Below are 72089 nucleotides of genomic sequence, written 5' to 3' on the forward strand. Positions count from 1 at the left end.
CATCTGATCACACCGATCTTGGTAAGATTAGATAATGTAAGGGCAGAGGAGATATTTAGAGTCTGATAGAACCCAGATTTCTCATAAAGGAATATATGACAATACCCATTGAAGTTATAGGGGATATTTGCATTTCCTGTGATAGCATTAATGTGAGTTAAGTGATTAAAAAAAATGAAAAGGACAGTGTAAAAATAATTTAAAGAATCAAACTAAAAAAAAAAAAAACACACTTGCTTCCCTGTGTGTGCAAGCGTTGACCCCGTGCTGGTATGTAAACAGCAGTTGCACTATGCATGTGAGGTATCGTCACGAATGTCAGATTGAGGGCAGTAATTCTAGCGCTAGACCTCCTGTGTAAATATAAATTGGTGACCTGTAAAGGCTCTTAAAGCATCGCCTATCGATAATAAAAATGTATGTACCTTGTTGCCATTGCACAGGCATGCACAATTTTAAAGGGTGTCATGTTTGGTATTTACTCAGCGTAACATCATCTTTTATATTTTATAAAACAATTGGGCAATATATTGTGTTTTTTTGCATTCAAATTCTAAAAATACCGTGTGGCGTAAAAAAATTTCAACACCCACTGTTTTATTCTCTAGGGCCTCTGTTTTAAAAAAATATATATAATGTTTGGGAGTTCAAAGTCATTTTCTAGCAAAAAAAAGTTTTTTCATGTGAACAAAAAGTGTCAGAAAAGGCTTGGTCTTCAAGAGTGGGTGATGTGTGGCATAAGCTTCTAATGTTGGCCCTGAAATGCCAGGATAGTAGCAGCAACCCCTCCAAATGACCACTTTTAGGAAAATAAACACTCCAAGGTATTTGCTAGGAGGCATGGTGAGTGTTTTGCAGATCTCATTTGTTGCCACATGTTTTTGGAAAGCAAAGAAAGAAAACAAAACATTTATTTTTTCTTTTTCAAAACCCTGTGGCAAAAATTATATTTGTAAAATACTTACCATGCCTTATATCAAATTCCTTGGGGTGTCTACTTTCCAAAAAGTGGTCATTTGGTGTGTGTGTGGGGGGGGGGGTGTTTGTACTATCCTGGCATTTTAGAGCCTCCAAAACTGTGATAGGTAGTGGGGAAGTGATAGGAGGAAATATAACCTTTGAAAGCCTGGAGGTGGTCATTGGATTTTGGGGGCTTGTATGTAGCTAGGCTGCCAAAAAGTCTCTCACATGTGGTATCCCCACTCTCAGAAGAAGTAGGAGAATGTGTTTTGGGGTGTTATTCCACACATACCCATGGCATGCATGAGCAATATATCATTAAAGTGACAACTATGTGTAAAAAAAAACAAAAATTGTCATATTCAAAAAATTTGTGGCAAAAAAGAAAACATTCCATGGACTCAACATGCCTCTCTGCAAAATCCTTGAGGTATCTACTTTCCAAAAAGGGGTCACGGGGGGGGGGGGGTGTTGTACTGCCCTGGCATTTTAGCACCTCTAGAAATGTGATAGGCAGTCAGAAAGTAAAAGCTACGTAAATTCCAATATATACCATAGTTTGTAGACGCTATACCTTTCACACAAGCCAATTAATATACATGTATTGAGATTTTGTTTTCACCAAAGACATGTAGCAAAATACATTTTGGCCTAAATTTATGACTAACTTTAACTAACTGCATATTTTTTATAACCAAAATTGAAAAACATTTTTTTTCAAAATTTGGGGTCTTTTTTTTGTTTACAGCGCAAAAACTAAAAACCACAGAGGTGATCAAATACCACCAAAAGAAAGCTCTATTTATGTAAAAAAAAGGACATACATTTTGTTTTGGGTACAGCATTGCACAACCATGCAATTACCAGTTGAAATAGCGCAGTGCCAAACAGAAAAATATGGCCTGGTCTGGAACGGGGGTAAATCCTCTGGCAGGCAAGTGGTTAAATGGCTTTTGTGCTATTTATAAAGTGGTAGTGTTTGTACTATTTCTGTTTGTACTATTGCCTGAAAGGATTAATGGAATATAACTGAATCCACTTTGTACACACTAATACAAGATGCTTGTTTAACATACATATATATATAAACTTTGTACACACTAACAAAACTGTCTATGGCAGCTTTATGAAGAAATAGGTGTTTTTGCAAACTTTACAAAAAAGGAGATATGTTTTACTCTCATTTCTGAAAAGTTGTAATAACAGCTTGGGCGTTGGGCCAGATTATAGCCACAGTCTGGCCAGATATGTTGTAAAAGATAAGGCAGAAACTTGGGTGTAATGCAGATGGCATGTAAATGTTGAGTTAAGATAAAGATAATGTGCATGTATTTGATTGGATGGTCTGAAAGTGTGTTATCTGGAGTCTGCCCAATGGCTACAGTATAAAAACCCTGATGTTATGCCAATAAAGCTGAAGTGTTTGCGATAGCAACAGAGGTGACTTGAGTGCACTCACTTTCCGAGATCTCGTAGCTGTGTCCAGGTGTGACCATTGGTACATGAAGGGGCCCCCAAGGAACAGGAAAAAGACCACCTACCTATCTGCATTACCTTTTGTCATTCTGCCTGACTACCCTATTGCTCTATACATACTTGGATAATATTAAATTTATACAAAGATGTCTGAATGTAAATATAAAAGTAACTTTCCAGCTGAAAGATAAACCCAAAGCACACATTTAGTGATATGATGTTTTTTGCAGGTTTGAAGTATAACTAAAGGCAAAACCTTTTTATTATTTTTAGATAGAGTGGAGAGGGATTAGAACACGTCAGTTTTTTATTGTTGTCGGTGCCCTCATTAGGGAGAGCCACCCTCTCTGTTTGTCCTTTTTACCATTATGATTGAAAATGAAAGTAAAAGGAAATCCCAAATTTTGGGTTGCCCCCAGAAAAGTAATAGAGGGGAAACCTTCCAGTGGGGACACTAGTTCTGGTGACCTGTGGGTCCCCGAGGAATTCTCTTAATTTGCAAAAATTTTCTCTCACTTCCTGTTTGTCTATGGGACAGGAAGTGAAGAGAAATATCCTCAATCGGACACATATGGCAACAAAACTTTTGACAGGGGTTATAACCCTCCCTTGCTCTGTCCAAAATGAAAAAAAAGTTTTGCCTATAGTTCTACTTTAATTCACTGATATGGGTAAGTATTAGTTATGCTTTTACAGCATATTAAGTCAAAGTAAAAAAAAAAGAACACCGTTTTGTAATTTTGATGTAGGTACTTAGAAAGTATTGAAGCATTTTGATCACTATAACAGCCTACTAACTAGCATCTTCAGAAGAAGAGATGAACAATGTCAGTTTCTGTACTTTTCTTGGCAAATGCTTCATTTATTGATCTTGTGTCAGAGTAAATTGTTCTTTCTACATGATTTCTTTGAGAAATGGATGCTTTTGGTAGCTGTTTTCTGCTACTAGCAGTTATTCCACTTTTTTTTTTTATTGTGTACTGCTTTAGCTCTACTAGGTATGTTTCTTTGCTAACATTAGCTGAGCTATTGAAAATCATATTAAAAGTATACAGAGCTGATAGTAACACTATGTAGAAATAAGTATGAACACAACACACTTGATACTTTCTAGCATATTTTGCGTTCAACATTTTGAGACCTTACCATCTTCCCAATCTTATGTGTCGGACTCCTAACTATTGTCTTTAAAATTCTCTAAACCTGCAGATGCAATTAACTTTTAATATTACCTTCAATTATTTGTAAGAATACAGCTTTATACACTGTCTGTCATATTTTTGGAGCAGATTGTAGATGTTAGCAGAAGTTTGTTTAATACAGTAAAATAATGGAATATGAAAAGCTTAAAAGTGCACTAACCTACTTTATTTAGGTAAGAGTTTTTGGAACCCTCCTTTTGTGACAAAAGACTGCAGATCTCAACAAGAAGTTGTTGGGAGGGTTACAGAGACCCATCAGATGACTGCCAGAGGGGACCTCAAATGCAGGTAAAAGATCTGGTAAATAGCACTGATGGGTTCACCAGAGGATCCTTTGGTTCTAAGTTTAGCCAGACTGACTCTTGCTATAGAATAAAGCACTCTGTAAAAGGGAATAGTGGCCATAGAAGAGATTTTTGCAATAGTAGGTATAATCATTGTATTACTTACATCTTAGATTATCTCCGAGTAGTTACTGATAATGTAACCTGTGTTTTACCACAGAAAATAATGTTGATTAAAAATACAGTAAATATTTTCTCTGCATTAGCTTTCAAAAGAAAAAGAAAAATAAGTGCTCACTAAAAAGTCAAAGATACCCTTAGTAATCTTTAGTTTCTTTTAGAACTAATTGGCTAAACCACATCCCCATTTTTCTTTGGATTATCCAAAAAAGTAAAGTAGATATTTGTCATTAAAATGGAAGAAATATGGTACACACTGCATGAGAGTCATTTTTATAAATTTTTGGCAAGCCTAATTTGATAAAACATATCCCTCATGTTGCTTTTAACAACAAAGAACATAAGAAAGTGTTTATTTTTTCACTGTGAAAGAAAAAGGATTATCACTGTGAAAGAAAAAGGAGTACCACAAAGGCAGAGACCATCACATCAGAGCAGAACCAGTGATTCTGATTGTGATGGTTCCAATCAATCTGAGCCAGAAGTTCAGGGGACCCACAGAAATCGGGGCCATGATCGACCTGATTCTAACAGGGCCATGGGTCCAATTGAGGTTCAATTGGAGCAAATATCTGAATGATTAAACAGGTTTGTTTCAGCCCAGGTATCCAACCAATCTTTTTTGGGGGCAAATCCAGTGGCCAGCCAAGGGCCACAGAATCCCTATTTTCACAGGTTGCAATAGATCAGAGGAATACACTGAATGAAGACATAGGAGACAGAGGCTCTAACACCATTTTATCCCCAGGTTGTAGTAATGAGGAACATGAAGTTAAATTATTTTTATAATTTATTGTTATATTTGAAAGCACCTTTAACTGACTAAATTAATTGTCCAGGCATTTTCTGGCATAACAGGACCAAGTCCCTGAAGGTCTTTTATGACAGAACCTGCTGTGATAGGTGAAGGCTGGACTCCTGTTATGTGTCAGAGTCCTGCAACGGGAATGGTAAGTTTACATTTGAGGTGTTTATTAAAAAAAAAAAAAATCTGGCTGTTTGGTCATTCTCCCGGTGGCCACTAGGGGCTGTGCTCTGTACATTTTGGAAGGAGTATTGGAGTGCAGTTTTCCCCTCCAGCCACTAAGGGGCACGGGCAGGAAGTACAAGGGTGGCCATTTTGCTTAAGGTTGAGAGTGAGATACGAGGGACATGGAGCAGTCTATTGCTGGATAATGAGGTGTGCGTACTACCTGTGGGGCAGCTGCATTACCAGACAAAACACGATTATACATTGCATTAGACTGCATATTCATGGGGGGCTTGTACAACTGTTTTTTGATACACCCCTGCATGGGTCTCACTGGACTTAAAGGAGCTGTGTCAGAATAGCTTGAATTGATCTGCGAGAGCTTTCATTTAGGCTGCACTGAAGTGGCATAGATGTTGCATTCAGGCTGCATTTGATGCATACGTTTTGGGCTCATAGTGCAAAACTAGTATGTGGCCAAGTGCAGTTAATTTTGACACAGTTCTTTGATGAAACAATACTCTTATAGAAAGTGGGGCAGGGCAGATGCAGCATAGTATTACATTTTTGCATGCATACCTGCATATTTGTAGAACTGCATCCTCATATAAACTGCATCCTTACATAAACTGCATACTTGCATAAACTTCTTACTTACATAAACTGCATACTTACATGTATACTTGCATAAACTGCATACTTGCATGTACAGCATACATGCATAAACTGCATAATTGCGTGAACTGCATACTAGCTTAAACTACACAACTGAATACCTGTGTACATACCTGCATGGTTGCATAGCTGTAGACCAACATGGCTATGGACCTGCATCCATGTGGGACTGCATAATTAGGTTTTTGGCATATATAGTTGCTACTTTATTTACCTGTTATAGAAGGGGGAGGCAACTGTGAGGCAGGCGCACTGCCTTCAGGTCCAGTGGACTCGGGGGGGATTCTCATTTCCAGATAGACCAGTGGTGTCAGGTATATCTGAACCCCTGCATTTGTCTGGCATTGCAGCTATTCCTGGTGGCAGCATTGATAGCTGCAATGGACTGTGGCCACATTACCCTAAAGTGCATGATCTTGTCTGAGCTCAGAAGCTAAGCAGGGTTGGGCCTTGGATGGGAGACTGCCTGTAAATACTGGGTGCTGTAAGCTTTTTCCCTTCAGAGTCTGAGGCTACTTTTTGAGAATTATCTTGGGCCAGAGGATGCTAGGACAGTCTCTGAGATGGTTCACTCTGTCTTTAGCAGCAGCAACCTAATAGGTTAAGTATGCCTCTTTGGGACCTTCTGGGTTCACCACAGAGTTATCAGGCTTTTACCTTGCATTTTCTCTCAGAACAGAAGTTATGGGTTCATTATTGTAAGACACTTGCCCGGTTTGAGGACCCAAAACCAAACAGGGACATGAGGTCTATCTTAGCTCTCAAGGCACTAAACAAATTTATAAACGTCCTTCTGTTTTGGATGGGATTGGCCTGATCAGTGTTGGCCTCTCTGCAAGAGATTGTGAGTGTCCTGAGTCTTCAATGATGCTTTGGGTTATTGGATGAACCAGTGGCACAGGTTGTGGTCAGGGTTCAGTCTGACAATACCACGGCAGGGGTGTATATTAACCACCAGGGCGGCATCAGTTGTGCTGCTCAGGAAAAGGTGAACCACATTCTGTGTGGGGCAGAACAGCATGTGCTGTCTCTGTCAGCAGTGCATATTGCAGGTATAGAAAACTGGCAGGGATTTTTTTCCCAGTCATCAGCTGCTAATATGGGCACAGTGGTCCCTGCATCCCTAGATGTTCTTGGCAATCTGCCAGCATTGGTGAACTCTGCATGTGGATCTACTGGCTTCCAGGTTCTACAACAAGTTGGACAGGCTGTGTTCAGGACAAAAGTCGCAATGGCAATAGGTGTAGATAAACTAATAACACCTTCGTGACCAGTTGTCCCTAATCTATGCCTTCCCCCGATTCAATTATTGCTGTGTCTTTTGCACAGGATACTCAAGGTGGTAACACCAATAATAGTGGTAGCCCGTTCTAGCCCAGAAGGGATTGGTACACCAACGTAGTGAATCTGGCAGTGGACACTCCTTGGACACCTCCGGTCCAGCCAGACTTATTGTCTAGGGTCCAGTGGTGTATTCTTCTTTAAAATCGCTAGGATTTAAGCCCAGGTATGGAAGGAATTAGGGGGTCTTGGGCCGTTATTTACGCACTGTTGAGCCCCGGGAAGCCGGCTCCAGAGAGCTTTCATTACAGGACCTGGAATCTTATTTGACTGGTGTGAAGCTAGGAAGTGGCACCCACAGAAATTTGTGATTGGGAGATATCTCTCCTTTCTCCAGTCAGGAGGGGAAATTGAATTTGCCTTAAGTACCACAAAGCGCCAGATTTCGACTCTATCCATTTTTTTCCAGAGACTTGTTTCTCATTCCTTGATTTGTACTTTGGGCAGGGTGTAACACAGACAATCCCTCCTATCAGGTCACCCTTGTGTCCTTGGGAGCTGATGTTGGCCTTGGCTGTGCTTGCAGAAGCCACCTTTTGAACCTTTTCAAGAGACTTAGCCTGATGTAGAAGGTGGCGTCTTTGGTTACTATCACTTTGGCAGGAAGAGTGTCAGAGCTGGTGGCTCTTTCATGTAAGGAGCCGTTCCTGGTCCTCCATCATGATGATGTGATGTTGCATGCTCATCCATCCTACAGTGGTTTCTAGTTTTCACTTGTATCAGGATAGTGTCTTGCCTTATTATTTTCCTAGTCCACAGTCAGCAGGGGAAAGATCGCTGCATACTCTGAATGAAGTTCAGGCTGCCAGGATTTACTTGAGTTTGTCGGCACAAGTCAGGAATCCTGGTTTGTGCTTCCAGGAGGGCCCAGGAAGGGCTGGCAGCATCCAAGTCAACTATTTCTCATTGGATCTGCTAGTTACTCATTCAAACCTATGGTTTGAAGGGCAAGGTTCCACCCTTTCTGGATAGAGTGCACTCCATTGTGGGGACATCTTGGGTTATCTGCCATCAGGCGTCAGTTGCTCAGGTTTGCAAGGCCACTAGGATTCTGCTTTTGATTGCAGCGTATTACAAATGGCTGAGTAGGTCCTTTGGGATTGATGGCAGTGGTTATCATTGTATCACCCAACCCTCAGATTTTTTTATTGCTTTGAGACATCCCACATAGTCATGATTATAGCCTGATCTGTGTCCTGTGATGTACGATAAAGAAAACTGAATTTTTTTCTACATCCTTACCTGTAAAATCAATTTCTTGGAATACATTACGGAACACAGAGGTCCCTCCCCTCTTTCTGGAATTTCATTGTTTGCTACAAAACTGAAGTACTATAGGAGGGGTTATATAGGGAAAGACTTCCTGTTTTATTGATCTGCCAGTGTCCATTCATGTAGCACATAACCCACATAGTCATGATTATAGCCTGCTCTGTGTCCTGTAATGTACTCCAAGAAATGGATTTTACAGGTAAGTATGTAGAAAAAATCAAATATTCTCAAAACCATTCTGAGAAATCACATTTTCATTGTGAAATGCATTAACCTCTTCCCTCCCCCATATGTACATGTGTACATTTGTGCTGCACTTATAGATTTTCCATAAAGGCATTTTGGATCTTATGTTGGTAATGCAGCCATCTGAGGTTTTTGGTTTGGATTTACTGCAGCTGCGACTGGGTGTTCACCCTAGACTCTACAGATCATACAGCTTCATGCTGGCTCACCTTTTAGCAGTGGGACCATGTCTATAGGAATTCGGGATGTCCAACTACATCGTTGAGATCTGCTTCAATCCACCCAAGCCTTTTTGTCCTTGTGGGGTATCCTCTGTTTAACATTGAAGGATTGTCAGCTGGTGATGTAAGGCAGGGAGAAGGCTATGGGACTGGAGGGGGGAAGAGGTTAGAGTAGTCATAAAAATGTTGAATAGTGATTTAGGAAACTGAGGTCTAAATTTATAGCAACATCTTTTATGTCAAATACATTTATCAATACGGGTTCAAAAGTTTTCCTTTCCATAGTTTTAGTCTTAACATTCGGGTCTCCCATGGTGTTCTGGTTGTGAGAATTGATATCCCACATGTGTGCAGAAATTTTTTTGCTCTTTAACGTGTCTTTGCAAACTAATTTGTGCTTGTAATTTTATTTTTTTATTATCACAGGTACTTACATAGCACTGTCAATTTATGCAGTGCTTTACATATATATATATTGTACATTCACATCAGTCCCTAACCCTCAAGGGGCATACATTCTAAATTCCCTAACTTACATTTATACATACACATACACATACTAGGGTAATTTAGACAGGATCCAATTAACCTACCAGCATGTCTTTGTAGTGTGGGAGGAAACTGGAGTACCCAGAGGAAACCCACACAGGAACAGGGAGAACATATGAACTCCAGGGGGGGTGCTGCTGTGGTTGGGATTCAAACCAACGTAAGATTCTTGGCTACATTTTTGTGCATTGGATTGGATGCACAACATTACTGGAGATGCAGCTCTATGATCCTGTATAATTGAAGGTCTCTGGTGTGTGTGACACTTTTTATTGCACAGTTTGCAGTGTTTTTTGATGCAGGGCCCAGTTCCTTTTTTTAGGAATTTGTAGTCAGTAGTTTCTGTCTGAGGTTCGGGGGTTGCCTGAAAGCCACCATTGGGGGTTGTTGTAATATTTCTTTCAGAGTTTCATTCTCTGTTATGATGAGCTGGAAATCCTTAATTATCTTTCTTATCCCTTCTACTGTTGGATTGTATGTATTAGAGGTACACAGTTATTTGTTTTTTTCTCTTTTTATGAGGAGATGTTACAAACAAATGGCAATCATTTGTTTATTGTTTTTTGACATGAGTTACCCTTCCATGTGCTCCTTGCTGCAAAGGCCAGTTATAGATTGGGGTAGTTGCCATTTGTTTGTACTTTTGGTGAATTGGTGAGGGGAAGCACTGCATACCTTCTCTGCCATTGTGCTATTGCTGGGTATCCATTTGTTTGTACTTTTGGTGAATTGCTGAGGGGACACATTGCTTACCTTTGCTGCCATTGTGCTATTGCTGGATGTCCAGTGCATTCATATACCTTGGATGGACTTCCTCCAGGTATACCTGCCCTTAATATATCTATTGTTATATACACTCACCGGCCACTTTAATAGGCAAACCTGTTCAATTGCTTGGTAACACAAATTCGCTAATCAGCCAATCACATGGCAGCAACTCAATGCATTTAGGCATGTAGATGAGGTGAAGACAACTTGCTGAAGTTCAAACCAAGCATCAGAATGGGTGATAAAGGGGATTTAAGTGACTTTGAAAGTGGCATGGTTGTTGGTGCCAGTTCAAAAACTGCTGATCTACGGGGATTTTCACGCACAACTATCGCTAGGGTTTACAGAGAATGGTCTGAAAAAGACAAAATATCCAGTGAGCAGCAGTTGTGTGAACAAAAATGCCTTGTTGCTGTCAGAGTAAGAAGGGAATGGGCAGACTAGTTGCTGCGACATGCAGATGGTAAGGTCAGAATTTGGTGTAAACAACATGAAAGCATTGATCCATCCTGCCTTGTATCAATGGTCCAGGCTGTTGTGGTATTATAATGGTATGGGGGATATTTTCTTGGCACTAGCAAGGTGTACCTAATAAAGTGGCCAGTGAGTGTATGTGTTAGGACTGCAGATATACTGGGTTGCCAGGGAGTGGCCTCTGCAACTTACACATATATTGGCAGATGTGTGCAAACTAAATCCCTTGTTTTAATGTGAACTGTTAGGGTAATTTGGTTTGTTGCTGGCTGGCTGGTAAGTGAAGTAGGAATTTCTGTTTGTTGTTTTTTGATAGGAGAAGATGTTCTCTTTCTGTTTTAATGGCCATGTTCATGCTGGTATTGATGGCTTTATCCTTGTACCCTTTCTTATGGAAGGAGTCTGCTAGTGTTCTGATATGTTTATTTCTGTCTTCTGGGTCTGAGCATATAGTGAAAAAAAAATCCAGATCTTCAGCATAGTTAAGGATGGGTTCCTGCAGATAAGCATATCTCATATCAGGTGATTGGCAGATAGCTGGTGTTGCCACTGCATTTCAGCTAGCTGAGCAAAGGTTGAGTTTAACTGCCAGAATTGACTGCTCATTCTTCTGGCCTGCTGCTGGACATTATTAAAGCTAGGGAACATAATTAGGAACAATAGGTTGTGCAAGGCAAGGCATGGGTGTGAACTTTGTCTGCAAAAGAGCTTCTGTCCCCTAAGCATACCATGTGCAAAACAGTATGGCAGCATCTTGCATGGGCTGTTTAATAGGCTTTTATTTGCTTGGATTGGACTGGTGGCTCTGAGGATTCACAGGATGAGGCCATGGAAGATCAAGGTAGAGGTAACTAAGCTGTCAGCACCTTCCCCACTGCCTGTGTTTGCTGAGTCATGTGTCTGTGGTTATGTGGCTCCAGTGACAGGGAATATATTACCTTCCACATGCTGGTAGAGGGCACTGATCAGCTTCAGGGTGAAAAATTGGTGGCTAAGGACCTGCCACTGAGTTACAGCACAGATTGAAAATTTGTGAAAGGGGGGCAGACTTCAGTAGCTAGAAAGAAAGCAGCTGTAAAACCAACAATTTTGCAAGATGGCATTAAGACAATAGGCACGAGGATGACTTGCTGCATATTTTTTCTTCTGCTACATCAGCTGGGGAAGCCAATCATGCCTGGTTAAGAACATAGCTAGAGTCAAAAAGGTGGCTGTAGGAAATTTTCATTGTGTTTGAATCATACTAAGCTTGGCCTATGCTGACCTCATCACCACTTTATGCGTCATAAGCTTTGCCTGTTCGGCTTCCTTACTTATTCCTTGAGGCCACATATGTAGCAGCAGATAAAGTTGGAGATTGCTGTGGAGTGGTGAAAGAAGTGGAGAGGGAGGGGTTTGAAGGAGCATTGCAGGCCTTCAGCTGCTGATTGAATTTTATGTCTCTTTATAAATGTGGTTCCAAAATGACTGGTAGATTTACCCTGCTTGATACTCTGCAGGCAGAGGCTGCAAAGCACTACAGTGTTGTCTGCAACATATGTATGAAAAAGGCCCACACTGCTGAATGCTGTAGAGCAGACCTAGGATTCCAGTGGCCTGCACTTCCTTCCAGTAGAATAAAGTGGTTTCCTCTGCAATCTGCCCCTGGACAACATCCTGCTTTGCTGATGTTGTGCCTCTCCCTCACTTTCCTCCTCTATATTCTCAAGCACCCAGGTATAGTCTACATCATTATCCCCACCCTCTTCATCACTCAAGCACATTTGGCAGTAAGCTGTAGCTGAAAGAACATCAATGGCAATTGATTCTTCTTGCCTGTTGTCTCCTTTTATGCTTTGTGTGTCTCTTCCTCAACATCTTATTAAATTATGACCTGCACATCCTTCTTCAGAAAATGACTGATGGTGTGCTCAAATAATTTATCCAACTCTTCAATGTCAGTTTGTGGGGCTATGGTGGCATTAAATGTTGAGGAGAGGGTAGAAAAGAGAACATTTGCAGCTACTGATGACACTGCACTAATCTGCACCTGAAAGAAATAGGAGGGAGATGATGAAGGCATGATTGTCCAATCCACCATCACCTCCTCCATGTGCTCTGGCTGCATAGCACATCCACTGCCAGAAAAAAACAGATGTGCCCTACCTTCGAAATGTAAGCCCATGCACTGATTTGGCCTGTGGATTCACAACCTGCTTGCCCCCTAGTAGTAGCATGTGAAGAACCTCCGCCTTTCTGTTTAGGCAGAAGTAGGATGACAATAAGAGATTGCCTAATTTTTTAAGCAGCTATGGTAGTATAGGGTTTGAGCTTATGTTGTTTTGGTGCACTTGAAACTTGTAATTTTGTGCTGTAAAATGGACCTGCAAATATGTACAGTGATTTGTTACTCACAAAGCAGATTTGTCTGTGGCACTACAAGTGATGTCCCTGAAAAAACTGAAAAGAGCCCATCAAAATAAAATAAAATAAAAATAAAATCTATATTACTCTAAAATAAAAAATACCTAAACCCCAAACATTAACCCTAAAACAACAGAACAAATAGAAATGTAAGCACCACAATGCAATTCACAGTGATGGAGCACTGAACAGCACAGTGAATATGGGGAGAGGCTGTACATTCCACTCTGTGCAGGCAACCATGACACTCCAAGCAAGCCAGCACTGGCAACCTCAGTGTGAGAGGAAGGCAGCATCTCCAAATGTCAGCCACAACACCCACGCAAAGATCCTAACTTAAAGGTCCAGAAAATGGGGTCTGCACCTAAGGTGCAGGTGGTATCCCACAAGTTTATTGCAGCCAGGTAAGGGGATCTGCTTGCACATCTTGTTCAGTCCTACAAGGTTAGTAGGACAAAATAGGAACACGTGGACTGGATCAAAACTATGAGGTATTATGGGGTAGGAGTGAGGGCAGAGTCTATCCATTCACATGTTGCTGTGGAGTTAGTAAGGCAAGTATATTATTATGCATGTTAATGTATTCACACCTTCCTAGAAAATTAGATATTTAACAGTTGTAGAACTCTCTTGTGCAATCTATTGTGTTAGCTGTCATGTTTCGAAAAGAAAGCATTGGAATGAGCAGTTGTGTATTTCCATATGCATCTATGAATAGTACTAAACATTCCTTTCACATAAACTAGATGGTAAAAATGATGGTATTTATGTTTAGTAGCCCTTTACTTTTCTACAAATTTAAAATTTTCAGCTAATATACAGCACAGTGCAACATGCCCTCATTGTATGTTAAAATACACAGCATAAAGGTTAAATACAACCACAGCAAAAGAGATGTAGACAATTCCAGGTCTGCGGATTTGCATGAATTACAACCTTTCATACTTGATACACACAAAAAGGCTTTGGGGTGTCAAAGCAGAATAAACACTGGAGTGGAACTTTGATAAAGTGTGTTTTATTTCCTCATTTCAAAGGACTCATTGCTTCTGGCATGCTTTATGTGAAATCTGTTTCATTTTATTTAGGCATCAGTGACAATTATGCTGGATATCAACATTTTGCAGACGTTGTTGGCTGATGTAACCCATGACAGATGATGCATGGACTCTTCCAGGTCTGCCAAAGAGAGACAATAGAATCCAAAATAGGAAGATGTTTCCCTGGTTCTCTAATATTCTGCTAGAAAATGCACACAAGGCTAGACAACGGGTTTGGGAATTTGTAATGATTTGCAAATGTATTTCATGTGGTTGCCAACTATTTCCAGACAGATTAGAGTGAATAGTAGAGAATTATATTCAGTGTTAATCATTAAGCTTTCTAAACATTGTATTTCTACATAGGAAAAAGCATAACAGTACTGAAATACCCACTATCACTTCACAATCTGCTCACATATACACATTCACAGACAATATAACAGCTCATTTGAACTTTTTTTTTTCTTATGTAAATAAGAAGCAATGAAACATTTTTTCTAATGCACCCTTTCAAGGGTCCTTAACAAGTTGCAAAGAATAATTTATTACTAACTTTCCATAAGCCTACACCTTGCCTTATTAACATTTCCAACATTACACAAAACAGTGGCACAGCAGCTGAGACGGTGATTGGGATCCTGCTCTAGAGGCAGACCACTTACCATTTTGCTACCAGTAAAGTACATCTAAAACTTAAAAGAGAATTATGGGGTTTTAAAATAACAAACAATAATACTCACCTAGGTGGATGAAGCATCAATCCATGCAACGTGTGTCCTTCATCAGCTCTAAGACCAAGAACTGAACGATTAAACACAGCTGATTGCTTGGTCTTCAGTCAGCAGAGATCCAGTGATTGTTAGTCACCGACTCTCTGCTCTGCCCCTCTCAGTGCTCACTAGAGCATCGGGCTGTGGAGGGGCGAGAGCTACTGGCTCAGGTTCTCAGTAGCTGGCTGAGAGGCTGAGCCATCTGCCGATACAGGCATCTAGGTGGACCCTGACTGAAAAGTTGGGATCTTTCCTGAGCCTGAACTGGCTGTGTGATGTCAGCCGACAGTGGGCTGAAACCAGGTCACAGGAGTACAGAACAAAGTGCACTCCTGCGACCCATAGGAAAAGTATAGCCAAAAGAGTTTTGACCATACTTCTCTTTTAAAATAATGATATAGTGTATTGCAGCTTTCTAGTCATTTGATAAGGTGGCTGAATTTGTTTTCCTTTTCAGGTAGTACATTTTCTGCAAACACAGAAAATTAGCTGTTGATTCTGCTAGAAATATGGTGTGCTTATATCTTGCTCTGTAATGAACCAAAATCTCAGAAAGTGATACTAAAAGTAACTTTAAAAAAAAAATAAACATTTTATACTTATATGCTCTGTACAGTGGTTGTGCACAAAGCAGCCTCGATCCTCCTCTTCTTGGGTCCCCCACCAGCACTCCTGGCTACTCCCCCTTGCTGAGTGCACTCATAGCAAGCTGCTTGCTATGGGAGCACTCATGCATGTCCATAGACACTCAAAGCGAGGCTCAGTCCCGTCCCCCGCTCCGTCCTCACTGGGTGTGTTTCACAGCAGCGGGAGCCAATGCTTTTTCTGAGCCAATAAGGAGGGATAAAGTCTCTGCTCTCATGCACATTGCTGTCTTAGATCGGGCTCAGGTAAGTATTGGAGGGGCTCTGCATACAGAAGGTTTTTACCTGCATGCATAGAATGCATGAAGGTAAAAAACATTTAGCCTTTAGAACCACTTTAATAAAAATGTGAGACAAGTTTTATCTCAACTGGTTTACATTGTCCATAGCAACCAATCAGCTTCTATCTTTCATTTTTTTCACACAGCTTAGAAAATGAAAAAATTATTAGTTGCACTTCAACCGAGACAACGTTTATCTCAGACATGTTTTATTATTCCCCCTCCCAGTCTTATTAGATTTCCTAGCTATCTTCTGTGAACTGCTTCTCCCTGTGTTTGTAGTCCAAATCATGAGAGCAGCTTAGGGTGACAACACTAATTCTTTCTACATATAGTTAGTAAGCATTCTAACTTTGGAACATTAGGTGTGTTATAGGCTTTGACACAAGGTAAAACTGAAGGAAAAAAACTAATATAAGGAAACTACTATAGCTGCTACTTCTAAGGACTGCTAAGCTACAATATGTTAATTGGATACCATTTAATTAAATACAGTACAGGGTATGGGAAGCAAGTCTGTTAAACAGTAAATCATTTAGGCGGGGGGGCAAGTCAAGAAAGCAAGAGTCCTTTTTATAGCATGCTTATGGGGGTCATATTTTTCCACTCAGGATGCAGTTGCTTTAAAAAACTGTAAGGCTACAGCTGTGTGTGGCCAGGAGCAGCTGCTGGCAAGAATCAGTAGATTTTTATCAGTGATTATAAATGTTACATGCACACACTGTGTGCAAACAACTGCAGCTGTCAGCAATGACTGTCATATACACACTCTGTACAAATTAATGGCCAGTGCCATGATTGTTCACATGTAATGCCATAGGGGCATGATCTTTGAAGAGCAATGCAGAAGACACATTCACCTTGTAGACTTGGGCTGCTTGCTTGGCAGTGTGGCATTTTATATTTCCATGTGTGTGCAATGAGCAAGGATGGGCTCTCCTGACACCGGCACCCAAGATTAGTGAGAGTCTGTCAGGGACCGCGGCTCCATGGTCCGCGATCGCGGCTCCGTCCCTCGCGCATGCGCAGTGGCGGCAGATCGCGCCGGGACACAGGCACTAGGTCCCGGCGAGCCGCGGCTGACAGGACGCCGCGCATGCGCAGTAGGAGCCGCGGGCGTGCCTCAGGCGTCCAATGACAGCCGGGGGCGCGTCCTAGCCGGCCAATGACAGTGCAGGGCGCACTATTTAAAGATGCCCTGCACTGTCACAGATTGCCGCAAGGTCTTCCTGTGATCCTGAGTTCCTGCACCTATCTTGTGACCCTGATTGACCCTGACTATTCTGCCTGCTCCTGCGTTTGACCCGGATTGTCCTGACTACTCTGCCTGCTCCTGCGTTTGACCCGGATTGTCCTGACTATTCTGCCTGCTCCTGCGTTTGACCCGGATTGTCCTGACTATTCTGCCTGCTCCCGCGTGACCATTCTACGGATTGACTTCCCTGCTGACCCTGCGTGTGACCCGACTACTCTCGCCTACCGATTCTGTACCCCGCTTACCCTCACGGGCCCACAATCCATTACTACCCTGCTGGGGCCGCCATCCTCTTCATATCTGGCTCTCCCGGTACCTGTCCCCAAAGGTCTCCTCAGCCACTGGCGGGCCTGCTCGGAGGTCGTGACCTGGCCCGGGACTGTTTCAAGTCCATCCCCACCATCAGGGGCTCTGGTGAAAGCACAGCCCGGGCTTAGACCCCACGCTCTGAGTAGGTCTGTCAGTTGGCAGCCTGAGGCACCACCTGGCGGATCATAACAGTACCTTGCGGCCATGACAGAGCCAGGAAGTGGACCGGCGTCCCTAGAGGATATTTGTCAGCACCTGGCCACCTTGACCCAGGCTTTTCAGAACTTCCACAGTCGCTGCGCCCGACTGGAGGACCGCATGGAGTCATTAGCCCCCCTGACTCCCCCTGCTCAGAGTCCTCCACCTGCAGGACCTCCCGCTAACCCGGTATCCAGAGCGGTTGCCACATCCCTAGCTCCTGAACCCCGCGTTCCTCTGCCGGAACGATTCCGTGGTGACCGGAGCCGCTTCCGAGCCTTCCGGAACGCCTGCACCCTATACTTTGACTTACAACCCCGCACGTTCACCACTGAGACCGTCAAGGTGGGGTTTATAGTCTCCCTCCTTCAGGATGAGCCCCAGGATTGGGCTCACCGTCTGATGGAGAAGCACGACCCCCATCTTGACTCCGTGACCGAGTTCTTTCGGGCCATGGCCGTCTTGTATGACGACCCTCAGCGAGCTGCTTCCGCAGAAGCGACTCTATACTCCCTGCGGCAGGGCCGCCGGACAGCCGAAGAATACGCGTCCGATTTTAGGCGTTGCATGGGCGACACCAGATGGAACGATGCGGCCTTATGTCACCAGTTCCACATCGGGCTGTCTGAGCCTCTCAAGGACGAACTAGCGCGAGTAGGCCTACCTGACTCCCTGGAAAAACTGATTGAGTTGGCCATTCAAATTGACCGTAGACTAAGGGAATGTCGGCTGGAAAGGAGCAGTCAGGGTCAAAGGGTGGCATGGATTCCTTCCAGAGATACAGCTCCAACCCCAGGGAACCATCCGCGAAGCACGGAAACAGGGGACAACCCGGAACCCATGCAGCTGGGATTGGCCCGTTCTCACTTATCGGTCGAGGAACGTCAAAGGAGACTATCACAGAACCTATGTCTGTACTGCGGGGAAGCTGGTCATCAGGTGCGCTCCTGTCCTGCTAAAATGAGTAAGTCCACGCCCGTTTCTTTTACTCTACCCGCAGGAAGGGATGATCAGTCGAGTTACCTGGCCATTCCTGTGTCTTTACAGCTCCCCGGAGGAACATTGTCGGTGACCGCAATCGTTGACTCAGGAGCCTGTAGTTGCTTCATCGATCTGACTTTTGCCCACCGGCAAAAAATCCCTCTCCAGACCAAAGAAAGGGGGTTCAACATCTTCTTGGCAGATGGGTCCCGTATAAAATCAGGGGTGGTGGACCAGGAGACACCACCCATTTTCACCACAATGGCAGACCATCACCAGGAGTTCCTCCGTTTGGATGCCATCGCATCTCCCCTTTTTCCAGTCATTCTGGGCCTCCCTTGGCTGAGGGCCCATAACCCCCAGATTGACTGGGAAAAGGAAACAGTTCAATTTTGCTCACCCTATTGTTTGAGTCACTGCCACGTCACAGGATCCGTGGTTCCCCGGTTCCTCCTGTGCTTGGATGGTGACACCGATCTATCCCAGGTTATTCCCCCGGCCTACCATGACTTCTTAGACGTCTTTAGTAAGCGAGGAGCTGACGTTCTCCCTCCGCACCGTTCCTACGACTGCCCCATAGACCTCCTACCCGGATCTGAAATCTCATTCGGCCGTATCTTTCCCTTGTCCGAAGCAGAATCAGGAGTACTGAGGGAATACATTGATGAGAACCTTCGGAAGGGATTTATTCGTCCATCCACATCCCCAGCCGGGGCCGGGTTATTCTTCGTAGAGAAGAAGGACAAATCGTTACGGCCCTGCATAGACTACCGTGACCTGAACAAAATAACAGTAAAGAATCGTTATCCTTTACCCCTAGTCCCCGAGCTCCTCCAGAGATTGAGATCGGCAACGATATTCACTAAATTAGACCTGCGGGGGGCCTATAACCTTGTCCGTATCAGGGAGGGGGATGAGTGGAAGACTGCGTTCCGTACGAGATTCGGTCACTACGAGTACTTGGTGATGCCGTTCGGGCTCTGTAATGCACCGGCGACCTTTCAGCACTTTATCAACGATGTTTTTCGTGACCTTCTTGATATTTTTGTGGTGGTTTATTTGGATGACATCTTAATTTTTTCCCCTTCACTGGAGGTTCATCGGGGTCACGTGATACGGGTATTAGAACGGTTGCGTCAACACGGGCTATACGCAAAGGCAGAAAAGTGCTGTTTCGAACAGCACGAAACCACATTCTTGGGACTGGTTCTCTCTTCTGCGGGGGTCGCGATGGATCCCCAGAAAGTCACGGCGATCTTAGATTGGCCAATACCCGCCGACAAAAAGGGGGTACAGCGTTTCATCGGTTTTTCCAACTTTTACAGGAAGTTTATTAGGAACTTCTCCGGTCTGGTCTCCCCGATCACGCAACTGACGAAACAAGGGGTCCGCTTTAAGTGGACTCCCGAAGCGCAGACAGCCTTCGAAAAGCTCAAAGAATTGTTCACCTCTGCTCCCATTCTCTGCCATCCAGATGCTTCTCTCCCATATGTGTTGGAAGTGGACGCCTCCGAAAATGCTGTAGGGGCGGTTTTGTCCCAAAGGAATGGTACCAAGGAACTTCTGCACCCTGTGGCGTTCTTCTCCAGGAAGTTGACTCCAGCGGAACGTAACTACGACATTGGAGATCGGGAGCTCCTGGCCATTAAAACTGCTCTTGAAGAATGGAGGTATTTACTGGAAGGAGCCACACACCCAATCCTAATATTCACAGATCACAAAAACCTTGAATATTTGAGAACGGCAAAACGACTGAGACCTCGCCAAGCGAGATGGGCGCTTTTCTTCTCTCGATTCTCATTCCATATAACGTACCGACCCGGTACTAAGAACACTAAACCAGACGCTCTGTCCCGCATGTTTGAGGACCCCGACGACGCTGTGGTACCTGACACCATCTTACCTTCTGGGAGTTTCCTCGCTCTACAAACGGAACTTCGCTCCCGGCTTCTTGATGCTTCTGTAGGACTACCAGTTCCGTCTGAATCACCCCTCCAGAGCCACGGTGGGCTAATTTGGAAGGAAGACCGGATCATGGTCCCAGAAGAAGTGCGAACCCTGGTCCTAGGGCACTGCCACGACCATCCTATGGCGGGCCACTTCGGGGTAACGAAGACTCTGGATCTGCTACGGCGCTCGTTCTGGTGGCCAGACATGATCAAGGATTGTGAGCAGTACGTCCGAACGTGTTCCACCTGTCAAAGGAACAAGCCCTCCAGGAGCAGGGCATGGGGATTGTTACGTCCATTACCCATACCCAAGCGGGCCTGGCAAATGATAGCCATGGATTTCGTGGTCGAACTTCCACCATCCCAGGGCTACACTGCAATAATGGTGATCGTCGACCGCTTCTCAAAGATGGCACATTTCGTGCCCCTGGAGAAGACCCCATCAGCACCGGAAATGGCACGGATCTTCATCAAGGAAGTGGTTAGGCTTCATGGTGTTCCCGAAGATATAGTATCAGATCGGGGGGTCCAATTCACCTCCAGGTTCTGGAATGCCTTATGTAAATCGCTGGGAATCAAGCTGTCGCTTTCATCCGCCTACCATCCACAGACCAACGGCCAAACTGAGAGAACAAACCAGACGCTGGAACAGTACTTACGGTGCTACACATCCTACCTTCAGGACGACTGGCTGTCGTTGCTGCCTTCCGCGGAATTCGCGTACAACAACTCGAGTCACTCAGCCACGGGTCAATCCCCGTTCTTTTCCAATTATGGGTATCATCCCACATTCCTCCCTGATCTGATGCCTGAGAATCCGGTACCAGCATCTCAAGACATCTTGAACTTCTTTTCTGTCAATAACAAGACAATTCAGGAAGCCATCGCTAAAGCCCAAGAGGACAGTAAAAGGGCATTCGACAGAAAGAGAAGAGGAGAATTACTGCTTCAACCAGGGGATCAGGTTTGGCTGGCAACAACCAACTTGAAGATGCTATGTCCTTCAAGGAAGCTGGGACCCAAGTTCATCGGCCCCTTTCCGGTAAAGCGAGTAGTTAACGAGGTGGCCTACGAACTCGAGCTTCCGCAGACCTTCAAGATACATCCTGTCTTCCATGTATCTCTCCTGAAGCCATCCAGACCGGATCCCTTCCCGGACCGTGAATCCAGACCTCCCGAGGCAGTCACTATAGGTGACCAGGAGGAATTTGAAGTGGAGACTATCCTCAGTTGCCGAAGGAGGGGGGGCCAGACACAGTTCCTGATAAAATGGAAGGGGTATGGCCCTGAGGAGAACTCATGGGAACCCGCCCAGAACGTCCACGCGCCCAGGCTCATCCGGGAGTTTTTTCGTGCTCACCCGCGGTGGAGAGATCAGTGGGGCGGGAGCCCATTGGGGGGGGGCAATGTCAGGGACCGCGGCTCCATGGTCCGCGATCGCGGCTCCGTCCCTCGCGCATGCGCAGTGGCGGCAGATCGCACCGGGACACAGGCACTAGGTCCCGGCGAGCCACGGCTGACAGGACGCCGCGCATGTGCAGTAGGAGCCGCGGGCGCGCCTCAGGCGTCCAATGACAGCCGGGGGCGCGTCCTAGCCGGCCAATGACAGTGCAGGGCGCACTATTTAAAGATGCCCTGCACTGTCACAGATTGCCGCAAGGTCTTCCTGTGATCCTGAGTTCCTGCACCTATCTTGTGACCCTGATTGACCCTGACTATTCTGCCTGCTCCTGCGTTTGACCCGGATTGTCCTGACTACTCTGCCTGCTCCTGCGTTTGACCCGGATTGTCCTGACTATTCTGCCTGCTCCTGCGTTTGACCCGGATTGCCCTGACCATTCTACGGATTGACTTCCCTGCTGACCCTGCGTGTGACCCGACTACTCTCGCCTACCGATTCTGTACCCCGCTTACCCTCACGGGCCCACGATCCGTTACTACCCTGCTGGGGCCGCCATCCTCTTTATATCTGGCTCTCCCGGTACCTGTCCCCAAAGGTCTCCTCAGCCACTGGCGGGCCTGCTCGGAGGTCGTGACCTGGCCCGGGACTGTTTCAAGTCCATCCCCACCATCAGGGGCTCTGGTGAAAGCACAGCCCGGGCTTAGACCCCACGCTCTGAGTAGGTCTGTCAGTTGGCAGCCTGAGGCACCACCTGGCGGATCATAACAGAGTCACTGGCGTGTCATAGGATTATTGCTTGGAGCAGTGCTCAAAGTTTTCTATTGTGTATGGTCACTCATCCAAGCAGGTACATGCAAATAATGACCCCGGATGCAGACAGTGTCCCCCCAGAGTTGCCACTTTGGATGCACACAGACTAGTCACAGGTAATCAGCCAGTTTGCATGCAGCCAGCGCCATTTTTTCCTGAATCTAGAGGTAGCATTTAGCTGTCTCTGAATGCAGCAAACTATTCATTTACAAACCACCATGTAAATGCAAATTCAGGATTTAAACCATACATAAAATACACCTCTAACCACAGTTTTCAATCAGGTTGTTTTAAATAGATGTAGCACCCTCCTTGATAGATGTGGGTTTAGATAGATAAATGTAGTATGTGTTTTGATAGTTAAACTTATTTGCCACACTGTAGTCAGCATGGCTGTGATTATTTGTTAGGTAAAAGCATAGTTTTCTCATTGTACTCAGTGAAGCTGCATTCTGCTAATCATGTCTGCTTAGTGTTTTCAGCTGCTGCTGGTCTAATAGCTCCCTCTGCATCCAGAGAGCTTGAGAAGATTCTAGATGATAGGTGTGGCGCTATGCTGATGGCTGATACAGCCCTGGCCTATTGCAGAGAGGCAGGTTCGGATGGCATGCTTGGCAAGGTGTCCCTTTGAAGGTGGAAAAAGGCAACCAGATTTCCTTGGGCCTTGAGTTAGTACAGATGCTTCTGAAAGTTCTTGGGGACCTTTGTGCTTTTGGCCCCCCCCCTCTGGTACTATAGAGTAAGCTGTGGATCTAGGTAAAGGGGACACTAGCTAATGTCCTGAAGAGCTTTGTCCAGATAATCTTTTACTTAAAGAGAGTCTGCTCTAGTGGCTCTAAGAAAAGTAGTTACAGTTAATGATTACTACTACTTTAAAGCTGAAGACAAACAGTAGACTGTTTGCTACAAGAACAGACTTTATTATAGCTAGTTCCGAAGAATACCTAAGGATTCAAGTGTACATAGTTCTTGTCTTTGGAGTACCTAATTCTCTCAACCCTATCCGAGTTCTCCAATAAATAAAAACCACAAAAACAACACACCTAGTCTGATCACTAAATAAATGTGTGAATGATCCTGTGTGCCTGGCTGCCAGGCTAAGATTGTGGGAAAACCTGGACAGTAGTTCTGCGGCTCCTACGGGAGTAGTGCTACATACGGTTCCATTAAAATGTCATAGCCAGTAAAATATGAGCATTAATTCTTACATTACGGATGACCAGAGACACAATAGCTGTTAATATTAAAAATGCCTTTTCTACTTCATCATCATGAGACTAGAGTCATCATTTATGTTTGTATAAAATAATTTTTAAAAGTGTATAATGTATGTGTAGATTTTAACATATGAACAGATAAATCAAGAAAAGGAAGCAGAAGAGTCTAATCCAAACTATAGCAAAGATACCCAGCCCTGAAAAGAGGCCTTGTAATTACATGGATTATACTGTCAGGCTTGAAATGAGTAACCAAACTAATTCCCAGCTAAATCACTTTCCACTGAAATCAATTCAACTTAAGCAGACATGTTTTGGAAGTCTATTGTTTTCTTATGTCCATTAAGTAAAACGGTGCAGTTCAGTAGAGCAGTTCTGAAGTGTATCTAGCAATAGATCTTTTCTTTAATGCACCCGTACGTGTTTGGTTACCAGTATTAACTAATGTCCTCTGCCATGCTTTGGGACTTTGTCATTCCTGCTCTTAGATTTCAGCATACATATCAGGAGTATTAGGTATTAAAAATATTAAAATAAAAATACGTACTATGCCTTTAGAAGGAACTGCAAGTGAAAAAGTAGCTGCCACCTCAAATGAGTAACATAAACATAATATATACATATGTGTATATATATATCTATATATATTGCTCAGCATTAATGAGTACACCCCAACAGATTTGTCAGAAAACTTTTACTTTCCTTCCAGAATCAACATTTTCTATGGGACACTATAAGCTATATTTTAGACAACAAATTCCTAATTAACAGGTGTCCTGCAGACATTTGATTACAAAAGGGTGTAACTTAACAAATAAAACCCCTTTCCATTTCATTCTGTCAGCAATGAAAATAAATGGAAAAGAAATGTCACAAGGCCTGAAAAAGAAAATAATTTCTTTACACAAGAAAGTTGAAGGCTACAAGAAGATCAGCAAAGCTCTACTTATCGGTCATAATACTGTACCAAAAGTGGCACAAAAATTTAACAAGGTTAGAACTGCAACCATTCACAGAAGATGTCCAGGCTGTCCACGGAAATTTACACCTGGACAGGAGTGTCTTCTGATGAGAAGGGTTGAAGAAAATCGCCATGCAAGTTCACTGCAGCTAGCTAAAGAAGGAGAAAGTCAAACTGAGGTGATTGTTTCCCGTGACACAATATGGCGTACACTGCAGACTAATGACATACATGGGTGTCGTCCATGAAGGAAGCCTCTCCTAAAATCCATGCACAAAAAAACCCCACCTAAAATTTGTCAGGGTCCATGTTGAAAAAGAAGACTACTGGGACTCTGTACTCTGGAGTGATAAGACCGAGATAAATGTTTTTGAAACTGATGGCTTCAAAACAGTATGGAGTCACAAAGGCGAGGAAATCAAAGAAAAATGCATGGTGCCTATAGTGAAACATGGTGGTGGCAGTGTCCTTCTGTGGGGCTTCATGAGTGCTGCTGGTGTCGGCGAGCTGCATTTCATTGATGGTATCATGAATTCACAGATGTACTGTTCTATATTGAAAGAGAAGATGCTACCATCACTCTGTGCCCTTGGTCGTCATGCACTTTTCCAACATGACAGTGATCTAAAACACACATCTAAGGCCACTGTTGCATTTCTGAAGGAGAACAGGGTGAAAGTGATTCAGTGGCCAAGTATGTCTCCTGATCTGAACCCAATTGAACATCTATGGGGAATTCTGAAGATACAAGTTGAGCATCACTCTCCATCTAGCATCCAGGCTCTAAAAGAGGTCATTCTTGAATAACAGAAAATATATAGATAGATGTTGCAATATGATAGATGTTGCAATATGTTGCATGTTTCATGCCTAGAAGACTTGGTGCTGTCCTTACAAATCATGGAGGTCATTCAAAATACTAGATGGAGTACTTTCTGTTGTGGGGTGTATACATTTTGCATCCACTAATTTGAGTAAAACTGAAGATTTTGTAATCTAAGTTATATTATTAACCTTACTTTCATGTAATCAGCTAAAAATAATTTCTATAAAACCCAGTTTTGTCAACATTTTGAAAATTGTTCTTGTGTTCATTGAGATATTGACTGAATTCTTACTGTACAAAAGGGACTCATGTATGCTGAGCACTGTGTGTGTATATATATATATATATATATATATATATATATATACTAAAACATTTGCATACACTGGCCAAAATCATTAAATTTTGGCATTGATAATTGAGAATATGACTGATCATGCCAAAAAAACCCATTTATTTAAGGATAGTGATCACATGAAGCCATTTATTATCACACAGTTGTTTTGCTCCTTTTAAAATCATAATGATAACACAAAAAACCCAAATGGCCATGATCAAAAGTTTACATACCCTGGAATGTTTGGCCTTGGTACAGACACACAAGGAGACACACGGGTTAAAAGGGCAAGTAAAGGTTAATTTCTCACATCTGGATTTTTGAATTACAGTTAGTGTCTGTGTATAAATTGTCAATGAGTTTGTTGGCTCTCTCATGGATGAACTGAGCAGGCTAGATAATGAGCCATGAGGAGCAGAAAAGAACTGTCAAAAGACCTGCATGACAAGGTTATGGAACTTCATAAAGATGGAAAAGGGATATCAAATGATATCCAAAGCCTTGAATATGCCTGTCCGTACTGTCCAATCATCTATTAAGAATTGGAAAATTTGAGGGTTCTCTTTATAACAAGTTATGGTCAGGTAGACTAAGAAAGACTGTAGCCACAACTGCTAGAAAAATTGTCAGGATGCATGAAAAACCCAAAGGCAACTTTAGGAGTAATACTAGCTGCTCTGAAAAATATGGTGAACAGGAATCAGAAGAGAAGTCAGCCATAATGAGCTGTGCACAGGAATGCAGGCAGGAACACACTGGAGATCATAGACCATGCAAGGGCAAGGAGGAAATGAGCTAAGCTGCTAAAATTTCAAAGGGCTGGCTGTAGGCTGGACTAATGAGGCAGGAAATGGTATCCAGGTTACTGTGGAGACAACGAGTGGATTGTAATTCTCCGACAGCTGAGCAGCTTCTGAACACTGAAAGAAAAGAGCTGCTCTTTAAGTAGCAGTAGCCCTCTTTTACATCAGAGTCTCCCTTTACATTAGTAGTCTTCCTTTAGATCAGTATCCCCTTACATCATGAGCCCCCCCCCTTCACGTCAGAAGTCGTCTTTACATGAGAGTTCCCCTTTTGGTCAGCAGTGGCCCTTTCAATCAGAATCCCCCTTTACTTCAGAGGGCCCTCTTTACATCAGGAGCCACCTTTCACGTCAGATGTTCTCCTTTACATCAGTAGTCCTCACTTATACCAGGAATCCTCCTGTAAATCAGGAATCACCATGTCACGGTATAGGAGCCTGCCAATTATTAATCCCCTTATTAATGCCTTGTATCACCTGCCCTCAGCGTCCTGCTCTGTAATGTTCCAATTGTCCCCTGTGTCACTAGGCCAAATGGTCTAATTCAATGGCCTAATCAAATTACTCTGGGCCCCCCTCCCTCCCGGCCAGCTGGCTAGGAGCTCTCTGCACACCTCCCAACTTGCTTTTCATCTATGCAGACATCATCCCTGCCCCCCAGGATGTCCCTGTCACCAGCCTGATTCTCCCTGGGGTCTAGTATTCCCTTCCCCCCTACCAGCTGCCAAGGCGACCGGGGAGCGTCCTGCAGCCGTTTAAGAGGCTGATGCTGGGCGCTCCGTTTTTCATTCCGTTGTGCAGTCATCAAAGGATCTCAAGCTCCGGCGAGACCTTTGTGACTAGACTCTGCAAGTCTACTCCCCAGCCTCACAGAGACCCCACAGGAGGGAAGAGACAGCCAGAGAAAGCCTGCCTGCGATTGCGAGAGGCCCCACAGAAGGGGGAGAGACTATCCCAGCCTGCCTGCTTTTTGTCAGAGACCCCACAGAAGGGGGAGAGACTACCACAGCCCGTCTGCCAGAGCCAGAGGCCACCCGCCTGATCCAGACTCCACAGGTACCTGCGTTCTGCTTCTACCCCTGGGAGATCAGGCACCCTGTTGGATCCGTGAGTACCTGCTTCCCCACTGTGTTACCTGAACTGTTGCAGTGGTGACCCCTCCCACCCCCTCCTGTGTCGGACTACCCCTGTTACAGGGACAACCCTTGGCTCTCCTAGTGGACTATAAGTGGGTGGGGCCCCCTCATTACCATTTAGTGGCAAATCCACCCTCTCTGCCACCCCCCATATTGAAGGACTGCCGTCTGTTTGTTTCAATAAAGCTTTGTGCGTCTGCCATCCACTCTGTGTGTTCTGTCCTGCCTTTCCTCCATCACACACCTCCTTCACATCAGGAACCCCCTTTTATCAGGAGCCCCATCCCCTTACAGCAGGATCCATCTTTTACATCAGATGTTCCCCTTTCACATCAGATTCCCCTTTACATCAGGAGTCCTCCTTCTTTAGTAGTCCCCATTTACATAAGGAGCCCTCACATCAAAACTTGAAAAAGGGACCTGGAAGTGTGACAGGAAGGTGGCAGTGTGGGGGGAGAGGGGTACATGAGCATTGTGATAAAAGGGGGACATTGTGACAGTAGGGAGGCTGTGTGACAGTAGAGGGGCATTGTGATAGGAGAGGGGTACCTGAGCATTGTGATAGATGGGGAGAAGTATGACAACAGGGGGGCAGTGTGACAGGAGGGGGAGCAGCGTGACAGAAAGGGGACAGCATGACAGAATGGGGGCAGTGTGACAGGAGGGGGGCTGTGTGACAGGAGGAGAGGCAGGATGACATGGGGGGCAGTGTGACAGGAGGGGGGCAGTGTGACAGGTGGAGGTGCAGGATGACAAGAGGAGGGCAGAGTGACAGGAGGGGGGGGCAGGATGATAAAAGTGGGCAGCGAATCAGGTGGGGGGCAGAGGGACAAGAAGGGGCAATATAAAAAGAGGGGGGTAGTGTGACAGGAGGGGTGGCAGTGTGACAGGTGGGGGATGATAAAAAGTGGGCAGTGTATTAGGTGGGGGGCAGAGGGACAAGAGGGGGCAATATAAAAAGAGGGGGGCAGTGTAACAAGAGAGGAGGCAGTGTGACAAGAAGGGTGGAAGTGTGCCAGGTTGGGGGCAGGATGAAAAGTGGGGTCAGTCTGACAGGAAGGGGCACAATGTGACAGGAGGAGGGCAGGAAAGGGCTCTCTTACCTTACGAAGCTCTGCACAGTGGAAATTTCCTCCAGCTTTGTCCAGCTCCCTATGTTCCTGACTCACGATCGTGACACAGAGCACACAGTTATAAGGAATCCACAGAATATCCCCTGGAGGTCGGGGGTTTCTTTTACCCAGCCAGGTACTGTTGATGTGGCTTACTCTGTGGGTGGTCTTCTGAAGGATCTGCTCCTGGGACGTGCTCCTGATCCACTGTCTGTGGATAAACTGCACTCCCCTGTTCCAGAAACAATGACCCCTGATTCTCCACTGTCACCCCAACACTGTATTGAGTGATTTGGAGGGGTGGGGGCAGAGAAGACTGTCAGACTTTTTCCTCTTCATCCGCCTGTTCTGAGTAAAGATGTCCTGGGCTGGGGTGCCTGAGTGTCCACCAGATGACTGTTCTCCTCCCCTTGCTGCTCCTACTTCTGGCTGCCTTCTAGGCAAATTAGGTGCCTGCAAGGCCCCTGTGAGTGCCAAGCCTTAGGTGGCCACCTAATTTGCCTAATTACAGAGAGACCTCTGCATACTAGTAATGTTCCCATGACATTTTCTTAATTTAGGTTTCCTGACAGTGACAAAGGTATAGTAGTCGCCTTCAGAAGCTCATGCAACAATGTGACAACTTAAGAGCAGTCTGGGAGACAGTCTGGGAGACAGTGACAGAGCATTGTCATGTTTTAACAGGAAGTGCCTGAACAAGGACCTGTATAGGATGGAATCATTAAATATGATTTTTATGAAAGCTGTGGATTGATATGCAAATTTTGTGAATGGGCTTGCATTTACTGTACATTATTGTATATTTGAGTTACAAGAAAACATCATATATCCATGAGAAACAGTGAATAAAAAAAAAAAAATTGAGTACTGTATGTACTTAAAGCAGAATCCTCCTGCTCCCCCCTCCTCCTTACCATTTGGGACATAATTTTTTTTTGGGAGGGGGGGGCTAGCGGATACCTGGTTTTGACTCAAATTACCTTGGTGATCTGAGCAGAGGTTCAGCCCACCTTTCCCCATACAGCTGTCTATGGCGCACTGCCACCTAGGGGCGTCTGGGTGCAGCACAGGCTGGCACTCTTTCTGTGTGGCCTCTTGTATGAATTCATAATTTCTCTACAGTCTCCCTCTCCTCATACACAGGGATGATGAGGGAATGATGATATCTTTACTCTGTACAATTGTCTCACAGCCTGTCCACACACATATCCATTTAGTACATATATATGACAGTATTCCATGTAGCAGAGAAGTGTCGGCTCCCCCTAGAATGGGAAGTGGTGACAATAGTCCAAAACCCAGGGTGGTCAGCAGTCTCTGATTAGAAGATTGGTCTGTACATCTCTGTGCACACACTGGCACGCACGATCCTCCAGCTGTAACAGGGAGTTGGCTAGTGACCAAATGGTGCATGTCAAGTGCTGGCTCCACCTTCTACTACACAGCTGCAGCCAATCAATAGGCAGAGGTGTACTCTGGTTTCAGGGTTACCCCTATGTGAGTAGGATGGTCGGGGCCCGATGTGTATGAGAGGGAAGTGGTGTAGCGCTGAGAGGCCGCCTGTCCTAACTGAGAACTGCAGCCTGGACTCTGCGCCCTGGCAGGAGCCACCAGAGGTGAGCCAAGTCTAGGAGGATGGCATGTCATGGAGGTGACAGGAGGAGGAGGGGGGCATACAATGGTCAGGGTGAGGGGAGCGGATACTGATTGATCGTGTGATGAATGATCCTTCCAGTGTAGCAGCTGAGCTGCTGCTCCTTCTCCTTCCAGTTTTCTTCTCTGTCCCTTACTGCAAGCCAGTTGATCACTGCAGAGTTTTGTAACTCTTTTTTTTTGTTTCTCTATCTGATTCTTTAATACAATTAATTTATGTTTAGTTAATATATATTTTGTCTATAATATTGGTGCTGGTGGCATCTATTAGCAATTATTTTTGCTATTTAAAAGAAATTTAGCAGTTTCATGTTTTGTTGATTTAATATTTTCTACTGTTTAAGTAAAAAATATATTTGGGGGGGGGGGGGTGCAAGTAGCTGGTCTTGCCTAGGGCGCAGAACAGTCTAGCCCCGGCCCTGCCTACAGCCTTCTGGGGCATGTCACAGGCCAATCATATAGCACAGTGTGGCTCGTGCATGCGCAGTGAGCATCCAGCTGTGAAGCCACAAGCAGTCACAGCCTGCTGCCCACAGATAGTAAGCCAGCGGCCATGTGAGGACTTTGCTGGATCCTGGAGCAGGTAAGTGTCCTATTATTAAAAGTCAGTAACTACAGTTTTTGTAGCTGCTGTCTTTTAATATATGAACTTTAGACTGGACAACCACTTTATGTTTTAATTTGTAACTTCATGTGTTTTTCTAAACAAATGTGCCAAAAAAAATATATTAACTAAAATATCATGCAATAACAAGCTACATACTGTGTATGAAATTGTTTTAGGCAGAAGCATGCATGGCGCTGTCAACATCCATAAACCTTTCAGCACTGAAGTGTGAATGACAATCTAAAGTTGTATAAGGTAGTGCTGATAATAGTCTGTCATTCAAAGCACCACAATGTGATATGAAGAGATTACATCCTAATAACCCCCAAACTGTCTGACTACAAAACTTTGTTAACAGACATCTCATGTCGACTATCTTATTTGCCTCTTATCACTATTTTGCAGAATTTTCTGATATTTCTCATTATTTTGCATTAAACATTTCTCAGTTATCAATGTGGTACAGAACACTCCATTTCCACAACCAATGTGTTTCAGGATGTTCCATTAATGTTTGTGTTTTAACCCCTTTTCGGGTGTATGTACATATGACTTCATTGAAGTGGGTCTTCTGTGGGGCCGAATATATACATGCCTGTATTTGTGCTGGAAGTGAGCTATGAAGCATGTTCCCAGCACAGAGACCAAGCAAGCTGTCACTGACAGTTTTGGGTGTCATACTAAAGCCTAGTACACAGGATCAGAAATTTGAAGTGATCGTACAATAATTGGATCTTTAGTACACAGCTTCGTCTGAAATTATTCAAAGGGACAAGCGCGAAAATTTTTCTGAGACGATATCAGATCGTACAAGGATTTTTGTAGCTTTAGAAATCTCTTCACTATCGATATGAGACTAGCATGCCAAAAAAAAAAAAAAACGGCAAAATCATTTATCTGATATTCTCATTGTGTGTATTGTAGTGACTTTTGAAATTATGTATCAAAAACATGACTTTATTTCAACAACAACCCAGCCTAGCCGTCTGTTAAGGGTTAACTTGTCTTGGTTGAAAGTTCAAAGGACCCTCCAGTTAAGAAATGTAAATAATGGATGAAAGGAGCTCTTCCCAGAGACAATAGACTGTTTGAATATCCACAGGTGATCTAAGATAGACAATCCTGGGAATTTAGGTTGGAGACTGTGAGACTAGCTAAAATGTATATTCTCAATAAATACTATTTGTATATTGGGGTCGGGGAGAATGCATATACAAAAGTTAATCAGACAGTCAAATAAGACATTAGACCTTCAAACATTGAATCACCACACCAACAAGTGAACAATATATGAGACTATATTAAAGTCTGAGAAGAGTAAACAAACCTTGGGGAGAATGGTGAGATAACAGTCTTTTCAAATAGTCTTTTCAAACTACAAGGACACCTGGTTGTTGCCTATCATCTTTACAATGGACAAACATCAGTTTAATGTGTCACTTTTAAGACTAAAAGAAAGCTTAGAAATTATATTCTTACCCCAGAAACATTAACAGGAAGATACATTATTCCTACTCTTTCTGAAACAAAAATACATTCAGCAATGGGAATTGTATATCACTAACTTGAGTATTGAGATGATGAAAAGTAAGATATATTGTGAATTAGCATCAGTTGTATGTTGTATCAGAAAACAAATGCTTTCCCACAAGTTTGTATCTCAGGGAAATGAATAACTGAATATACATATATCTTCCATAGTTCCTATCCAGGACATTAGGTATAATCAAATATATATATATCTGGATGAGACCTAAATCTCTGTACTTCTAACTTCCTACATTCTCCTACACTATTGAACTACATCTCACTTCCCCCTGTGGTCATCATTCTGAAGGCGTTCCATTGCCAGCTGAATCCACTGGGAGGTGTCATATTCCTAGATCTGGGTGTGGTGAGACTGTCCATTTAATTTTGTATTGTATATTTTCTCTGTGTGTAGAGTAACAAGAATTATCGTAGAGTGAGAATAGCTGTATTGGGTGTTTATATATATCTAGAGAGATCCCGTATTACTGTTAGATATTGTTGGTGTCATATTACAAATTTTTCATATTTCATAAATTATTAAATATTAGTAATTAGAGTATAATTTATCAGAGAATATCTTCTCCCAATCCTATGGCCACGTTTTGGTGAGAAAATAACCTCTGAGATACTCTAAATTATTAGTTATTACTAGATTTAATTTTTAATCATCATCATCATCTAGAAAATTGTTATATTGATTTTTCATTATTTAGAAACATTATTATTGTATATGATATTGGTAGGATATATCTTTGACCGTGTGTATCAGTATTCATTCATCACCAGTCTTTTGCGTTTTGTGTTAATATATATATAATTTTTGTACATAAATAAATTTTTATATTTATCTATTATAAGGCAAATTATGTGTGTATGGTACGAAATCATACTGGCTAAAAGAATTCAAGGTCTAATAATAAGTGGTGATCAAATTATCAAGGTGTCCAAATTATTGGTTTACTAAATATTTGCCGTATTTTAACGGCTGGAGGCACTGTAATATTTCATCTAAGGGAAAGGGACACCGCCCTTTATAAGTAGAATAAATCCTTACATAAACCACCACAGTATGGGACTTAAATATTAGCGATAGTACAGGAGGACCAGCTCTCGATCACATGATGGCTGTGATAACTTGTATTTGGCTTTTGCAGTAATCAGTAACGGTACAACCCACCATTGTGTTATTTCTCCTTTTAAATGAACCAAAATACATCCTGTGCCAGCAAAAAAAAAAATTGTATAAAAAAAAATGATTAAATAAAAAATATAAAAAAAACGACATCACGGTTTGCTGTAAATCAGGATCGGGGTTAAGGCCATAGGGTCAAAGGCAAAGGTCAGGGTCAAATGTCTGGTTAAAAGGTCAGTGTTTGTGTGTTTTAAGTAGGATAAAAAGTACAAACATCATATTTGTTCTTACACACACATATGTGGTGAATGCATTGTGCACAGAGTGCAGCGTTTAAGAGCACATTATGCACAGGGTGCAGGATTCAGGGTTTAAGAGTGGGTTATGCAGGGTTTAGGAGTGGGTTATGCACAGGATCCAGGGTTCAGGAGTTTGCCATGCACATGGCGCAGGGTTCAGGAGTGAATTACACACAGAATGCAGAGTTCAGGAGTGGGCTATGCACAGGATCCAGGGTTCAGGAGTGTGCTATACACAAACTGCAGGGTTTAGGAGCACATTACACTCAGAACACAGGGTTCAGGAGTGTGCTATGCACTGTGTGCAGGGTTCAGGAGTGCTCTATGAGCAGAGTGAAGGATTCAGAAGTGCATATCTCACACGCTAGTTTACATCCAAAAATGACCTCCCATAAATTCTCCCCCCACTCACCCACCACCTAGAGAGTACTTTAGAGAAGGACTGCTGCAAAAGAGCAGCTATGACTTACAGCAAGAGAGTCAAGAGTGCAGGCTGCGGACGAGGGCTTCTGGATAAGCTGCTGCTGTTAAACTAGTGTTGCTGTGCAAATCCCCTGCCACCTCCTCTTTTGTCACAAGGAGGAGGGCAGGGAGAGTTCTATAGGAGCCACCAGAAGAGTAACCAAATTTCTGTGTTCACAAATGACAATAGAAAGCGCAAGGCCAGTGCCAGAAGTGGTGGAACAGAGTTCTGCCATTTTCTATCTGAAAAAAAAACTTGATTACAGGTCATCAGTTTACAGTGAACCATAAATTATGCCTCTAGAACTATTGCTTTCACTCTGGAGTGTGTAACACAAGCACTGATTTTGTACACAGGCACCCCTGGTGCCTGTGTTTACGTTCATATATGCATATACATGAGGATAGGGGGAGCTCAAAAACTTTTTTGGGGGGAGTGTTTTTATAAGTGCTTAGGTGCAACTTTAATTTTTTAATACTTTTTGTCACAAAGTTTTTATCACAATGTGGGGATCACACAGGGGCAGCACTCCTGTGGGTCCAGTGGGGCGGTGTACAACCACTTGATCCTTTCCACCTAAAAGCTGACAAGTAGGCCTCATTCACACCATGATGCAGAGACATGAGTTTTTCTGCAAGGGCACAAAGAAAAAAATGATTCTCTATATGCCCTGTTCACACCACAACACTGGTACGATTTGTGGATATTTTGTGGCCTCATTCATAACATACACGCATAAAACCTGATGGGAAAACTGTGCAGATTTCACTTGCAGAGACATGAGTTTACATCAGTTTTCCTGCACATTTCAGTGAGTTTTATATATGTTGGGGATTCATGCGCAGAAAAAATCTGCACGTGATATTAGTGTTGGGGTGTGAACATAGAGAACAAGTGATTTCTTTGTGCCCCTGCAGAATACATACAGAAAAACTCACATCTCTGCACACTGGTATGAGGCCTAAATCAGTGGCAGCAAAAAGGTTAAAGAATCACAGGTGCCTATTTATGAATGATTGATAAAACCTATAGGCACCATTCACATCTAGATGTTTTGATCCCCAAATGCTCTGCAAAACTGACCACCACACAGCATGCTTGTTCAGGTGCCATTCATTTGCACTGGTACCTAAATGCAAGTGTGATTCTGCCACTATAAGTCGCTGCAATTGCAGCAAACAGCATCATGCAAAGCTTGTAGCTCAAAAAGGAGCAGGAGGAGGGGGGCGCTCGTGAGCAGCAACCAGGATGGTTGCTGCCTTTTAGATCTGTGCTGTGGCCGCCGGACACATCGGCCGATTTCTGTCCCTCAGGGGGGGTCCCCCTGCTCCTTCTCTGGCCCCTTGCTACCCTGGTGCCCCGATGGGCAAAAAAACGCCGGCCGCCCGTGCCTCCAGCTCCCGGCGGGCGGCGCCGGAGTTTGCGGCCTACCCGCCAGAGGTCGCGGCTGAAGCCGCGGCCTCGATTTTGGGCCGGCTGCCGACCACTTCCAGGACCTCGGCCGCGGATTCGTGGCTCCCGCCCGAGACCTTAAATGGAGCCCCAGCCGCAATTTTGGGTCCCATGCCATCACCATCTGCAGGTGGGTCGGATCATGGCAGTGTGGAGGACCCGTCCCAGCAGTCTCCCATGCCATTGGAGCCACCCCAGCAGTCTCCCATGCCATCTCTGCGGGATGCTGAGCTCCTGCGCCACTTCCAGTTTATGTTACAATCAGAATTGTCCTCCGCCACCTCCAAGCTGGCCGACCGTCTCTCACGGGAAATTCGGGAGTTGGGCAGCCGGACGAGCGACCTTGAAGATAAAATGGATGCTGCGGCTACGGTCCTTGAAAATCACGAGCAGGATTTATGCGACCTCAAGAAAGAATTGGCGGACACGCTGCTACGGCTTGAGGATTTTGAAAATCGTTCCCGCCGTGGCAATTTGCGGTTAAGGGGTATCCCGGAAACGGTTACGGATCTTACCTCCACTGCTACTGCTCTGTTCCAGGAGCTGACGCCCGCCATTCCCATTGACCGTGTTGAATTTGATCGCATACATCGTGCCTTGGGCCCCAGATGACCGGATGGGCCCTCGAGAGACATTATCATCAAGTTCACTTATTACCGCACTAAGGAAACCATCCTCTTGGCGGCCAGAAATAAACCTGATCTCAGCTTCCAGGGGCATCGCTATCAGCTCTTTGCGGACCTCTCCCAGACCACTCTACAAAAGCGCCGCCAGTTGAAGCCCTTCACTTCGGTCCTGGTGAAACATAGTATTAAATATGCCTGGGGCTTTCCGTTCCGCCTCACCTTCACCTACCGGGGCCGCAGTCACTCTGTGGCTACACCAGAGGAGGCTCACTCTCTCCTAGAATCCTTACACCTTCTTTCGCCGGAGGCTGCGGATCGGAGCCCAGTTCATTCATCTGGATCACCGGCAAGGCCGCTTCCTCCGAGCCGCATCTGGGAGCGGTCGTCCAATAGGAAGAGGGCCCTTTCTCAGACCCCTTCGCGATCAAGTCCTTCCTGTTCTTCTCCGGGCTGAAGATGCGTCCTGAATTTTCCATGTATCATCTCACCGATGAACTCTCTGACGGGACCGTGAGTTTGGCCCTTGGGGCTCCCCCAGTTTGTTTGCATTTCGGGTTGGTACTGCTCCTTGGGCCCCGGGGTGGGAGGTTGACCCGGTGGGCCTGGTTGGGTGGAAGGGGGTTGGCTCCTATGGTTCTCTGGGTTCCTATGGGGAGGTTATCGCGGAGGTTCCTGCTCCTGGGACTTTTAGTTTCATTACGTTTTATTACATTATATTATGTTTTTTGCTTTTTTGCCCTCTGAGGGCTTCAGTTTTGATGTTTTCATTTGCAGCCATGTGTCCGGTGGTAGAGTTACCCCTAATTGTATCCTTCATGTGTAGGATGCGCGTCACCATTGGTGTGACACAATTGCACTGTTATGCATACTTTTTATGTCTTTTTCCTTTTTCCTTTTTTCTTTCTTTGTTCTTTTCTTTTTCTCTGTTTTTTTTCGTTTTTGTTTTCTGCAGGGTTCTGGGACGCCATGGTCCGATCGCCATTGGGAGTGGAGATTGCTGGCTGCTTTGGGCTTTTTTCTGCTGAGCATGTTGCGTTGATACCGCCATGGCCTCGCCCCTTTTGAAAATACATTCACAAAATGTTCAAGGCTTCAATTCGCCTCAGAAACGGGCTAAAGTTTTTCATCACCTCAAATCGCAACAAATTGATGTGGTATGTCTACAGGAGACCAGGTTTTCTCAGTCCTCCGCTCCGCGTTATCTTTCACCTCACTATCCCATCTTTTACACGGCCTCGGCTTCTGAGAAGCGTCGGGGTGTTCTGATTGCTTTTAAACGCAATCTCCCCTTTGTCTGTTCTAGGCATATAGCAGACCCCACGGGCAGGTATTTGCTTCTGCAAGGCACCCTCTGGGACCAGGAGGTTACCTTTGTCTCTTACTACGCGCCTAACCGTTTCCAGCATAAATTCTTTTCGCATCTTTGCACCATTGTTTCTCGACATTCTAAGGGTCTTCTTCTTGTTATGGGGGATTCGAATGTTACCTTGGATTCCACATTGGATAGGCGCTACGCACGGGGAGCGACCCCCTCTCATGACTTGGTGTTAGAGGAACGTATGCGCTCTCTTTTGCGGACGGCGGGGCTAGCGGACGTCTGGAGGGAACTTCATCCAACTGAACGCGACTTTACGTTCTATTCCAATCCCCATGATAGTTTTTGTAGAATTGATCATATATTCATGCAGGTCCAGCAGCTCCCCTCGGTCCGGCAGATAACTATTCCTTCCTCACCCTGGTCAGATCATGATCCCTTGGTACTCCTCCTTGCCCTTTCTGGGTCAGAACGGCGCCCTTTTCATTGGCGCATCAATGACTCTTTACTGACCACTCAGGCTACCTGGCAACAAATAGAATTCTTTTTATGGACATACTTTGCGGAAAACTCGGGATCGGTCTCTTCAGCAGTGCACCTTTGGGAAGCGCATAAGGCCACGATGCGGGGTCATGTTATACAGCTGGCTGCGGTCCGGAAGCGGGAGCGGGAGCGGGAACGCCGACTCTTGGAGCTTCATTCTCTCCTGGCCTCTGCGGATGCGCGTTGGAAGTCATCTCCATCCGTGGCCCATAAACGCGCTCGGGAGGCTCTGGCGACAGAATTGGACCTCCTCGCCTCTTCGGAGGCGGAACGGGCCCTGCGTTGGACCAGACATAAATTTTATTCCTGCGCTAATAAGCCCGGTCCCATGCTAGCCAGGAAACTCAATTCTGTGGGGAAGCCCCATAAACCAATTCGACTTCGACTTTCCACAGGTGGCTGTACTTCTAATCCCCAGCAGATTGTTTCCCGATTCTCGGACTTCCTTTCGCGCCTCTATGCTGCCCCAGATCCTTTCCCTGTGGCCCAGGCAGAGGCATTCTTTCAAGACCTCCATCTTCCCGGATTAACCGAGGCAGCACAGGCGGCCCTCAATGCTGGTGTCACCGTACCAGAAGTGCTCCAAGCGATCAAATCTTTACGGTCCACAGCGGCCCCAGGTCCCGACGGCTTCTCCGGTCTCTATTATAAAAAATTCTCAGCCCTATTGGCGCCCTTTTTAGCGGCCTATTTCAATGAGTTACGACAGGGCTCTTTGCCCTCTCCGGATGCACTTAGGGCACATATCTCTATGATTCCTAAGACGACCGACGATGTCCAGGAACCGCAAGCCTTCCGGCCCATTTCTCTTCTTAACGAAGACCTGAAGATATTGGGCAAGATCCTTAGTTTTCGCATCAATAAATATTTGTGTAGCTTGGTCCACAGGGACCAAGTAGGGTTCGTCCCCGGGAGGCAGGCGGGTGATAACGTCCGTAAGGTGGTCCATCTTATACATTTTCTGCAACAACGGAAAATCCCAGGATTCCTACTGTCCTTGGACATATATAAAGCTTTTGATTCTCTATCTTGGGAATATCTGCGGTTTGTGCTGTCTCGTTGGGGTTTCGGGGATTCTATCCTCTCTTGGATTCAGGACTTGTATTCCTTTCCTTCGGCCTCCGTTAAATACGCTGGGTATTTCTCGGATCCCTTTCCTGTTGGGCGAGGGACGAGGCAGGGTTGCCCGCTGTCCCCGGCGCTCTTTGTCCTGGCGCTTGAGCCACTGGCTTTAGCGCTCCGGACCGATTGCAATATATCGGGGGTTCCATATGCAGGACAGGAGTTTAAGCTGAGCCTCTTTGCGGACGATGCCCTCTTGACCCTTACTAATCCTCTGACGACGCTTCCTAACTTGCAACTAGTTCTTGAGCGCTTCTCCTTGATTTCGGGTCTACGTATCAATTTGGATAAAACCGTCGCTCTCAATATTACTTTGGCTTCAGATTTGGTTTCGCGCCTACAATCCCACTTCCCTTACCGGTGGGCTTCCTCTTCTCTGGAATACTTGGGCATTTGCTTGACCCCCACCTATGACTCCCTTTTTGCTGCAAATTATTATCCTTTGCTTAGCTCTTTATCTTCTCTTATGCATTCCTGGCAATTTCCGCACCTGTCTTGGATAGGACGGGTTCATTCAGTGAAAATGACCATTTTGCCGAAATTGTTATATTATTTTCGCACCCTCTCTGTGCGGGTTCCTCCTCACTTTCTTCGGTTGCTTCAGGCGAAGTTTATGCGTTTTATTTGGGCCGATAAACACCCCAGAGTCTCAAGAAACACGCTCTTTGCTCATAGACTCCAGGGTGGTCTTGGGGTACCCAATGTAACTAAGTATTATCAGGCGAGCCAGATTGCCCCGCTGTCTATGTTGCATGCTTCCTCTGATGTTCCTCTCTGGGTCCTGCTGGAACTACCTAATTGTGCCCCTATCGCACTGTCAACACTCCTATGGCTTCCCCCTGCCCTGCGCCCTATGGCGCTGAGTCCGATGTTGCTCCATGGCCTACAAGTCTGGGACTCGGTACGTTACTCCAGTGGCCTGATGTCACCCTTTTTGCCCTTGCTTCCAATCGTTAACAACCCTCTTTTCCCACCGGGTCTAGATCACCCGAGGGCATTCTCTTGGTGGGTGGCTCATGGTTTCTCACAGGTGCAACACTTTTTGACTTTTCGGTCCTTTCCCACCTGGAATGTCCTTCGGGAGTCTTGGGATGTTCCCCCAGCGGAACTTTTTTTGGTACCTTCAATTGCGGCACTGGCTACTTTCGCTGAGGGCCACTTCTGCTTTCCCATATCAGAAATCTGCCTTTGAACGGCTTTGCCAGCAGCACCCGGGCGCCCCAGGCCTTATCTCCCTTCTTTACGCAGCTTTGAACAGATGCTCGTCTCACACTTCTCTTTCATATGTTGTTCAGTGGGAACGCGACCTGGGAGTGGCTGTGGATCCGGAGGACTGGAGTAGGGCCTGGTCACTCATAGCTAAATGTTCATTTAATACGACCACGCTGGAAGCAGCCTACAAGGTGTTGTTCCGTTGGTACTGGGTTCCAGCTCGTCTGGCCCAGGCTAACCCTGCCTGTAGTGATCGATGTTTTCGGGGTTGTGGCCATCGCGGCGATGTACTGCATATCTGGTGGTCATGCCCGAGGTTGGTTCGTTTTTGGTCTCGTGTGTTTGGCCTCCTTTTCACTTTGTTCCATCTCTCTATACGCCGGGATGCTCGGTATGCTTTGCTTCATTGCCCCATACCGGGCCTTTTGGCTCGTCAGCAGCGGTTGGCTTCCTATTTGTTTTTATCGGCTACTAGGACAATTGCTCAGGCCTGGAAGAGTCCGTTTGTACTTTTCCAGGGGGTGCGGGATCGTATGACTACTATGATGCTCAACGAACAGATGTCGAGCATATGCAACGACTCTCAACATAAATTTTTGAAAGTTTGGGAGCCTTGGTTGCAATACGCCTTTCCCACGCTCCCCCCGACCAGTGTGGGGAGGTAATGGAGTTTGGTATTGGCGCTCGTGGACCCCTGCTCTTTGGTGTGTTTTTTTTTTTTTTTTCCCTTTCTTCTCTGCTCTTCTTCTCTCCTTTTCTGTTTGTTTTGATGTCACAGTGGACAGCTGTCTTTAGTTGAGATAATCAAAGTCTCACTGATGTTACTGTAATCTATGTGCCATTGATAGCCCCTGCGTGGGCATACGTTTTGCCTTATTAGAATTAGAGCGTTGTCTGCTCTATTTTGCCTTTTTTATTGGTGCAATTGATAGCCCCTGCGTGGGCGTGTTTTGTTGCTTGTGTTTTATACTGTTTAAAATTAATAAAAACCATTGAAATACAAAAAAGGAGCAGGAGGTCCTTTTGGGCTACAAGCTCCGGCGTAACACAGTTTGCCATGATTGCAGCTCGATTTATTTCATGACAATAGCGACAGACTGACACCCTGATTTAGGTGCCATTGAAAATGAATGGCACCTGAACAAGTGTGGTGTGATTTATCAGTTTTGCTAAATATTTTGGAATCGCCGGCAGAACCATGGCAATTCTGTCCACGATACAAAATGCCTAGATGTGAATGGAGCCTAAGGCTACGTTCACACTAGCGTTGTGTGAACGTTCCCAAACGCCTCTGCCAATTCTGCACATTACAGCGCATTACAGCACATGGCTGTTCTAAAGGGAGCGTTTGCATCGCGGCAAAACGGACGCCTCTGGTCGAGTCAGGAGGTGTTGAAGCCTCCTATTCTAGTGTATGGTGCCGCTCCGCAAACGCCCGGTGGTTGCAAAGCGGTTGCGGGGCGTTTGCGGAGCAGTAACACCATTCAAACTTCATTATAGGCATTTGTGGGGCATTTTTAACGCTTTTCAAATGCCTAGCAACCTCCGCTAAACCGCGTTAAAAAAACGCTCTGCAAACGCCGGACCGCTATAGGGGCGTTTGGCAAGCGTTGGTAAAACAGCCAAGTGTGAATGAGCCCTAAGTGGCATTTGTTGAAGTGAACACCTGTCACATTTACAGCTGAATATTGTTAGCATCTACAAAAACAAATTAGCTTGTAAGCAAATGTGCCCACAGGAGCTCTCCATGGTGCTGAATAATGATGAGGTTACGCTTTTTGGATGAGGTTTTGGATACACCAGTTACCGCACTGTGAAATGGAGGGCACAGCACAGGGGAGGTTTACTAAAACTAGATAGTGCAAAATCTGGTGCAGCTGTGCATGGTAGCCAATCAGCTTCTAACTTCAGCTTGTTCAATTAGGTTTTGGCAAAAAAAAACTTGGAAGCTGATTGGTTTCTCTGCAGAGCTGCACCAGATCTTGCACTCTTCAGTTTTAGTAAATCAATCCCATACTGTCACTGGAAGTGACTGTAGGGAAAGCAGATAAGCTGACAAATTGCCTAGGGAGAATAGAATCAGTTAGGAAACTATACTTTATTTCTGAGTGCTAGCTCTTTTGACAATCAGCCCCTTTGCTTTTTTTTGTCTTTCATTATACTTTGTGATTGGTTTGATATTAGTGATATCTTTAAAGTCTAAGGCTCGGTTCACACTAGTGCCATTTTGCCAGGTTGGTCGAAATGGACTACTTAAAGTTACAAGAAACCTGGAGTTAGGCTTTAAGCTGATGTCCTACCTATAGCATTTGTTTTGGCAAGACTTCCCTTAAAAAAATAGGAGTTTGTTTCAGTGGGTGGTATTTTGAAGTTTCATATGTTTTCCAGGTATATTTTTTTTATTTTAGGTTGGTAGGGTCTTTATTTTAGGTGAAACTGCATTTTCTGCAGCAAGGCTTTCCTTTACAGCAATTTTCTGCATTGTTTAAATTAAAAACAAGCTGACCTCAATACATTATTTTATTGGGCAACTATATGGCAAATGAGGTTTAATGTTGATAAATGTAAAGTTATGCACTTGGGGTCTAAGAATATGCATGCATCATACATACTAGGGGGAGTACAACTGGGGGAATCAATGGTGGAGAAGGATCTGGGGGTTCTGGTAGATTACAAGCTTAATAATGGCATGCAATGCCAAGCTGCGGTTTCTAAAGCGAGCAAAATCCTCTCTTGTATTAAAAAGAGGTATAGACTCCATAGAGAGAGATATCATTTTACCCCTGTTAAAATCATTAGTAATACCTCATATGGAATATGCAGTTCAATTTTGGGCACCAATTCACAAAAAGAAAATTGGGAAACTGGAGAAAGTGCAGAGCAGGGCAACCAAACTGATACGAAGCATGGAAGAGCTCAGCTATGAGGAAAGATTAGAGGAACTGAATTTATTCTCTCTTGAGAAGAGGAGATTAAGGGGGGATATGATCAACATGTATAAATACATCAGTGGTTCATATAGTGAACTTGGTGTAGAGTTATTCACCCTGAGGTCATCACAGAGGACAAGGGGGCACTCTTTACATCTGGAGGAAAAGAAATTTAATCTAGGACAAATACAGACATGTTTGAAAACATGGAATAGACTCCCTCAAGAGTTGGTTCTGGTCAGCTCAAAGGAGTGCTTTAAAAAAGGCACGGATTCTCTCTTGGATACACAGAATATAACTGGTTACTAACATGTATAGGTAAAGTTGATCCAGGGAATATCTGATTGCCTTTCAGGGGATCAGGAAGGTTTGCTGGGTTTTTTGCTTTCCTCTGGATCATCTGTGGGTGTAGGATTACATATATATATATATATATATATATATGTATATATATATATTTTAATGGTTGAAGTGGATTGACTTTTGTCTATTTTCAACCAGACTAACTATGTATGTAACAAAAAGAAAATTAGGTGCATGAACAGTGTGCACATGAACCACCTCACATTATATCACTTATATTCACTGCACCCCCCCCTCCATTCGCATGTTGTAAGTAAAGTAAAAGTTAGGCATACACCGGTTAGGTCTGTTATCCCTGATAAAAATGGACCTGCTGCTGGTGAACTTTACACTGCTGTATCTTGTGCAGTATTTGAATTCTCATAGCAAAACTCGCCTATGATATTTAGTTCCAATAAATTTGGGTCTAGCCTGGCATCATCTGCATTCTCTTACTTTACACTGACATTTACCCACCAAGGCATTTTGATATTTGCATAACTCCTCACAAGAGACAGCCAACCATTTGCATTAGTACTGAGCTGAGTATTGAGACAGGGTGCTTTGATGTTTTCAGGAAGCTTTGTTGAGCACCCTGCTGTTCTTTCCCATCAGCAATAATCTATCTGCATTGCCTAGAGAAGCAAATAGTCACAGTGGTAAAATCACCGCATCTAAAATAAGGTATATAATAAAAAATGTTTTTTTTATTTGAAAATTGCCTAAAGGATTTAACAGTTAATCATTTAAAAATAGAAAGGACTATTTGTTGTTTTGATTTTATGCAGTGATGTGGTCTAATACATTGCAGATAAACTTGGTATAAAAACAAACCCTGGTCTGGGCTCTGAATATTTATTTCAAGGTTTCATTCCCAGATCTAACTGGAGTTCTACTTTAAGGTTAATACATCTAAACTGAAAAGTCATAATAGTAAATGCAAAACAATCATATCTACAGATGACATAAACACAGCACAGTGCAGATGGCAGGAGGCAATCCAACATGTAATAAATCTGACAGTTTACTGAGATGTGATGACAAATTAGTATTTTTACAGGTTTTATGATGTGCCTCTCATATTGACAGACAATATGCTGCATTTTCTCTTCATCTGTCTATTTAATTACTCAATGGCTCCTGCTGTGTTTTTTTTTTCACTGTAAGAAATCTAAAATACACAAAATTAACAGAACCTTATACACTAGTCAATATTCACATAGCAATGATGTAGAAGTAGATATTACAACAGTGTGATGTAAGAAAGTACTCAACCTCAGCTGGAAGATGATGGCCAGGATACTTTTGGTGAGTTAAAGTACCCGGGTTGGGTTCTGGGTCTGTGGGTGGTATCTGATGATACCTCATAATTTTGGCCTAGAGGGTGCATGAATCAGAATATTCAGAGGAGCTCCTGTTTCATGAGAAGTTATTGTTCCATCACTGCTGCATGTTACCCTGTAACCTGTGTGCAGCTGAACATGAGGCTAAACCCTCCTAGCCTCCAATAAACCAGACTGTGTAAAACAAATGGTAATGCTTTACTGAAAATAACAGGCTGGTTGAAGAAGCATACAATCAGAATACACGTAATGAAACATAAAATAAGCAGCTGATGGTTCCATGTCCAAGCTCATCACAATGCTGCCTGAGGGGAGCATAAGCTGTCCTCCCTTAACATCTGCAAAGATGGCGCACAGCTTCTTCTAGATGTATATCCTTCCTCAGAGTCCTAAAAATGGAGATGGCCTTCCATTGTTACACCTGTCTTATCCCTGTTAGCATGAGGGATGGTGGGAGTATGGCAGCCTTACAGGGGAAAAAACACAGCTAAAAGTCTGTAGATATGGAAGCAGTGCTGCTTGGTCACTATGTAGACCAAAACAATGGAAACCACAATAAAATTGAAGTTTTACCAGAGGTATGACACTCCTTCCTTTGTATCAACCAATACTGGTGACTGGAAGTTCTGAGTAAAACAGCAAGATCCATTGACAAACTAGTCTGGGGAACAACTTTGTTTCTCTATTTCTGCAAATTTGACCCTTCTGGGACAGGTAGAGAAAGAAAGATAAGTCCTTACCACTGAACTTTCCAGAATGTGCACTGACCACTCCAGCTTTCTGAGTAAGGAGAGTTGTTGGAGTAAGCACGAAGGGGGTCTTCTGGTTCACTTGAAACTGGAGTTGGAGGTCTGGCATTAATGAGAGATGCAGTTAGGTCCATATATATTTGGACACAGGCACAATTTTCATACTTTTGGCTCTGTATGCCACCAGAATAAATTAAAAGAAAACAATCCAAATGAATTTGTAGTGCAGACAAATGAATATAATCATAAATAAAATGTTGATTTTTAATATTTGGTTGAGAATCCTTTACTGGCAATGACTGCCTGAAGTCTGGAACCCATGGACATTACCAAAGACTGGGTTTCCTCCTTCCTGATGCTTTGCCAGGCTCTAACTGCAGCTGTATTCAGTTGTTCTTTGTTTGTGGGTCTTTCTGCCTTAAGTTTTGCCTTCAGCAAGTGAAATGCATGCTCAATTGAGTTGATTGACTCAGCCATTGCAGAATATTCCACTTATTTTCCCTGCGATCATCCACAACTGTTGTCTTCCGTGGATGTTCATGCCTTTTTATGTTGCTGAGCTCACCAGTGCATTCTTCTTTCCTCAGAATGTACCAAACTGTTGATTTGGCCACTCTTAATGTTGCTGCTATCTCTCTGATGGATTTGTTTTGTTTTCAAAGCCTTACAATGGCCTGTTTCACTTGCATGGACAGCTCCTTTCAACGCATGATGTAAGTTCACAGCAATAGATTCCAAATGCAAATGCCACACTGAGAATTAACTCCAGACCTTTTACCTGCTTAATTGCTGAAGAAATAATGAAGAAATAACCCACACTTGGCCATGAAACAGCTTTTGATTCAACTGTCCAATTACTTTTGGTCCATTGAAAAAGGGGGGATGGCTACTCTTAAGAACTACAATTCCTAAACCCTTCCTCCAATTTAGATGTACATACCCCCAAATTAAACCTGAGAGTGTGCACTTTCAGCCCATATCCATTATATAACTATAGCTGGACTGTGTGGTTGGTAAATACCTGAAAAAAACAAAAATTGTGCCTGTGTCCAAATATATATGGACCTAACTGTATGTAAGACTTCAAACATGATAGTTGTCAGATACTCATGAATGAGCCTATTTGTAGGAAAATAGAATCAAAAATTCTTCTAGCTATTATTATTTCCCACTCCATTACCATATGAGAAGATTAGGGTGGGTTGAAATACAGCCCTGGTCTCTCAGATATCTCTTCACATTTTGAGGTTTCAATATTTAAAGAGATGTGCAGTTCCTTGGCCTTTGCCCTAGCATATTTATTGCTTCTGAGTGTCTAAGTGGATGTTTTCACGGCCCGGAATAGCAATGAAAAAACAGAGTGCATTTATGAAATGGAAATGTCCATAGACTATTCACTGCATTTCGAAGTGTACAGCTCTAATGGCCATGCAGATAAATATAAATGTCCCATGTTTGCTGTTTGCATGGCCCCATCTAGTATAATATGTAATGACAGACCAGGGAAAAAAGACATCAAGGCCAACATTTGTAAAAGGAGGGTCTGAGTCTATCAGCTACAAAATAGGCCATCTTTTGCATTTGTACAATACCAAAAAGCTTGCAGCATGTAATTCATTTGAAGATTCCACTACTTGCACACCTCTGTTCTAATTATCCACAAGCCAGCAGCTCATAAAGTTCCTTCTGTAAATAGTCATCCCTGACATTTGGCTTGGTGGTGATATTTTAGCACAATTAAAGAAGCAATAGCCAGAAAATTTTGGATGATTTTTCTTCATTTAGCTTTATTTTGCTTCATAAGATAACCACCTTCTCTCAAAAGGCAGTTTTCTTCAGTAAACAAGTCATGTTTCCCAGGGCACATTTCTGGGGAGAGATTTCTTGTTTACAATACAGTCAATCTTCCTGCCATAGATTTCATACTGCACAGTAGGGATGATGACATCCAAAAATTGCTGACATTCTGCTGTTGATCAGACTTCTTGGCAATGGTGTCAGCTTTTATAGTTACTGTCATTTGAATGCATGGCATGTGTAAAGGAACAAGTTATGTGGGTTAGGAAAGTATTAGCTCGAATGAATGAATTTAGGTCGAAAATCTCTTGAATCTCTGAGATTTAGGTTGACTGGGTTTCTCTTTGTAGTGTAGAGACCTCAGGACAGATTGAAGCATCTGAGTCTGCATCTACCAGCACAAATGTGTCAATCTGGGTGGCAGACTTTTCTGTGTTATACAAAAAAGTAGGCCCTGTTAGCAATGTTGTGCTTTTAAGGTGGCTTGCAGCAACACCTCTTGTGTTATGGTTTCCAGAGTTGTGGTAAATAGAAATGTAATGTCCTTTGTGTTGGGCAGGTCATTGTACTAATCTACAGCTCTCTTTTAACATAAACATAGAATCATCTGGTCTCCTTCTAGATGTGACCAAACACTATTTTGCTGTTAGTGTAAAATTCAGTATCTGTGAACACATTGTCCATTTCTGATGAGATAGGTTCAGATAACTCAAAACCTGTAGTGCAAATTTCTTATCTGGGTATAGTGTGCTCAAGATATGGAATGCATTTTGCTTTGCCCATAACAATTACTACTTGGCATTGTGTTTTGATGTCCACATCAAAGGCAATAGCAGCTACTGCATTGACAGAAGCATTAGGCAATATTCACATGGGCATGCAACAGGAAGATCAGATAAAGCTGTTAGGGAGTTACTACACTTCAGCCAGGGGTTCCTCATTTTTTGGTAGGAGAGTATCCTAATCAGGTACTATTGGTTGATTTACCTTGAAGTGTGACAGGGATTGCAAATCCTAATGGATCATATGAGCTATTAATTGCAGCAAATACACCTCTGCAGGTGATTTTTATTCCTCATTACTTGAAAGGTGAAGGAAATAGATTTCAAATATCAGGTAAGACCAAGAAAGCATTACAAATACAAAGAATCTGTCCCTATATCTAAATCTCTTAGATCATTAAAGTGGCTTTGGGAAGGTAAAGCTTGCATTACTTCTTTACTATTATAAGTGATTTTGTAAAGCTTGAGGTGTGAGCAGGCAAGCATTCACTGTAGACTTTTGAGGAGACTGACTTCAGACTCAGTGGAAGGCAAATTTTTTAAACAGTCATCCACATAGCCCTTTTTTGTGAATTGCTAAGCATCTTTGCCATACTCAGTCTCACCCTATTTAGCCTACTGTATGTCTTAGTCCACAGATAGCAACTACTGTTGCCAAGGATGTGTGCTTTAATATGGTACCCTATTACTTTTTTGGAGGGGTTGTTATTTCTAAAGCTAAAAAAATCTAAAGAATTGTCTGTCTTTTTGCAAAGAAGCAGTGGACAATCGGTTGGATGTCAGCTATGAAAGTAAAATAGTCTTTGTGAAAATGTAAGAGCACTTCCAGAAGTTTGTTAACGAGACACCCTCAAATTTAGCACTGGAGTCAAGCACTACTTCAACTAGTTCCCACTCAACCATAATTTGACCATATTGCTCTAGATAGATGCAACACTGGCAAAGGACACAGTGGATGACAGTGTACTGGCCCACTGCTGGGATCATCTGATCGCTGTGACCAATCACAGCAGATCACATGAAAGTTGTACACAGTAGATGGCTTCCTTTCATGCCATTCAATGGGTATTATTGTGTTGATCTCGATGATTGGTCGCAGTAATCACATGGTACAGACAGGGACAATCACAGTCCATCTGTACCATGTGATTAGCTGCAACCAATCACAGCTAATCACAATAGTAAGCACTGAATAAATCCATTTCATTCAGTAAAATGGTTGTTGATTGTTAAAAGCAATCATAGTGGGCAAAAAAAAATAAACAAAATCACCTCCCCAGAGTAGCTCAGTGTTACTATGGTAACACTGTATTGCTCTGGTCACAGTATGCAAAAAAAATAGTAAAAAGAGAAAAAGTGAATTAAAAAAATTTAAAATTTGAACAATGATTAAAAAATAGGTTTTTTTACGTATTGTCACTGATCATTTGCACTGCAGTCACTAACGACACGGTACTGCACTTGTGACAGTATGTAAAAAAAAAAGTTTACATTTCTTAATTTTCCAAAAAATTGTGACAAAAAATTACAACTTCAAAAAACTCCCCATGCCTCTTACTAAATACCTGTCTACTTTCCATAAGGGGTCATATGGGGATATTTGTACTGTCTTGGAATTTTCATGCCTCAAGAAAAAAGGCAGTCAGTACATCAGGACTGATCAATTTATATATATATATATATATATATATATATATATATATATATATATAAATATATTTATATATATACAGTATATATATATATATACATGGTTGTGCTCAAAAGTTTGCATACCCTGGCAGAAATTGTGACATTTTGGCATTGATATCGAAAATATGACTGATCATGCCAAAAAATGTTCTTTTATTGAAGGATGATGATCATATGAAGCCATTTATTATCAAATAGTTGTTTTGCTCCTTTTTAAAACATACTGATAACAGAAGTCACCCAAATGGCCATGATTTTTTGTTCAAGTGTCATCATGTTGTGCTCCAACCACACTGTCTTTTTCCAGAGCAGCCTGTATTTTTCTTGTGGTTACCTATGGGTTTCCCTTTGTATCCCAAACAATTCTTCTGCCAGATGTGGCTGCAATCTTTCTGGGTCTACCTGTACTTGGCTTGGTATCAAGAGGTCCCTGAATTTTCTACTTCTTAGTGGAAGTGATGACTGGCATATTCAAGGCTTTGGACATCTTTCTATGTCCTTTTCCATCTTTATAAAGTTCCATTAGCTTGTTACACAGACTTTTGACAGTTCTTTTCTGATCTCCGTGGCTCAGTATCTAGCCTAGTAAGTGCTTCCACGTAAGAGCTAACAAACTCATTGACTATTTATACACTGACACTAATTGCAATTTAAAAAGCCACAGATGTGGGACATTAATCTCTAATTGGCATTTTAACCCGTGTGTGTTGCCTTGTGTGTCTGTACCAAGGCCAAACATTCCAGGGTATGTAATCTTTTGATAATGGCCATTTGGGTGATTTCTGTTATGATTATGATTTAAAAAGAAGCCCAACAACTATTTGATAATGAATGGCTTCATATGATCATCATCCTTTCTTAAAAGAGCATTTTTTGGCATGAAGCTGAAAATTGGCCTGGGCAGAAAGGGGGTGAAAGTTTGTAGTATTGAAGTAGTTAATCTGACCTGGCTGTTTTTGGGTGAGATTTTGGCAGTTAGGAGCATTCCTTAGAATTTTAAGAGGGTGAACTGTTTCTGCATGACCATTCTCAATTATTTTCTCCATGAAAGAAAAGAACAAAAAAAAAAAAAGATCTGATTGATGTGGATAGGGGAACTCCCACTCTGTGCTATTGTGTTCTGTGGGGAGCCTTCCTTGCCATCAGAATACAATGATCAGTGCTGCGGGCTATAGCCTAACAGGCTGGTTGTACAGAAGTCGATTGGTAGCTCAACCTCTGTGCAACCAGGGTGTCTATACAAGGATCAAAATTTGTCTGGTCCCTGCTAAACTGGCCTAAATTCAATCCATTTATTACCTGCTTAAGGGGAGAGAAATGCCTTAGTGCGTGTCCTGTTAGTAGATAGGCGTCTCCTCTTGTGTGATCCAGATGTTTGTTTTATATTTCACTTTTTCCTGCTCCATTATTTCTCAGAATAGATTGTCCTCAACAGGCATTGCCACTTTATTGCCATCCATTGTTTTATGCAAGACTGCACCCTAAATAATCTTGGTTACTGTCACAGGCAAGGTAGTGTGTGAAAAATAATTTATGTGGCAATGGTTGTTGCATGGCTGGAAAAGATAAGGTTATCTTTGATCGAGTGTATTTACAAGTATTCTGTAGCAGAGTTTGGTTGCATTCTTCCCAGACAGATATCTCCTATAATTACCCATCCTAGGTCTAGCCTTTGAGCATAAGGGGCATTGTGGGACATATTATGAGATTTCAATGTGTGGACTCATAAAATATTTCTTGCAAGGAGGATTGTCTCAACCTGAGGATCAAGTTTTGACATTAGGTGCATTATGCATTTCAAGTGTGGGTGATGAATTGTTGAATCTGGTGTAGGGATTACAAATATATGATTGGGGATCTGGTTGTATATAATATGAGTTAGTAAGGACAGGCCTGACTATCCATCTATAAACTCAAATAACAGGCATGTATTCTCCTTCCTACCATCTTATCAATTTCTGCAAACTTTTTTGAGAGTGGGGAATATTGGGGCTTTTAATGCCAAAGATGTCAAAGATGGTTAAGCTGGCTAAGACATGCTACTTTGGTCATGTAGAATTACATAAAGCTTAAAGCAGTATTAAACCCAAAAGCAAACATGTATTATATTGCAGCTTACCAATTCTTAGATGTAATGGCTGTATTAGTTTCCTTTCGTAGGCTTTCTTTCTTCTATATCCACTTCCTGTCCGGACACTTTTACCCCCTTCCTGTCCAGGGCAATTTTCAGCTTTCAGCGCTATCACACTTTGAATGACAATTGCGCGGTCATGCAACACTGTACCCATATGAAATTTTTTACCACTTTTTTGAGACAGATAAAGCTTTATTTTGGTGGTATTTATTCACCGCTGGGATTTTTATTTTTTTTGCTATGTAAATAAAAATGTCCAAAAATTTTGAAAAAAAGTGTTTTTCTTATAAAATTTTGCAAATAAATTATATTTCATCATAAATCTTGACCAAAATTTATTGCGTTATCTTTTTAGTAAAAAAAAAAAAAATAAGCCAAATTAGTTTATAACCAAAAATTATAATTTTTAAACATTTTGTTTTACATTTTTATTTTATTTTTTACATTATTATTTATGTTTTTTTTTAACATACTGTCACCCTAGCAGTACAGTGTCACCATGGTGACACTGTACTACTTGTGGCGGTGATGAAGATTTTTTTTTTTTTTTTTACACTGATTGCTTTTACATCCTATATGGGTGTAAAATCAATCATTTCTCTTTCTCTCTGTCTGCATTCCTGTAGCCATTGAGAACCAGTGAGTGAGCTGTGATTTGTCACAGCTTATCACATGGTACAAGGCTCTTGTGAATGTCCTTGTACCATGCGAACTCTGTGATCATTCACAGATTTCACACGTAGTAAGCAATGATGTCACAAGTGGCATCTTGCTTACTACTTTGCATGTGATCACTGATCGGCCAATCAGTGATCACATGATCGGGACCTCGTGCAGAGGTCCCGTCCGCCGATTGGTGTTTCACTGTGTCCGGAGGACACAGCGGGCAACGGATCGCGGTGCTGCGCGCTCCCAGGGAGAGTACACAAGCAGGGTGTGAGGAGGCCGTTTATAAACGGCCACCCGACCTTGTAGTGCCACCGCCCGGCTGTTTATATACAACGGCGGGACGGGAGGTGGATATTAATCTGTTGTTTCAGCCAGTAAGTCTTCTGTGTTTTAGAAGCTCAAGCTCTCTGGCAGAATGTATCAGTTTACACAGATGAGACCATTCAACACTGGCAAAGGTTATTAAAATGGTCAGCTTTTATTTATTATTGTAAAGCCTTTATCCCGAAAGGAAAAATCTGTTTGCTGTAACTGATTATAAAGTGTGAGCTGGAGTTTGGCTTCAATTTTTTTTATTTTATTAAAATCTGTTAATACATTTAACATTCCCACCCCCCAGACTGACAATGCTGCTGTCTGCTGTGTCCTGTGCCTATTTCTACAGAGTGGTGTCTCACTAATATAAGAGGAGTGTTAGATTAACAGGTGAAAACAGAGGAAAAAAAGCCAAAGAACAATGATGCAGCCACCACATCTAATAATTGGTAAGCTGTAATATAATGCATATTTAATTTTGGGTTTAATACTGTTTTAATGGTTTTGTCTTTTTGGTCTGTCAAGTAGACTTTGATTAAACAGATTTTTTGAGCAAGACCTACCTCCTATGGCTTCTTTTGCAAACCTCATTGCATTATGAAGTGATTTCTAATGTAGTCATAGCAGTGTGGTTTTCCTCCTGGGCCACCCTTACTGGCGTTGACCAAGGGTGTAAAGCTGTGTTGTGTTCGGAGCTGTCTCATTATATGCATTTCACACTGACCTTGCAGTCCTTGGTAAAGTAAGATGTCGATAGTAGATGCTGAAAAGGAAGGCATTACGGTCCTTGTTGGTCTTCTAGTAGAAGAGTCTGTATTTTAGCAGAAGATGTGGATTACGGAATAAGGGATACTGCTAAAAAGGATCTTTGATCTTTGTCCCTGAGCAGAAGAGGTGGCAGGCCCATTAAAAGAATCTGAAGAAGTCATATAAATTTTATTTCCTTTTATTAAGGATTTCCAAAAGTTAAGCCCCAAAGGAGAAGTGCCTGAAAACATAAAAATCGAAGTTAAGATAATTTCTGGTTTTTAGCTTGCTGGTGGACAAAGTCCACAAATTCAAAGAAGAAGGAACACTGTACTGTCTTTCGAACTTGCAGCCATAGGTGATCCACTGGTTGAAAACTTTGTATAAACACATGTAAGTCCTTGCAAGTCCCTTTCAGATTTGGCTACAGTACCTCAACTCCCATTAGTAATTCACTTAGCTTCATGATTTTCTGATATGCTTTGTTATGTGTTTTCAGAAATTAGCAATGCTTTTAAATAGCACGATTTCTATCGTTTCTGCTGAGCCATAACACTCATCAAGTCTATCCCAGATCTAAGGCCAGTCTCTGAGTAAATTATGTTTATCATTCTGATTTGCCTGGCATATACAACAGACTCCTTTCCAGGTCATTTGATTCTGAGGTCTATCTTGTCACTGCATGACAAATCTAAGCCTCTGATTGTCTTTTGGAAAGATCACAAGGCTCTGTAGCTTTCAGGTTGATCAATAAACCTTTCAAGTACAGGCTGAGTAAAGAACCTATCTATTGTGGCTTGATTGTGTATTGATATGGTGAAAAAAAGTGGTGTGTAATCATACCTTTTATAAGTCTCTGGTTTAAGCTGGCCTGTTTTGTACCAATGTGGCATAAAAATTGATCTTTTAGAATAATTTACACAACGTACCTTGTTTGTGGGAAGTCTGTCATGTATAATGTCACTTCACCTGGATTTCTCTTGTTTGCAGACTCGAGGCATATCGTTGACTTGCAATGGTGGCATATACATCTTTGGTTAGTATCTTGTTTTTCTTATGTCTTCTTCACCCCCACCTCAATGGTGCTGTATAGCATCTTTGGTTAGTATCTTATTTTTTTTATGTCTTCTAGGTGAGTGTTGTTACTTGGCCTTGGGTATTATAGATATACTGTAAAGTGTATTGTGGAAAATCTTGGGGTTCAGTTTCTGAACTATGTACATCTCCTGCGTTACCTGTCAGGATATACAGCCTCTGATTCTGCTATGGTGGCTGCCTTTTCTTTCTTTTCAGAAAACTTCTCTATTTTTGCTTCTAAAAATGGGGCTTTCTACATTCCCAGGGATGTCCCATGCTGCAAATTTTCAGATTCTAATTTCCCTAGCCTGTGGGATTTCTGCAATTCCATAGATGCATCTTGCCGTACATTATCACCCTCCAAGTACTCATTCTAAGCCTTTAATCTTGCTTTCTATTTCTTCATATGCATTTTCTGCTCTGCAAAGGCTGCTTGTACTTAGGATATTGTCTTGTATGAAAATGCTCAATATGACATGCTGCCTTTGTAGAGGTTCTTGACAGTATAGAAACTGCTGCCTTGCCATCTGCAGATGGCTGGCTGTACCGAACAGGTAGAAGGCTGTGGCCTGTGTGCAGCTCATCAAGCAGTTAAATCATCCTATTCACCAATAAACCAGACTGTGTGAACAAATTTTGAAACTTTATTGAAAATGACAGGGCAGGTAAAATTAAGAAGAAAGACATAAAAACATCCATCTAAACATACAATCGCACAAACTAAGCTGTTGATGGCTTTATGTCCAAGCTAACAGAGATCCTGTCTGAAGGGAGAATAGGCTGTTCTCTACTAACAAAATGCAGCCTGGTTTCCCAGGATACACCTGTTTTCCCCATCTTAGAATGAGGTATGATGGGAGGATGGTGTCTTTACAGGGGTTAAAAACACTGCTAAACAGTCTGTAGATAGAGAGGAAAGCAGTGTTGCTTGGCCACAAAGTGGTGTTTACAGAAAAAAACAATTGGAAAACAATACTTGATACTGGACACCAAAGAATAGGGCCCATTTAACAGGGGACCTCCAATGAAACAGGTATGAATCAGCTTAATGTTTAGTCTGAACACAGGTTTTGGGCCAAACATGCGCTGTTCGGATGATCCTCTGAGCATTTAAGACATTCAGTGTGGACAAACATGAAAGCTTCCTGTTGTCAATGATTGTTAACAAAGCAGCAGGTACTTGCACCTTTCGTATCCTTAACAATGGTGGCATCCCTGTAACGTAAGCAAAGCAACAGAGAAACTTGCCACTCTGCCATATCAGGGCAATATCATTGACTAAATACAGTCATGGCCATATATGGACAATAACACCACCACAATCCCCACCCCTTCCCTTATATTGCATGACAGCTTCAAGGAATACCTGTCTTTATGTTAGGGTCATCAGGACTTTGCTTCATTCTACATTGTGATAAACATGCATCTACACCACTGGATGATATAAAGAAAGGATTGGTCAAAAACTGTGTTTGTGAGTTTATTACTTTCACTCTTTTTGTGTATGAGCAGGGGTACTATATACCCCCTTTTTTTCTTTTGGTGGGCTAGCGGGTGTCAGGCATCATGAGTGACATGTATCTATGTAGCTGGACAATGTCATTGATGATGGCTCTACATTATGGATTTTTTTTATTAACTTCTGATTATGTCAGTATTTCTGTGCTCAAAGCGGTACATTGTGTTCAATGGAAATATGTTGTTTTTTTTATTGTAGGCCTGTAATTCTTAGGAATAACTCATTGAAATCTGTCCGAACAAGTCTAGTAAACATCCCGGGTATGGTAAAATTTGAAACATGAAATCATAAATTCTAATATAATAAATAATCATAAAAAATAATAATATAATAATAATTTTAATTCAAATTGTAATCAAACCAAAAACACTGAAATTTGAAATAGAGCGCCAAGTTTGCACATCACTGAGCTTAGTCGCAAAATCATTTTCAGTGTCTGCTGACGAATTTATTCACAAATCATTATCACTCAATTCTGCAAGTGGTTCTAATTTACTATCACTGTTCTCTAGTTGGTCTAAAACCGCTTTTGACCTAAAGGGATGCTTTTTGGATGCCATGGATGTTTCTCAGTTTCCAGGCAGAAAGAATGGTAGGGCACAGGACAAAGCACTAGGGACAACATGTATGTGAAATGGTTTGATACTATAATATAATACTATCAGATTTTATTGTATTGAGTGACTGTCAAATTTTTACATTTTTGAAATTCCCGCCAGTTCCGTCCCCTATACATCCCAACGCTCTCAGGGAACAGAACCCAGAAGAAGGATTCCGGCATCGGCCGGAGGACATGGCCTGGGATGCTGCAGGGGGGACATCATGGGAGCGCAGGACAAGGTAAGTGCTTGAGGGATCCCAGAGCAACGCTGCAGGGTAATCCCAAGTGTAGCTTGGGGTTACCGCTTCTGGTACTGAAAGTTAACCCCGAGCTACACTCGGGAATACCGCCGGGGGGGTTAAAGGACTTGTTGGGGTACTATGCATCCCTTACTCATTCACATAGGGGGGTGGGTATCTGGATGTCCCAAACACTAGGCCAAGATTTTTAGGAAGAAGCCCTTTGTCCTAATCAACATGGGGACAAGGTGCTTTGCCAGGGGAGTCCCTCCATGTTGAGGGCATGTTGCCTGGTATGGTTCAGGTGAGGGGGGCCCCACACTCACGCCCTTTTCCTTGCCTGACAGCCTGCATGCTCTAATAGGGGTCTGATGTAGATCTTTGGGGTGGACTTCAGCCTTTTTATTCTTGATTGTTGAATGGAGTACCCCTTTGAAATCCATACTATTTAAACTTTGGGAGGGAACAAACCCTTTTTTTTTTTGGCGTTGGGTTGCCCCTTTAAAATCCCCACCAGAGCTGAGTGGCCTTGACACCCCTACCTTCCAGCAGAAAAAAATCAGACCTTCATAAGTTAAAAGATTGGGGAGATTCTATCTTTGCCTCTGGGATTGTGCTCTACTGGCATTATCTGAAATCAGCAGCACGTGTAGCAGACCCCTAGTGCGCTTTATTCATGATAGAATCATGCTTGTATACTGTATATCTAAAGTATTATGCTCAAAATAGGGAATGGTACATAACTCAGAGCTAGTTGCCATGTCCTTTCACATTTTATTATTCACATGTACAACATTTACAACACAGAAAGAGCCTACTGTATCACAGCCTGGCTCTTCCATGCTCTAACTAAACTATGGTTATTTAAGCAAATTAATTAGTTTGCCACTACTGTTTAATGTTTGTATTATGCACTAACAACCAAAATATAGTCATACAAAAAAATCAATAAAGAAAAAATAATAGACTTTCAAAGTACTCAAAAGATCCAGTTACTGTATATCCTAAAATCTCCATTTATTGTTTGAAATTATTAAAACATTCAAGTGAAAATATATGCCATTCATTAAATACCTTTGTACATAAAAATGTATTAATGCTATGATATTATCCTCCCATATCAACCCATACATACACAGTATCCCACCCACATCTTCAAGTTGTCACAACATCAAATGAGGGGTCCCTAAACCATGGTCTACTTGACAGGTAGGTACAGGGGTGGCGAACACGCGGCTCTCGAGCCGCGTGCGGCTCCCGGCCAAAATGAATGCGGCTCTTTGCCTCTTACTGCTGACCTTTGGGGAGGTGGGGAGCGGGTACCTGAATTTGACAGGTACCCGCTCTTACTTCTTTGTTCTTTGATCTTACCTGTTCCTCTATCCAGCGGCGCGCTGTCTTCCAGCTTCTGTAGTGTGGGCACTGGGCATGACAGCCGGGTGCCCAGTGCGCATGCGCAAGAAGCGGTGCTTTTTGTGAATGGTAAGGCGGTACCTGGGACACATGACAGATCCCAGAAGCTGCCGGACCAATCACAAAGCGCAAGTGCTTCTCGCTCATGCGCACTGGGCACCCGGCTGTCATGCCGAGCGCCATTTCAGAAGCCGGGAAGACAGCGCGCGGCTGGATCGAGGAACAGGTAAGATCAAACAAAAACTCTGCGGAAGTAAGAGCGGGTACCTGTCAAATTCAGGTACCCGCTCCCCACCTCCCCAAAGGTCAGCAGTCATCTGTACTGTCCGCAGTCTCTGGTCATCCCTGTGCTGTCCGCAGTCTCTGGTCATCCCTGTGCTGTCCGCAGTCTCTGGTCATCCCTGTGTTTTGTAAGGGGAAGAAAGTGTTATGGTGAATAATATGGTTTTAATTATGTGTTTTTGTGTGAGTGTTTGTCTGTTTTGGCAGGTCACTGCGTGGTGTGGCTCTCTGACTTTCACAGTTTAAAATTTTGGCTCTTTGTGTCTAACTTGTTCGCCACCCCTGGGTAGGTATGTATTTATTTATTTATTATAATAGCCAACGTAGCCCACTTAACCCCTTGCCTACCAGGCACTTATACCCCCTTCCTGCCCAGGCCGTTTTTCAGCTTTCAGTGCTGTTGCATTTTGAATGACAATTGCGCAGTCATGCAACACTGTACCCATATGCTTTTTTTTCCCTTTTTTTCACACAAATAGAGCTTTCTTTTGGTGGCATTTACTTGCCACTGGGTGTTTTATTTTTTATGCTATAAACAAAAAAAGAGCAAAAAATGTGGAAAAAAAAGGTTTTCTTTGTTTCTATTAAAAAAGTTTGCAAACGGGTAATTTTAATCCTTCACTGATGTGCGTTCATGAGGCTGCACTGATAGGCAGCACTGATGGGCACTGATAGGCGGCACTGATGGGCACTGATAGGCGGCACTGATGAAGTGGCATGGATAGGCAGCGCTGATGGGCACTGATAGGCAGCACTGATATGCAGCACTGATGAGCTGGCACTGATGATGCTGCACTGATATGCAACAATGATGGGCACTGATAGGCGGCACTGACAGCAGGTACTGATGGGCAGCACTGATGGGTGCTGATGGGTGGCACTGCTGGGCATTGACTGACGACACTGCTGGGCACTGATGGGTGGCACTGCTGGGCAGCACTGATTGGTGGCACTGCTGGGGGGCACTGCTAGACACAGATGGGTGGCACTACTAGGCACTGATGGGCACAGGTAGGTGGCTCTACTGGGCACTGATGAGCACAGGTGGGTGGCAGTGCTGGGCACTTGTGGGCAGCACTACTGGGCACAGGTGGGCGGCACTGGTGGATGGCACTGCTGGGCACTGATCATCAGTGCCGATCCGTCCTCTGATAATTTCCGGCTATCGGCAGTGCTTTCCTCATGCTTTGACAGTGTGAGGAAAGTGCAGCCGATAACCGGCAACTGCATTTACCGGTGATATGCTGTGTCATTGGGCGCAGCTGATCACATGGTAAAAGGCTGCTGTGATTGGCCTTATACCACATCACGTGATATTGTTGTGAAGTAAAGTTAACCTATACATGCATTCCAATAGGTGTTAATGTACTGCTAAATAATTCATAAATATAAATGTAAACAAAAACTGCACCTATATACCTTTTTTAGTGATTGCACATGATTCCTTTCCTTATTGAGTGCATTATGAACCTACAGATGGGGGTGACCAATCCAGGGACATTGACGTTGTTTCCAGAAGTGAGTCTGGGGCTCTGCTGCTGACGAAGACACTGTTGATGAAGAGAGGAGAAATGGGCTGGGAACATAGCTACAATTTGACCACAGAAGATACAGGCATGTTGGGCGCTTGCATAGTGTGCCTGTAACTCCCTAAGGGGATGAGAAGGACAAAAACTGGACATGCTAGCATGGATCAGCTTCCATGCTTGGCGTGGCTGATTTTCAGTCATGAAGTGGGGAAATGGAAGGATCAACCAGTTATTACCAAAGGAGCACAATTATTAATTACACATATACTGTTTGCACCCTATTTATAGCCTTAAAGCAGAACTAAACCCATTGATAAAAATACTTTCAAAAAACAGTTGCATTCCTGGCATGCTGAAAATGCTTGTTGTCACATTTGCTTGTGCTCTTAACAAAACTGTCAAACCTTCAACTGGCTGGTGTCATAACCGATCACATGTGCAGCACCATGGCAGTTGCAGATCAAACAAAGGCTAAGGGATTGATTTACTAAAGACAAATAGACTGTGCACTTTGCAAAGTGCAGTTGCTCCAGAGCTTAGTAAATGAGGCAAAGATTCACTATGTAAAGAATCACATGCAAGGAAAATGAAAAAAAAAAAATTTCTTGCACATGATAAAATGATGGAAGTCAGCAGAGCTTCTGCTCATTTACTAAGCTCTGGAGCAACTGATCTAGCAGCGTGCAACTGCACTTTGCAAAGTGCACAGTGTATTTGCCTTTAGTAAATTAATCCCTAAGAATGTTTAGTTCTGCTTTGTGGAGCCAGATTTATTATATTTTATTTTTAAGGTCACAAACACTTTACTCAAAAACAAAGGTTAGCCCAATATGTTATATAATTTACCATCTGTACACATTATTTTTTTTGTCTTAAATAAACACTGTATCCATGGAAATTAATTCTAATTAATGAGAACATGATAAGATAGTATTTACTTTGTTAAATGACCAAATATAGTATGTCATTTTAAATATCCTAGTGCAAGCTTACACAGCATCGAAATAGCTCTGTCCTAAAAATCAATACTTTCTTTTGTCAGAACTTTAATTTGTTGTTCAAATCCCTTGAATCTAATAACAAACTCGCCTTATTTAGCATTGACATTTACCAGTGTGCCAGAGGAACTTATATTAGCTCTGCGAAAGACTCTATTAGCAAGTACATTTGTTCTCTCTGTACTTTCAGATTCTTTTTCCTCCACTCAGCCACACATTGTTCTTGGCATTCATTTCAGTGAAGCATTTTGTCACAGCTTAATCTTTGATACATTCTTCCTCATTTTATGCAGAATTATGAAAACAAGATCAATAAGAATGAGCATTTCAAGATACTTTAATTAATCATTTGGTTTGAGTAACTGAAAATGTTCTCTTGTATCTATTGTATCACGTATTTTTACTGTAGCTTAAAACCCTTGTTGAACATCAACTTTTTATAAGTAGATATAATTAGCATTGTTCTAGACTTTAATGAGACGATGCTAGATTTTATAATTAAGTCACCATATTTTCTTCTGAGAACTGCTAATCTGTAAATTTAACTGTACTGAAACAAGCAGATTGTTATACAGAGAAATTAATACATTACTAATTCAGTCACCTCTGGGAAATCTAAATGTTAATAATATCGTTTTAGTGCTTTAAGTGTGAAATTCGTTTAGCTTTTGAAATTGCACAATATAAAAATATGAAGTAAAAGAAGCCATTTACAAGTTAAAATGTAATTGGGCATTCAGCCGGTTTCTACGGACAGCATGTGAGGCAATATGTTATTTATACACATAGAGAATGGTGTGCCACTAAAAGAAACCCGAACAGAAGGCAATCCTTATTTTTCTCATTCTCTAAATGTTGGTTTCATGGTTGTTTCTGGTGTCAGTACTTTCTGATACACTAAGCTGGAACAAGCATGTAGATTAGAAAAGTCATAGTGATGCGAGAGTTCCTTATCTGTTTACTTTTCTTGAGTCGATTGGGCTGAATTACTAAAGGCAAAGAGACTGTTCACTTTGTAAGTGAAGTTGCAGTCTGCAAGGGAATTTTCCCTGGAGGTTTAAAAATGTGTGTAAGTTTAACTTTGCAAAGAATGCCTAATCACATGCAAGGAAAATAAAAAAAACATTATTTTTGCTTGCACATGATTGGATGATGAAAGGATGCTAAACATCAGTTCCCTTGTAAAGAGCAACTTCCCTTGCAAAGTTAACGGTCAAATTATCTTTAGTAAATCAACCCCAGTGAGTATAATTTACTTAGCAAAGTGAATTATTACTTGGCAAAATACATGTAACCCAGCAGCTTGTTCATTTCAAATACTAAATCTTGTGCAAGGAAAACAAAAAACATAGGATTTTTACTTGCATATGATAAAATGACTGATGTGAATACAGCTTCAGCTTAAAGTGATTGTAAATGCATAGTTTGTATTTTTTAAAAATAACAAACATGTCATACTTACCTGATCTGTGCAGTAGTTTTGCACAGAGCAGCCATGATCCTCTCCTTTTGGGGTCCCCCAGTAGCATTCCTGGCCCCTTCCCCTTGCTGAGTGCCCCCATAGCAAGGCACTTGCTATGGGGGCACTCATGAGTGTTCCCTCTCGAGCCGGCTCTGTGTGACCATAAGACACAAAAAGTTCAGCTCAGCCCCTCCCTCCTTTCCCTCCTCACTGGTTGTGATGACAGCAGCAGGAGCCAATGGCTCCAATTGCTGTGTCTGAGCCAATAAGGAGGGAGAGTGTACCAAGTGAACCTCTGCTCTTGTGTGTATTGCTGGATTGGGATCGGGCTCAGGTACGTATTTAGGGAGGCTGGAAAGGGGGAGCTCATTGCAGAAGGCTTTTTACCTTAATGCATAGAATGCATAAAAAAAAAATGCATTAAAAAAAAAAAAAATTCCATTACACTTGCTTTTCTGCACACAGAATATTAACAGAGAATTAACACTTTGTCTAATACTATCTTAAAAAAGAACATCATTGGCGCTCCTTCAGTGTTACCTATAACGCTGCCTCCTCCTCTCCACTTCCTCTTTCTGTAGGGGTCCCTCAAGGTTCTGTCCCAGTCACTGTCCAAATCTTGTAGACTTCACCTCCGCAACAAATCCAAGATACGCCCATTCTTAATCTCTGAAACTACTAAGCAACTTATTCACTCCCTTGTTTTTCTCGCCTTGACTATTGTAACTCCCTCCTCATTGGCCTACCTAATCGCAGTCTATCCCCTTGTCAAAAACCACCTGATGGTACCTCTAGCAGTCCACAGGACAGGATTCCCCAAATCACGGAGTCTAAGTCTCAGTCTGCTTGTTCACCAGAGCCCCTGATGGTGGGGATGGACTTGGAGCAGACAGTGACCGGGTCGCGGCCCCTGAGTACACCCACCTGTGGTAGAGGGATCCGCCAGAGGTATATACAGGTAGAGAGCCTGACGTGAAGAGGCGGAAGGCCTGAGCAGTGATGACTGGATCCGTGCAGGATGGATATATGACAGAGAAGTGAGCGTGTTCAGACGGGCCGGTTCGGTAACAGTGGGGTCAGCGTAGTACAAGGCAGCAGGCAAAGAGTAGTCAGGTCACTCGCCGGGTTTGGTAACAGGAGTTCAGATCAATAGGAATATCCAGGAGAGAAGTCAAACGAGCCAGGGGTCAGAGCAGGAGATAGTCAGCAGAGGTCAGGATCAAGCAGGGTCGGCAACAAGTCAATCAGCAGATACACAGGAACAGGAACACAGGATAATCAGACCATACGAAAACTAGTGTCTATGCAGGGATGGTTTAAATAGGGCGCCCTGCGCTGTCATTGGTGCCAGGCACGCATCCGTGAGTGCGCATGTGCAACCGCCGCTGCCCAGGTCCTAGCGCCAGTGGATTAGGGCGCATTGGAGTTCTGCGCATCGTTGCGCTTGCTGACACCCCTCTTCAGTCTATCATGAATGCTGCTGCCAGACTCATCCACCTTACTAACAGTTCCATATCTGCCATCCCTCCCTGCCAATCCCTCCACTGACTGCCCATTGCCCAATGAATAAAATTCAAAACATTAACAATAACTTATAAAGCCAATTATAACTCTTCCCCAAATTACATCACCAATCTTGTCTCTAAATATCACCCAAACCGTCCTTTCCATTCCTTCCACAACCTCTAGTTCCCTTGTCTCCTACTCCCATGCTCAGCTGCAGGACTTCTCCAGAGCCTCCCCCATCCTCTGGAACTCTCTATCACAATCTTTCCAACTATTGCCTACTCTGCCCACTTTTAGGTGCTCTCTGAAAACTTATCTCTTCAGGGAAGCCTATCCTGCCTTCAGCTAAAGACGGAATCTTCTATTCCTCCTACCAGTCCATCCCCCACAGTTATTACCTTTTGTTCAACCAGCCGCTCCCTCTTAGATTACAATATCCAGGAAGCAAGGCCCTCCTGACCCTCTTGTATTGAACTGTATCGTTGCTGTATTGTCTCGCTTTATATTGTAAAGCACTGAGCAAACTGTTGCCGCTAAATAAATCCTGTATAATAATAATAATAGATGGGGACTAATTAATCAACAAATGTTGAGATCATCAACACTTTCAGGAGCATGAAATTTACATCACATCACAAAATGCAAAGGTTTATAATGTATAAATATATATATATATATATATATATATATATATATATATATATATATATATATAGTCAGGAGTATGCAATGGTGAAAATTGTGTATGCAGTGCAAAGATCAGGCATATGTAGTATGCAACATAGCCTATATAGTATAGGGGTCAGAGGTATATGATTACAGCACAGATTACAGAGTCCAGGAATTTACAACATACAGTACACCTTGGCATTTATTGTACATTGGTCTGCTGTAACTCGTGGGCATCATAGCATTTAGAATATAGTGGTCCAAAGTATATAATGTAAATCATAACATATAGAGTGCAGTGGACTGGAGTATGTAGCGTTTGGCTGACCAAAGTATGTAACATAAAACACAGTGTATACAGTGGACAGGAGTATATAACACTAAGCAGTGTATAGAGTGGAATGGTCCAGAAAATATAGCACAGAGCACTTTGTATGGAATGCAGTGGTGAGAATGGTCAGAAACTCCCCTTTACATTGGTGGTAAATAGTAGAAAAACACCATCTGATATTGGTGGTCATCATGTTTGTGGTCAATGAGAGGAAAGCCACCCCTTGTAGTCAATAGGTAGAAAGGTTTGGGATTGGATGTCTGACTTACCAACACAATAGGGTTTATTTACTAAAGCTGGAGAGTGCAAAATTAGGCTCACTTCTACATAGAAACCAATCAGCTTCTAACCTCATTTAACCTTTGGCAATAAAACCTGGAAGCTGATTGATTTCTATGCAAAAGTGAGCCTGATTTTCCACTCTCCAACGTTAGTAAATAAACCCCAATGTGTGGGCCATTGAAAGCCACCAGTTGGTATTTTGGCCCACTAGAGAAATCCTCCATGTATGAGTGTTCAGGTTTTAAACATGCAAAGGTTGCATTATCTAACAACCCTTTAAACTAAGCTTTTATATTTACACTTTTTTTTAAACTTTCACAAGCTTTTTACCCCACATGTGGTATATCATCCTATTCAGTTGTTGCAACCTAATGAAAATTATTGTACTGCATTACCTTCCTCAGTCCTAAAAATATTATTTTTATGAATATTTGTAATACTCCTGTGCTACCTGTAACCTATATATAGATATTAGTGTAGTTAGCTGATAAAATCGTGTTCCCACACTGCAGACCAATGCATTAGGAATTAAGTGCTGCACTGCTACTAGCCACAAGACTACTAATGCTGTAAGTGCTAAAGTAAAAGCATGATAGCATATATGGTGCAAATGAATACTATGATGAAACCTAGGAAGTGCTTATGAAATAACCGTAGAGTCTACCATTTTTTAATTCATATTCCTCAATCCTAGTTGTCAGTCTATTTTAACAATTCTCTGGCTTTAATACTTTCAGTCACTAACACTGAATAAGTATGCAGATGAGGAAGTCTGAATTTACGGAAGTGATAGTTTTTAGGATCAGCAACTATAAAAGCATTGAGGTCAGTGGGTCTGCAGAAGAACTTTAAAAGGAGGTCAATAATGACAGGCTATATATTAACTTTAAACTCACTAAATCTTTTTTTATTTTCATTGTTTTGCAAGATATCAATTTTTTCTGTTTCTATTCATATCTCAATCTTAACAGCCTGACAAAGCAGATGCTGTAAAATGTTGCTGTAACTCAGAGAGTTGTTTGGCTATGACCTAATAAATCATACCTGATATGCCATGCAGCAATTTCACTGCGTACTGACTGCATCATTGTGTTCTGATCAGACAACCATCCTTAAATTTATGGATGGCCTCAAAAGCAGAGAAGTTTGGAGCCTTACCATATTTGTATGTGTCCAAAGTTTGAGAATGTATTGTTACTGTGCTTGCTTGAGATCGGCGCATGGGCAGACAGCCAGGATATTTGGTCCTAGATATTCTGTGAATCTGAACAGAACTTTGAAATTGAAGACTAGATAAGTAGTACCAGAAGTGAGCTAGAAAATTATAATTTATGAATTTTTATTCCATGTGGTGTGGCAAAAGAGAGGCAAGTCAGTAGATGTGCCAACAACCAGGTGCACTGCTGTCACTCACAGTTTTCCTTTTTGATGGTGTTTCATATTGAGCATGTCAATGTGGGAGAGGCAGAGTTTTCTCACCCTCACCTTTTTCTCCACTACCTATGTCAGAATTGCAGGCATAAGATACATTACTCAGACATCTGCCAGCTATCTATAACAGCATTCAGTAGTACCAAACAACAGATAAAAGTGCGGTACAATGTGAGTTCCATTCTGTGCCCATTATCTGAAGAAATGTAGAAGTTGGTAGAAGTGTCGGTTTTTTGAATTGACTGGGCACTAAATAAAATAGATGCAGATGCAGACTGCTCAGTTTACAAAAGTCTAACATATAAAACAATTCTATTACTGTCCATTATTTGTTTATTTGGTGTTCTTATGATATAGATTTTTTTTTTATGCTAAAGGCATTTTAATACAGATTACACAAATTTCCCACTATTAGATTGATATTTTTTGGTATTTTCACTTTAAAAGTAATTTCATGAGGAATATTGCACAGGTTGTCCTTAAAATGCATGTTTCAGGGTAGTAGGAAAAGGAGCAATTGCAGGGAATGAAAAAAAAACACTTTATGAAATAAAATAATACAAAATAAGGATTTCACCATTTTTCATTTTATGAAAAAATTACTCCAGAAAAATATTTATGTGGTACTCTGGTGTCGCTGCTTTGTGTGCCCATTCACACACTAGTGTGGCTTGGCCCTGCCCCCCGCTGTCTCTTCATTTACCTGTTGTGATTGGCAGTATCGGGAGCCACTGGCTCCTGCTGCTGTCAAAGCCAATGAGGAGAAGATATCCCCGGAGAGCCGATGCTCTTGTGCACATCACTGGATCAAGAGGGGGTTCAGGTAAGTATTAGGGTGGGCTGGGGGGGGATTCTGCACACAGCAGGCATAGAATGCATGAAGGTAAAAAAAAACCTTGAACCTTTACAATCACTGTAAATAATTAATGGGCAATTCTCCCTACATTTGCCTAAAATACTTTGAGCAACATTCTCTCTATATATGAAGCCATATTGGTTGTTGCGTTTGCCCAACAATTATCCAATAAAAATAGCATTTCCTGACATTTGACATAATCCTTTTTTTAATAGAATTGGGTTTTACTGTAACATTTGCACTATTTTCAAAAGTTGGTGGCTACCTTCCCTGTAAATGTAACTGGACATTGCCTCAACCCATTTTAAAAAAGAAATTCTCCTGGTTCATCTATTGAATCATTGATTTTTAAGTGATTGTCCATAGAATACTGAACTATAGTTTCAGCACTGTGGAAAGCTCCTGCTAGGAAATTTGCCTTCAGGATAATAAGCTGTTCTGACAGCTTATTGAATCTTTGACATTCAAAGGCTGCTCACCAGTTGCTACATTTGCCTGTTGCACATTATTCCTATAAAGAATGAGGTAAATACGGTTGAATGTCACTTGGGCAAATATGAGAATAGGAACAAATTTCTCATAAACATATCCCCTAGATTAGTGAATACATACTCAATTCAAAATAAATATCACTGCCCCATTCACCAACTTAATAAAAATTGATCAAAAATAATTCATAGAGGTCTTCCACTCCAGTCTGACAGTTGTAGCGTATATTAACGCTAGCAATGAACTTCTCATTGTTGCAATCTTTTGGTCTGTTATATATACAATTGAAAGCAGTTTGGTTTACTTGTTTGATATATAAAAAAATGGAAGCATTGTAGGAAAAAACAGAAGGCTTTAGTGGTACAAACAGAACTACTAAGATGTATTCAGTAAATCCACATGTGTATATTAAAATTATTACAAATGTGAGACCATAATTATTAAGACACCACTGTATAAGTGATAGATAAAAACTGGATGATCTAGTCACGAAAATTCAGAATAATTCTATTTATACTACTAAATGCTTCTAAATCAGCATGCTATGGGGATGTGGGCACACCTCCAATAAATTATTTCCCTGAAAACAAATTTATTTGCCTGCTTGGTAAGTGCACAAGATAGTTTTCTATTCTGCCTGCCAGAAATGTTGTGAGCTGATAACCTCCTATTTTCTCTGCCTGTACTGCCCTATTCCAAGCTCTATTGGCATACTACAGAACAATTTATTTTATTTCAGGAAATAAGGAGATGTTCTCTATGACCTCCTGCCCCAAGAAGGCAATGCTGCTCCTTTATGGGTGGACACAGTACAGCGAGCGACTGTTGTCACCTTAGAACAGAAACTATGTTACTGGAAGGATTATCATATAAAAATAAATGGAAAATAAACTAAAAGAAGAAAACAAACACACCCAGGACGTGTAAACTGCAATTTTTAAAACTTATAATTTTGGGTTTAGATACGCTTTAAGTTTGGGGAAGTCAAATTCCCGCACATTTATGCTGCAGAACTTCATATTATAAAGAATGTTTCTAATAGTTTACCTGTCAAGTAACTGGACAATGGGATTCTGTAAAACCCTGATACATTGGGAGCTATAAAACAACATGAAGTGTTTACCATAAAATATAATGTTTGTCGTGTACAGCATTTCATAGTATCTAATATTTTTTTTTCTTTAACAATTGCCTCTTATTTCCCAGTTCTGTCCAGTAAGATTAAAAGATAGGCCTCATATGAGATTTCACAGATAGTACGAGTCAAAGTAATATTTTAAACCTGGTTTTTGAGAGTTTATTACATTTTATTTTTCCACTGTAGAAAGCTGTTATTTACACTAATTTTAAAATTGAACTGAATGTTTTTGTGATTTTCTACACTTATCTTTGAACTTAACCACTTGCCCCTCCATAGGATTTACCCCCCTTCCTGACCAGGCCATTTTTTGCAATACTGCACTGCGTTATTTTAACTGACAATAGCGCAGTCATGCAACGCTGTACAGAAATGAAATTTATGTCCTTTTTTTCCCACAAATAGAGATTTCTTTTGGTGGTATTTGATCACCTCTGTGTTTTTTGATTTTTTTTTGCTATAAATAAAAAAACCGACAATTTTGAAAAAAAAAATATTTTAGACTTTTCGCTATAAAACATATCCAGTAAAAAAAGTTAAAAAGTCTAATTTCTTCAGAAATTTAGGCCAAAATGTATTCTGCTGCATGTCTTTGCTAAAAAAAATTCCCAATACGTGTAAATTAATTGGTTTACAGGAAAGTTATAGTGTCTACAAATGGAGGTATATATATATACTGGACTTTTTTTTTATACTAGTAATGGTGGCGATCAGCGACTTATAGCGGGACTGTGGTGGGCATTCTGACACTGGGTGGTAACTGACTGACTGCCACTGACATCCCAATGACACTAATACAGTGATCAGTGCTAATAAAAAGCACTGGAGCATAGTTACACGATTTTACTGTTGTGGGTTTAGTAACACTTTAAGTCTTCAAACATAATAGACAAATTTTCTGGAGCACTGACCTTGTTGTGAAGAAGCTAAAGCTATACATGAAGAGCATTAGGGAGCATGTGTGAATTACAAATAGATCAGCAGTGGTAATATATATTCAGATTCTATGGGGTAGATTTACTAAAGCTGGATCACACAGAGTCTGGTGTAGCTGTGCATAGTAGCCAATTAGCTCCTAATTTAGCATGTTCAATTAAGCTTTGACAATAAAACCTGGAAGTTGATTGGTTTCTATGCAGAGTTGCAATAGATTTTGCACTCTCCAGTTTTAGTAAATCCACCCTTGTATGTGTATATAACTGTGCTACTAAAATAACTTATATCCACGTGACAATAATGATGCCAGTTTGTACTGACCCCTCCCTCCTGTCGGGTGCGCCCATAACAAGGAGCTTGCTATGAGGGCACCCACTGCTCTTTATGTCCATTCACACATGGAGCTGCGGCTGGGCCCCACCCCCTCTCTCTCTTCTCATTGACTCATTGGCTGGGATTGACAGCAGTGGGAGCCAATGGCTCCCACTTCTGTCTCAGCCAATAAGGAGAGGGAGTCCTGGGATAGCCAAGACTCCAATGCACATCGCTGGATCAACAGGGGGCTTAGGAGAGTATTAGGGGGGGCTGGGGGGATGCTGCACACTGAAGGTTTTTTTTACCTGCAGACATAGAATGCATGAAGGTAAAAACCTTGAGCCTTTAGAACCACTCTAAATAACTAGGACAATCTATTGGAAAGAGTTTAACTGATCAGCAGTGACTGAAGAGATTATAGAGATAAGTGAATGTAGCGTAAGAATAACCTATCTTCAGAAAAGCATTGTAATCTTATGTTTAATTTTGTCAAAGGGCTGCATAAATA

This window comes from Staurois parvus, unplaced genomic scaffold (genome assembly GCF_062004578.1).
Source record: "Staurois parvus isolate SC_StPar_1 unplaced genomic scaffold, SC_StPar_1.0 ptg000546l, whole genome shotgun sequence".
NCBI classification, from domain to species: domain Eukaryota; kingdom Metazoa; phylum Chordata; class Amphibia; order Anura; family Ranidae; genus Staurois; species Staurois parvus.